Here is a 70,992-nt window from a genome sequence, read left to right on the forward strand (position 1 = left end):
TGTAGGTAAGGTCCTCCAAAAAACCTTTAGTACAACTTGTGATCTGGCGACAACCAGTACCGTGCAGCCATTCGACGCACTCTATATGCCTCTTTTCCATTCGCTGGTAGTCGATCTGCAGCCAAAAAGTCTATGATTGGATTCATCCAACATGGCTTAGGCATAGCTATCATCGAAACATTTATCCTCGAATCAATACTTGGCTCCGCCACTACCTCTACTTTGATTAGTTAGGGTACCTCCTCGGTCAAATATGAAGCCAACGTTACTAGGGAGTCGGCATGCCGGTTCTGCCCTCTGGTTGTTGAAACCACTTTTACCTTTCGAAATTGATTTATGGTCTGCTTTACCAATCGTAAATACTCCATCATCCGTGGATCTTTGGCCTCAAAACTACCCTGCACTTGATTAACTATCAATCGAGAATCTGAGTAAACCTCCACTTCCCGTGCATTTAGATTCAAAGCAGCTCTCAATCCGGCCAGTAGGGCCTCATACTCAGTCTCGTTATTAGAAGCCTTAAAACCTAACCTAAAGGAATGTTCTACTCTTATTCCTTCTAGTGTGATAATAACAATTCCATCCTCAACCCTCAGTGCGCTTGACGCGCCATCCACAAATACCTTCCATGGGCAGGTTTCTACATGACAAACTATCTCTACCTCCATTCTCGGGGAGAACTCTGCAACAAAATTAGCAAGGACTTGACCCTTAAATGAACTGTGAGACCTGTACCTTATGTCAAAAGATCCTAACGGAGTTCCCCACTTAGCTATCCTGCTCGTGAAGTCAGACATTTTCAATAATGACTATAAAAGATACTCAGTCAACACATAAACGGTATAAGCCTGAAAATAATGAGGTAATCTCCTCGTAGCATGTACTAACGCCAACACTAACTTTTCCAGGGGCAAATATCTCATCTCGGCGTCGACTAAAGTTTTGCTAACATAATACACCGGCTGCTGTACACCTTGGTCCTTTAACAATACAGCATTTACAATATGTTTGGACACCGAAAGATACATAAACAAATCCTCGCCGGGCTCAGGAGCTGATAACATAGGTGTCTGCGTTAAATACCTCTTTAAGTCTTGAAAAGCTACTTCATATTCCTAGGTCTAATTAACTCCCTTCCATTTTTTCAAAATCTGGTAAAATGGGCGGCACTGATCTGCAAACTTGGAAGTGAATTGATTTAGTGCGGCCAACATGCCAGTTAGTACTTGGACCTCCTTAGGATTGCTTGGCGACTCGAGGCACTCCACAGCCTTGATTTGATCAGGATTAATCTCTATCCCTTGGTAAGTAATCATATACCCAAGGAATTTGTCAACTCCTACTTTAAAAGCACACTTGTCAGCATTAAGGCGTAACTTATGCCGCCAAAGTACTTCAAACACTTCAGTAAGATTATTAATGTGCCCCTGCTCTTTTTTACTTTTGACCACCATATCGTCAATATACACTTCCAACGTTTACCCAATCTTATCCCTGAACATCCTCGTCATCATTCGCTGATAGGTGGCTCCAGCATTCTTTAAGCCAAATGGCATCACGGTATAATGGTAATTGGCATCAGGAGAGATGAACGTCGTTTTTTCTTGATCCTCGGTAGCTAGGGTGATTTGATGATAACCCTGGAAAGCATCTAGAAAACTTATCCTTAGGTGTCTGTATGTTGCATCCACCAACTGATCAATTTTCGGCATAGGGAAAGGGTCCTTTAGGGATGCTCGGTTCAAATCAGTAAAATCCACGCAAACCTCCATTTCTCATTCTTTTCTTCACCACCATGGTATTGGCTAGCCACTCTGGGAAGAAAACTTCCTTTATTGCCCTTGCTTCCTTCAACCTTCTAACCTCTTGTTTGACTGCCTCGACGAGCTCTTTAGCTGACCTTCTCAGCTTCTACTTCTTGAGGGGAAATAATGGGTCTACAATGAGCTTGTGAACTATAAATTCGAGGTCCACCCTAAGCACTTCGTACGGGCTCTAGGCAAAAACATCCACATTTTGTATAAGGAATAACAACATCTCCACCTTATCCTTGTCTGTCATACTTACTCCTATCTGGAAACTCTTATCTTTGTCCGACAATATCTTAACTCTTACTAAATCCTCAACACAGCTACCCTCATTTCCTTCATGGGGTTCCTGTAATTGCTACAAAGGAACCTCCTCGATTGGTTCCTTTTGCTTGATTTCCCGATTAACAGAGGCTACTAAGTATTGTCTGGCCACTTGCTGGCTCCCTCTTAATGTGGCAATTCCATGATTGGTATGAAACTTAACCTTGACATGCAAAGTGGATAGAATCACTCCCATTGCATAAATCCATGGCCTTCCTAGAATTGCCATATATGGAGAGAATGAATCAACCATTATGAAGGTCACCATCACCTCTTTACCCTCCATATTCACAGGAAGCAAAATCTGCCCTTCTGGGATTACCATCCGACCAATGGGGTATCATACTTTGACAAATCTTCCTTCTTCAAACCAAGCCCCTCGAACAAATCAGGATACATTACCTCAGCACCACTTCCATGATCTACCAGCACTATCTTCACTATAAAGCCATTTATTCGGGCGGTAACTACCAATGCGTCATCGTGTGGCTGAGTTATACCTTCCAGATCATTGTCATTAAAGCAATGGACTCCCGAGTATACTTCATCTTCTTTTCTAAAGACTACTCGTCCTGTTTACTTTACACCGAAACCATTGTCAATACCCCCTTCTTCTGAGTCACCAAAGTACCCCTGGAAGCCACATGGATGACTTCTATCACTCCTAAGGGGGGTGGAAGAGGATTCCCTCGTGGTCGAGTTCCCTGCTTGGTCTTTTGAGTCCTCAACTCCACTACAAATTCCTTTAAATGTCCAGCCCTTACTAGTTGCTCCAAATGATCCTTCAACACCCTACACTACTCGGTAGTGTGTCTTTTGTCCTTGTGATAATTACAATATAGATTTTGATTCCGCCTCATGGGATCACCTCCCATCTTGTTTGGCCACCAAAAATACGACTCACTTTTGATCCGATCCATAATCATGTGCACTGGTTCCTTGAACGTCATGTTCACTTCCCCGGCTTGAGCACTCGGCTCCTGAATTCTGAAGTCTTCTAGGGTCTTGATTGGAAACCCCCTTACTTGGGCTAACTAATGACCAGGGCCTTGCCTTTGCTCTGCTGTCGGTCATCTTCCAACCTCTTGTACTCCTCAATACACCTCATCAGTTGCCTCATATTCTCGGGAGGTCTCATGGCTAACGATTCCCATAATTTAAAGTCCTTCGGCAGCCCCATTCGAAATGTACTTGCCGCCACTTTCTCGTTGCCCCTCCCGATATCATTGTATAATTCCCAATATCTACTGGCATAACTTCGGAGGGTTTTCCCGGCTCCCATTTTCATTGACAACAATGCACCCATAGGCTAAGGCACACGGCTGCATGTCATAAATCTAATCCCAAACTCTTCAATCAACTGCCTAAAATTGCGAATCAAGCATTTCCTCAACCCGTTGAACCATCTCAGAGCGGTAGGCCGAGACTTGAGGGGAACACTTTACACATTAATGCATCATTATGACTATGCAAATACATCATTTGAATGTAATGACTTACATGCTCTACAGGATCAGTTTTCCCATCATAAGAATTGAATGGAGGTCTGGTAAATCTGCTCAGCATAGGCGTTTTCTCAATCTCCTTCGAGAAAGGTGATCGGGCTGCTCTACGTAAAGCCTGGCTCATGGCGTCCATTGCAACATTTCTGGGTCGCCGTCTCTCTGGGGAGACTGAGTCCTTATCCTCATTCTCCCGAGAATGTTCCCGATGTTGATGGGAACTAGACTGATATGACGCCTCCCCATGTTCGCTTCCTACACTCACAGATCCCTCCCCGTGCTCTCCGTGGTTTCTTCTTCGACGTCTACCTCGTACTTCCAACTCCAATTCTCTTACTAACCTCCGTAGATGCTCAAGCTCTTTGTCCCTCTTATCATGATGTGCATGCCTAGATGCACCAGATACTGTCCGGTGTGTTTGAAATGACCCCTTCTCGAGACCGGACTACTCCTCCCCTTGTTCATACTCCCTATCTTCACACCCCTTTTACCTCCTTTCTCGCCAACTGGATCCCCAATAAGATCCTCTAGAGCCACTTTCAGCATAACTTCCTGACTGCCTCCTGGACATTCTCCTTATATGTGAGTCTCGGTAGAACTTCAGCTATGTAGGAGATCCCCATAGACTGCGCCAATTATGTGTGCCCAAAATTTACCTTGATGGACAAGGCTAGTAATTGGGCTCACAATCTATTTGTATTATGAGTTTTGTGTTTCTTACTATGGGTAGTTCCTTACTAGACTACCAAATGACACCTCTCCGTTTTCACAAATTCTCTCCCTTTTCTTCTCTTAGTTTCTCTCACTCACTCTTGTTATGGTATCAACTTTTTTCTCACTTCTTCCTTTCTCTTTTCCATAGAATTGCTAACCCTTTCTTCTCATTCTATTCTCCTATTTATAGCTTGAGGTGGGTGGAGGCGTTATGATTACTTTCTGATCTCACTTGTGTGAGTGGGGTCCAATTCGATTATTCCCAGTAAGAATATGCTCTGTTGGGAACGGTGGTAATGACATTGGAACTGGTTGCAGCCTTTAAAAGACTACTCGACAACGATATTCCCCAAGGCAATACAGGGCTGCCAAAAACATAGGCTGTTTTGAGCAAGCACTTTCCCGATCAAGTTATAATTGATTGGCATGGGCTTGCTTTTGATATGTTTAAGGCAAGATGGACTCCTTATGGTATTTGGGCTCAGATTGGGCCTTGAAGTGTGTCCGGACCAAGGCCAAAGGTCTAGTGGGCATGGGATCATGTACTATACCATAAGGCCAAGGCCCAAGGTTCAATGGGCCTGGAATCATACTCCGTACAACAGACATTGACTTTTTATGAACGATCCATCCTTGGACAAGCCTGAGGAAGTGTTTATACTGAATTTGTGCCTCATCTGTTCACAATATAATTCTTATTCTTTTAATCTCAAACTTGGATCTTACTTAGCGTTGTAATTGACTCAGAAAGCTCACTCTCTTACAAATTAATTGTGTTGGGCTTAAAATATTAGGTACTACTATTCTAAGTGGGCTTGGGCTATCTTTTGGGTCCTTATAGTTTTTTTTTAATCATTGTCTTTGTTTAAAATTAATATCTTGCTTAGACATTAAATTTGTAACAAAGGACAATTTCACATGTTTGTATATGTTGCTTATACATTTAATATGCTTGAATGTAAAACATTAAGCGCATTCCCTTAAAAAATATCAAGAGCAAAGCCCTCTTCTTTTTAATTGTAAGAATAGTATAATGAGGCTTCTTTCTAAAGTTTATTAACATCAATGGCAATATTGGAAGGTACTACCTAATTTAGTTTGCAAGATTAATTAACATCATAGTAGAGGCCTTTAGAAGAGAAATGTTACATCCATAATATTTTCATAAAAAATTTTAAGTGTCAAGTGTTATTAGTTGTTATTGGTAGGCAACAAAGTAATTTTAGTGGTGGGTTCAAATTAGAACTACAACTTATCACCTATGATTTTATTATAAAAGTGTTGTGAAAATTACGTGTATGTAGCACTTCTCACTCTTATAATCATGTTGTAAAAATATTTCAAGATTTTATTATAAAGATTTGTATGGATTGCAACTTTTTAAATTTAACATTAACATTCAAGAATCTCATAACTTAGTAACATTTATTACTCTCTTTTAAGAGGAGGATTGTGGTTCAATTCCCCCCTCATAGATGCTTTTTATAATAAAAAAAGGGTATGATGGGATGATTGAAGGTGACTTCCCTACGTAAGCATAACCATAGTAGTATTTTACTTGTTGGGACAACTCTTAAAATATAAAGGAACCGATTGAGTCATAGCTTGACCTAGCCACACCAAAGGCATTAGTGGATAATTGGTTGGTGATGTGAAAATGCTTAAAGTCCTTCCTATTTTAGGATTCGACACCAAGACTACCATCAGTGGCAACTCTAGGAATTTTGTTCAGCGGAGTCATTAAGAAATCTGAACCAAAAAAATTTAATAAAAAAAAAAGAATTTGAATATATTGAGTTATTGACAAAAAAGAAGAAGAAAGGAATGCAAATATATGAAGTTTTACAATTTTCTTATGAGTTTTCATATTTTAAAATCATTACAATATAGTTTATTATCAATTGTCATTATTTATTGTTAATGTTGGTAAGTGTGGCCATTTTATTTTGTTACGTTTGTATAATATTTTTAATTTTTATGAAGTTGTCATTATCTATTTGTCATTATTTTTATAAAAAATGTTTCAAATTAAATAACAAAACTCAACCCATTGTCACTGTATTAAATTAGCCCACACAATCATATTCATCCATATATAAATAATATACTAAGTATCTACATAACTAATAAAATGCTTAAACAATTACTAGTTTTACTATTTTGGTTCTTGAATCACTAACTTAATAACAAAAATTTATTTGACATGATAATAATATACACACATGTAACAAACCCTCCATATTTTGAAATTATTAAATTATATAAAGTTATATTATATTTGTAGTAAACTACACACATTCACTTGCATTACAATTCACACAAATAACATAATAATAAAAAAAAATAACACACACAATCAGTATTAGACACACACTCACACACATAAAATAAATTTATAATAAAAAGAGCCATCTACGACTTACAAACATTCTCTTTTTACTTTTAGAGAGACCTGTGATCTATGTTGTTGTTTGATTTTGGATTAGGCTGATATGTGGTTAGGATGTGCAAGATTTAAGTCAAAGTGTACAAACATATCTTTAGGGGTAAATTATACTAATAAAAAAATTATATATAAAAAAAAAAAAAATTTCAAGTTAGGGGTTCAATTGAACCCCCTGAGCATAAAGTAACGCCACCCATGACTACCATCCACCAAATCTCATGGGGATAAGCTTAATATCCATGGATGGAGCCATGTTTTGGCCTGCACCCTTTAATATTTATTTATTTTTTAAAATAACATATATAAACTTAGCCCCCCCCCCCCCTCTCTCCTCCTCTAACAATATCATTCTCCCTCTCAAAGACCATGACAAAATTTTATGGATCTAAAATCAAATAAAAAAAATTAGTAAGCCCAACAACTCAACCAATTTTACCAAAAACAAATGGCCCAAGCCTTTATATTTTTTTTAACATTTTGTTAATAATAAATGGATGCTTATTGGGAGTTTCATAATAATTTTTTATCTATTAATTTATACTTCAACCTTCCCTAACTTCAAGTCCAGCTTCATTCTTGTGAATACTACTAGGTCAACAACCTCTTACTAGATATTTATACTATCCAATTTTCCATTTAAACAAAACACCAAGGGCATTTGCATTGATTTGCTTAAAATTTTATGTTTATTTTAGCATAAAAATCTATTTTTAAAAAAAATTACACAATCACTTTTCAAAATAATTGCATAGGATTATCTATTCTAATTCCAATATAATATTCATTTTCGATATTTTTTATTATTCTTTCAACCTTCTCTCTCAACCTCTCTCTCACAACTATCACTGGGCATTGCTGCAACCACCATAAGCCGTACAACGACCACAACCACCACCACCACTACAGCCACCACAAGACACATAACACCACATCAGACATGTTGAAGCAAACCCCAAACCATGACTTACACCCACAACAACACAAACAACAAATCTAAGGAAATTTCAAACCAAATCCATTCAAATTTTTGATTCACATAACTCAGATACATTTGAAATCAAAATCCAAATCGAGCACATGCAAGCAACATTAGATCTTAACAACCAAATCTAAATCCCCAAATCCATAGATTAAGCAAAAAGAATCTAAATCCCTAAACCCATAGATCAAATAAAGAGAAAATATAAGAAGAACGTCAATAAACTGTTGCTATAAACCACCGTAGTTGTGGTCATTGGGGTTCACTGTGACTAAACTCGGTGCAATACAAATAAAGATAACAAGATGAATGAATGTGGATGAGATTGGAGAGGCTTTGCGGTGAGGAATGAAGGAAAACCACGGTGGTGGCGGCGAGTGGCGATGAGAAATGACCGGCCATGGAAGCTTTGAGAGAGAGAAAGTCTGAGATTAGAGAAGGAGAAAGAGTGACAGGGAGGGTTCCAGTGGGAGGGAGAGAGAAAAGAATAAAATAAAAGATTGATTTACACGAAAAAAATAACCGTATATATTTACAAGGTTATTATAGCAAATTTGTATATTTACACATTTATACCATCACAAATGTAGTTAGTTTTTGGGGAAGAATACAAATTTAACTAATTTTTGTATTATAGAATGTAGATAGATTGGTGTGAATACTCTAAGTTTGTGTTTAGGTACCATTTATAAGTTAGTTTTTTGTTTTTTAATTTTTATGTACAATTTTTTAAAGTCTTAAATAAGATGTTTCCGGGATAAAAGTGTGCAAAAGGAAAGATCTTTATACTATCCAATTATCCAATTTTATTTTTTGGATAGATATCCAATTATCCAACTAAACAAAGCCCTACGGTCCTACACTCCTACTGTCTACTGTATATTTATACCTATCCAATTATCCAAATAAACAAAAAAACTACTAATAAAAGTATAAAAATAAAAACCCAATCTATGCCAAAAAATAATTCTATCCAAAGTCAAAAACATAAAAAAAAAAAAAAAAAAATCCCATGCCAAAAATAAGGAAACGCGGCCACGGAAATGACAAATCGACCCTTAATAAAAAGTTAAAAGTTAAAACATGGCGTGCGAAGTCTAATTCTGACGAGGTGCAGACTCGTTTTCAATCAAGTGCGATCTACTACTTACTTATACCTGCTTCCAAACAGTCAGATTAGGTTTTCTTCCCCGTTTCCGTTTCTCAAAAAATCCTTTCTTCACAGACCCAAAGAGTTAAAAACAGCCACCAAGCCCCAAAAGATTGATTACAGTGATGGATAGATAGATACTACTACTACCACTACTACTAAAATTACTTACTAGTTACAGAGTGTACCATTTCTCGATCTCCAGCCCAAACCCTAACTAACCTTGACCCCGATAATGGCTTCCAAGTTTGGCTTGGCGGGTGGGATACCGGAGCGAAGGGTCCGACCCATTTGGGACGCTATCGATTCGCGGCAGTTCAAGAACGCTCTCAAGCAATCCACCACACTTCTCTCCAAATTCCCTAACTCACCTTACGCTCTTGTAATGTTTCGTTTCCTCTCTTTTTAATCCTCTTTTGTTTTTCCTTTTTGTACTGTTATAGCTTGTGGTGTGTGTGTATATATTTATGCAAGTTGCAATGCTATACTTTAGTGTTAAAATTGCTTGGAGTTTATTAGCAATGTGGATTATTTGCTGTTTTGGTTAACTTGAGAGATAATAAGATTGAAGTTGGAACATTCCAATATCAATTTCTAGGTTCGATGAGCTCGATAAATGTTTTAATCTGAACTTTCATTAAAGTAGATAAAAAGGCAATGTACAAATGGTAATGTTCAAATGTCATTTGTGACGGTATTGTTTCCGTACTGCAGGCGCTTAAAGCTCTGATTTTAGAAAGGATGGGGAAACCCGATGAAGCGCTAACTGTTTGCTTAAGTGCCAAAGATTTGTTGTATAAGAACGACTCCGTTTTGATGGACGATCTCACTCTCAGCACGCTGCAGATTGTTTTCCAACGACTTGATCACTGTCAGTACTTGTTTTGAAGTAACCTGTTTATATGCATTTCATTGTTTTTTGAGTTATCTCATAATTCTCTGTAAATCAGTGGACTTGGCTACGAGCTGTTACGAGTATGCTTGTGGGAAATTTCCAAACAATTTAGAGCTAATGATGGGCCTTTTCAACTGCTATGTTCGCGAGTACTCTTTTGTGAAGCAGCAGCAGGTAATTTATCATAATGTTGAGCTTTTGTTTATGCATTGTTATGGGACAAAGTTACTGAAACTTTACTTATTCTGGTCTTGTCTTCTGGCAGACAGCTATCAAAATGTATAAGCTTGTTGGCGAAGAAAGGTTTTTGCTCTGGGCAATTTGTAGCATTCAATTACAGGTTCTGCCAGCTTTCTCTTTTGTTTGTTGTCCAATTAATGTGTGCATTTTTTTTTTTTTTTTTGTTATTCTAGCAATTACTTAGGAGACTGATCATTGATCCTAGGACCATATAATATCAAATATCACCCGATTCACCCCCCACCCAAAATAAAAAAGAAAAAGAAAAAGAAAAAGAAAAAGAAAAACCTGGCACAATTGATCTACTGGGTTTCATATTATTTGTCTATCGAAGTTAGATCTTCTCTACAAATTATGCCTTGTTTTCTTGTACGCTACTGATTCTATGGGGTCTGAACTTTTGGTAGGTGTTTTGTGGTAATGGGGGAGAGAAGTTATTGCTTTTAGCTGAAGGTTTAATCAAGAAGCATGTTGCCTCCCATAGCTTGCACGAGCCTGAAGGTTTTCTTAATCCTTATCCTTACCTATTTATCTTGGAATTTAAATAAGAATGATTAATCTCATTACTAAATGATTGGAGTCTATTTCAGCTCTCATTGTCTACATTTCCGTATTGGAGCAGCAAGCTAAGTATGGTGATGCTTTAGAAATTCTCTCTGGGAAATTAGGATCATTGCTAATGATCGAAGTAGATAAGCTGCGCATACAGGTACTTTCTTTAGCTTTCATTTTTTAGTGTTTTTCTTTAGTATCATGTAATTTATGAATTCAAATGTTTTCATGTATAAATGTATATTTTTGTACTCTTTTGTTGGTAGTTTTCTTCTTTAGAGGACTAGGTTAAGAAGCAGAAATTTTTGTAAGAAAGGAATAAAAAAAAAAAAAGGAGAAGATGGATGCGAGCATGAATGAACGAGGTGTCCTAGAGGAAGGCTAGATTGAGAAGAAGATTGCAGGACATAAAATACAGCCTTCTCTCATGCACTACTTACTTGTTCATAGGCTCTCTCTCTCTTTGTGAAGTGAAATATGCAATACAAAGGGATGGCAGTTGAAGAAGATAATAACTACTAAAGAATAAAATAAAATTAAACCATGTTGGAAAAAATGCTTATAACCTCAAGCAGTTACGCAGTCCTAATAGAGATAGTATACTAATTGTTTAGGAAAATGATGTGTGGTCTCATTTTAAGGAATTTTAATTTTTTAAACTTATTTGTCCTCATTTTTTATTTTGGTAGGTCTTTTTGATTTCCACTTTTCTATATTCTCCAAAATATCTAGTTAACATTTTTATTTTTTATTCAAAAAGTCCAATTATGCATACTGGCATCTTCAGAAGCCCTATGTTTATGTTCAAGGTTTTTTTTTTAAAATTATTTTATTGATTTAAATAAAGAAGGTATGGTAGCTAACAGTCTAAAACACAAGCTTAGTGAGACTAAATGTGGCCTTCTAGATGCTCTATGATTAGGAAGATATGTGAATTCTCATTGTTATGAATGAACTGTACATTGATGTACATTACACCTGCCAATGAGCTCTAGCTCAAATGGCACTTCCTTCTGCCATACAAATGGATGGAGAGTGAGTTGGTTGGTTCAAAACCCAGGTACATGTGTAACATACCAATTAAAAATCTGCAGTACACCCAAACTTGCTGCCATTTATGGTATGTGGCCTTATCAATATAGGGGGATTTTTTGTTCTTTGCATTGTTACTTAATTATAGGATGCATGCTACTGACTTGATGCATCATCTATTTTTTATGCTCAAATATGACGTTTTAAATTTGAGCATTGAAAGTTTAATACCTGATATATATATATATATATATATATATATATTTAGCCAATTGAAATGGGAATCTTTTTTTTTTTTTTTTTTTTTTTTTTAATTTTTTTTTATTTTATGGAGAGAAAGAACGTTACAAATCGACCATTGCAATGCTGGATAAAAGTGTTGTTTGAATTTATCTAGTCATTATTGCTTTATATGAAAGACCAAACATGTCAATAATTGGAAATGGTAAGCAAGTTTGGTTCTTAGTTGTGTAAATTTACACTCAGCTTTAGTAATTCGGTGATTGTTGATGAGCTGATACAATACTTTATTGCCCGTTTATGATTACCTTCAATACTAGTGAAGCTTGCAGAATGACTTCCCCTGCTCTTGTTATAATGTTGGCTATGCTTTGACTTCCTCAATTTTTGGTTTTATTTTATCACGTTGCCGCCCTTGCATGAATTCCATGGCATGAAATATGTTGCATGTAATTTAATAATTTATTTGAACCCTCTTTACTGTCCAAAGTTTCAAATATATAATGCATTTCTGGCTCACATGGATGGTTGAAACTCATCTAGTACTTTTTGCTTTCCTTATCAACTTTTGGACTTTGATTTTAAGTTGACAGGGGAGGCTTCTTGCTCGGGCAGGTGACTATGCTGCTGCTGCCAGTATATTTCAGAAAATCCTAGAATTGTGGTATGTTTGTGGAAACTTGCACAGTGCCAATATTATAAACTGTTCAATTGGCATTAGACAAAAGGGTATTTACATAGTGTGTGATTTATTGCCATAAATTTGCATTAAAATCATGATAAAACATATAAATAAAGATTAGCTAGTGCTCCCTATATGGCTCCCTGGTGTTTTATTTATTTATAATTAATTTGAAGATAAGGTAATGTAATGGAATAGATTCCTAAAAATATATTCTTTAGTTTATAATTGGCAATTTAGGTATTAGAAAACTGATTTTGATGCTCCCAGTGCTTGTTTCTTTTTGTAGAGTTGTAGTCTTGTAATTTAACTTAGATTAGGACTCTGTGCTGCTATCTTGTGGGACAAAGCTTATGATCTGCCCTTGTATTGTGGCCTATCATACATGGTTGACTACTGATCACTGGGTCTTTTTGTCCTCATCCTTGCATAAATTGATAGATGGGATCTCTATGTAAACTTCCTCTGTACTTGAGGTCTCTTCTTTTTCTATTAAAATATACTCATGAAAGAAGGTTTTATTATCAATTAATCATGTCAAATTGTTCTTAAATGCACAGTTCATTTGCTAGTTAGACCTCCCTTCTCCGCCCTCTCCCTCCTTTTTCCTGTCCTTGTGTTCACCTGTGAAGGTTTTTCTTTTGTTTGTTACTAGTACCATGGCTTTTGAAATGGCTTGTTTGCTCCTTTTTCAGTGCATTACTAAATTGAGTTGAAACTTCTAGAACATCTCAGCTCAAATTCATTTTTCATATAATCTCTACTTGTCTATATTTGGTAGTATGGATTGCAATTCTGACATGTTTCTCTCCTCTGGCAGCCCTGATGATTGGGAGTGTTTCTTACATTATTTAGGCTGTTTGCTGGAGGATGATAGTAACTGGTCTAATGGGGTCCTCAGCGATCCAATTCATCCACCAAAATTCATTGACTGCAAGCTTTCACACTTGGCAGATGAAGTGGTGTGTGTATACACTTGAATTCTGATGTGTCTTTATATGTTTGGTAATTTAACATATTTCAAGTAGCACTTTTGCTGCAATCTTTTGTGAAGAATTTAATTTGCTTAAATTTTTAATGCAGTTTGATTCTTGTATGTCAAATGCCGTAGCTTTTATACAAAAGTTACAAGCAGACACCAGTAATAACATTTTAAGGGGTCCATACTTGGCAAACCTTGAAGTTGAAAGGAGGAAGCACCTATATGGAAAGGGGGATGATGACAAGATAATGGAGGCCTTGATGCAATATTTTTTCAGGTATGGTTTTGCATTTCAATTGGCAACTACCGAATTGCAAATCATCCTTCCAGTCCTAAACTTTATTTCACCAATGATCATATAATTCCTGAAAAAAGACATGCATAAGGGATCAAGGGATATTCGACTAAATGGCTCAACCCGAACCTGATCCATTTAATAATTGTGTCATGATCCTTCAACCCTAACCCAACCTGTTAATAAGGCGGATTGACCTGACCCAACTCACTTGACACGTTTAATAAACGGGTTGTGTTGGGTTGACGCGAACGTGACACGACCTATTTCAATCTGCTTAATATTAAATATAACATCCATTTAGAAATATATATATATATATATATTTGCATTCCAAAAGTAGTGCATACACTTCAAGTCTTCAACCCATTTCAATTTCCAATCGTATTCCTTCTAAGTTTTTGTAATTTCTTTCTTTTCTTTTTAAGTTTAAAATATAGGTTGGATATAAAAATTATTTGACAAATCTAAAATAAAATGAATATTATTTGTTATATAAGTTAAACGGGATGTGTTAAATGTGTCATTTCGGGTTGACATGAATAAATTGGCGTGTTAAATGTGTCTATTGCGGGTCACGCAGGTTGACCCGCTTATGACTCGTTTCTTATCGTGTCGCGTTCAGGTCGACCTGTTTATGATCCAAACCCGCTAAGGCCCAATCCTAACCTGCAAAAACTCGTGTCAGATTCGTGTCGTGTTCATGGGTTGGGTCAAACATTGACACTCCTAAATTTTAGTTATCAATTGTTTTTTTTACTATTGGTCCATTGGATTTAATTTAAGTCTTATTAGTTAATTAGGTTATTAGTATTTTTTTTTTAAATTTTTTTATTTTATTTCCGTGAGTCAAGGTTATTTTGTTATTTCAATAATTGATATTTGATACAAGTCAATTAGGATTAGGGGTTTAGTCCTAGTAATCTATATAAGCACATTCTTGAACTCATGTAAGACAAGTTTATGATGATTAAAATTTCAGTTGGAATTTTCTATTGGCCTGGTGTTGACTCCAACGAACTCTATGTTGATTTTTAGGTTTTCTATCCCACCTGGTGCTGACTCCCTATGCGTTGATTACTAGGTTTATCTTATTTTTCATCTATGTTTTTCCTGCAAATTTCTTTAGAGAATTTAGTTCTATGTCAAATTTGGCATCAAAGCTCGTAATTCTGCGTCACTTTTCTTTTGTTTCAATCTCCGAAGTGGTGTGGCATAGAGCCCATATATTTCATGTCTTCATATATCTTGTGAACTTATACGGCCAAATTGAGTTGAGTTATATTATCTTGTGGTCCGTTAATATGCCATCTCTGGTTGCTTTCCTGTGTGTATTAATTGTAAGTTTCTTTTTTGTTGTAATAGTTGATTCTATTAATTTATCAGTCTCCTTGGTGTTGTTCATCACAGTTAGGGTTATCAAGTTGATGAATATGGGTGGATTAATTATTTTTGTGTCTACTTTGTAAATTCTAAAAAGTTCCTGTCAATTTGTTTTCCACTCTAGTCGTGTTTAATATGTTATAAACTTTTATCTTGTTAGTGAACAATATTCATAATGTGACAGTTATGATTCTATATTTTGGAGCTTCTTTTCTTGTTAAACACAGGTTTGGTCACTTGGCTTGCTTCACTTCTGATGTTGAGGTGTTTCTTGAAGTTCTGACTCATGATAAGAAAACAGAGTTTTTGGAGATGTTAATGAAAAACTCTGAATCTAATTCAGCAATGCCAACCAAAGAGCTTGGGAAGTCAATTACCCTTTTAAAAGTTCAAGAACTGATTGGGAAGATGTACAGGCTCCCCAAGAGTGGTAGGTCTCTTGCCTTTTAATCTTAAATTTCTGCAATTTCATTTTCCTGGGTGATACCATCATACACCCTCTTTTTTTTTGGTGGGGGGGGGGGGGGGGGGGGGGGTTGTTAGTGCCACCTAAGATCAACTATGATTGGACCACATATTTTTGCAACTCCATTGTCAAATGCTGTGGCTGGTGTTTAGCTTGGTTGCATTGTCATGCTTCATCATGGTCAATGTGCTGAATCTTAACAGTGAAAAATACAGTGAGTTTTACATAAACAAGCTAAACACACGCGCACACACACACACACACACATATATTATTAGTAAATATCAATGGCTGGGCAGCTTATTTATATTTACCAATAAAGGTTTTTTTATATGTGGCTCATTGGAGTATGCTATGTGTTTTACTGTGTGAACTTTGTCATTGAGTTTTCTGCTTAACCTGGAGCTGTTCCTCCCCAGAACTTGAGGGCTCTGCTGTACAGATGGCGGAGATGTATTGTAAAAACCTTCCACTTTCGAAGGACTTGGATCCACAAGAGAGTTTGCATGGGGAAGAGTTGCTATCTATGGTGTGCAATATATTGGTTCAGGTATCTCATGCTACATTCAGAAAGTCATCCCTGTGTTGTATGTACAAATTCGTGTTAGAGCTTTTTTATGTGTCCAGAGGTGGATTTTAGAAAGTCCTTGCCTGTTACTCACTTCATTGGTGCAATAACTACTATCATAGCATAGTAAAACTTTAGGTTCATGAATGAAATGATTCTTTTTTGATTAAGTTGTTTGTTTTTATTTTTTTGATGGAATATTAAAAAATAGACTACATTACACTTTTGGCCTTTAAAGTTTGAAGTTGTTTTCATTATGGTCCTATATGTTTCAAAATTTTCATTTTGGCCCTCTATGTTTGATTCCTTTTTCATATTGGCCCTGACTTCCATCTCTGTTAGTACTCTGACCGTTATGTCTGGATTAATGGTCATATTACTAAGCATTCATTTGACACTCAACGGTTAGATTACTAATGGAGATGGACGGCAGGGCCAATATGAAAACGGAATCAAACATGAAGAGCCAAAATGGAAAATTTGAAATGTAAGGCCTAAATAAAAGCTACCCCAAAAGGGCCAAAAATGTACTTTATTCTAAAAAAATATGATGTTAGGAGCATGGTCCTTCATTCTTAATTTGTAATGATTTTTATAAATTAAGAGTTTCCCCGTGGTTAATGCTAATACTGAGTTCTTTTTTGGTTTAGTTATTTTGGCGTACTGGGGATCTTGGCTATTTTGTGGAGGCAATTATGGTTTTGGAGTTTGGTTTGAGCATCCGAAGGTCAGGAACTGTTTCAAGTTCGTGATTACTATTGTCTATTGGTATCATTCATTGAGCGGTTTATGGCATTGAAATACTAATTTTTTTAATTATTATTTATTTTTTTACACAACAGAGAGATTTTTGTATGTCATACAATCTTTGCATTTTTTTTAGTATAGCATCACTTTCAGTCTGGAAGCTATTTTATTCTGTATTATGTTGGGGAGTGAGTTCTCTATTACAAAGATAACATTTTTTTTTTTTTGTTTCCTTATATGTGGCAGATTTGTATGGCAGTACAAGATCCTGTTGTTACATTTGTATTCTCACATGGGTGCCCTCTCATTAGCATATGAATGGTAAAGTAATTAAATTGATTCGAATTTACATGTCAGTTGATTGAATGGCATTATCTTCCACTTGGCTCATATTTTGAGTTAGTGGCTATATGTTTGGGCTTACTTTTGATGAACATGTGACACTTATGTAGTCCCTTTTCATATTTTTCAAGTATAATAGCATCTGTTTCCTCCTTTTAGGTATAAATCTCTGGATGTGAAGAATATCTTGATGGAAAGTGTTTCACACCACATTTTACCCCAGATGTTGGTATCTCCCCTTTGGGTAGATTTAAATAATCTTCTAAAAGATTATCTCAAGTTTATGGATGACCACTTCAGAGAATCTGCAGATCTTACATTTCTTGCATATCGCCATAGAAATTACTCAAAAGTACGAACAAATTGTCAGTATACTTATTTTTTTGGACCTACTTTACTGCAAATAACGTGTTACATGGTTCAAAGATTTACTGGAAGTGATAGGTTTATTATTTTTCTTTATATATGTTTTATTACTTTATATACTAGACAAGGCATGGTTTGTCAGCATTTGTTTTTCTTCCATGTTGCTCTTAAAATGTCTGCAGGAACTCTCTTTCAAATCCTTTCAGGTTTATACTTATGTGTTTGCTGCATTATTATCTGTGCTGAGAGTTCAGCATGTCTATATTACATTTTAAAATACAAATTTTAGAACAATTTGGTTCTAGTAGAGAAACAAATGTGAAAGGGTCAAGGGTAACTTCTATTGAATACCAGCGCCCCTCCATGCAGCTAAAAAAATTAAGAAAGAAAGAAAGAAAGAAATTTATGATTTCAGGACTCATCCAATGCATATTTGTCTGTGATGGGTAACTGACTTCCAAAAGATCTAACTCTATGAGGCCCTAATTTACATTATCTTACTTTGTCTCTCATGTGGAATTTAGAAGGGTAATTTGTAGCATGCACAAGGACATATATGCTTCACTTTATATATTTCTTGTTGCTTAAGCTTTCATTTTCCATTTTGTTGCCACAATGCAGTTTATGATTGTGACTATAGAATGAAGCAATTATGCCATATTATGTCCTGTTTCAGGTAATTGAATTTGTTCAGTTTAAAGAACGTTTGCAACACTCAAATCAGTATTTAGTGGCTAGGGTTGAAGCACCCATTCTACAGCTAAAGAAGAATGCTGATAATGTTGAAGAAGCAGAGGTATTTTTTATTTTTACGACTTTAACATGTCATTACCTACTCTCAGTTAATGCATTTGATGATATATTATATATGTATGTTCCTTCAGTGTGTTCTTGATAGCTTGAAATGTGGGATTCACTTCCTTGAGCTCTCTAATGAGATTGGATCCAAATCTTTGACCTTCAATGAAGACTTGCAGTCCCGTCCTTGGTGGACCCCAACTTCAGAAAAGAACTATCTTTTAGGTTAGTATAACATACATCTTGTTTCCAATTGTTGTTGAACTGTTGAAGTTAGAATTCTTGGGCATGAGAAAGTTTAGGTCATCTGAATTCATCCCATACTTGCATTGAATGATATTTTCTTGAACTAAATTGATGTTTGTTGTTATCAGGTCCATTTGAAGGAATTTCTTATTGTCCTAGAGAAAATTCGGTAATTTGCATATAATGTTTGGTGGTGAAAAGAACTTGTCTTTCAATTTAGATTTTTTCATATCACTAATGTCCCATTTTTGTATTTGATTGCCTGCTTTAATTTTGGAATTTTCCTTTTCTTCTGGCGTGGAAACTAGACAAAGGAACGGGAAGCAAATCTACGGAGAGTTATTGAGAGGAAGTCTCTTCTTCCTCGAATGGTATATCTGTCTATACAAAGTGCTTCAACTTTACTCAAGGAGAATATTGAAGTGAATGGATCTGTTTCCGACCCTAAAATTTCCTCGGAACTGAAGTTTCTGCTTGAAAGATATGCGAAATTGTTGGGATTATCTTTAAGTGATGCAATAGAAGTTGTTGTGGGGGTTTCTAGTGGCCTAAAACCTTCTTCGGTATGATTTAATTTACAATCAAGCTCCATTTTTATTTTATTTTATTTTTACAAGCATTTTCATTCATTATATAAATTTTCTTTATCAAATGCAAGGACACTTGTTTGGTTTACATTATAATATGCTGTATCTTGTACACACATGCACTGAAACCCATGAATTCATCTCTCTTTTGTAACGAGTATGGATGTGTGTTTGAAATTTGAGAGCTTGTGACCTTTTCTTTTTGAAATTTAGGACTATATTTACTTATCAAAAAATAAATTTAGGACTATATTTAAAAAGGACAAAGTTTGGCTACGAACTTAGATATAGTCTATGGCTACAAATTCCTTTAAAAAAATTGACATTGCTACATATTTTGAAAATCTAACCGTTGAATTGTATGTTCTTTACCCTTATAATACACGTCAAATTTTGTGCCATTCAGATGTTATTTACTATATGATCAATAAACCTATTTTTTATGCATAATTTTAAACTATAAAAACTTGCAATTTAAACAATTGATTGATGACATAGTTATTGATTTTTGATCATTTGGAAATTTTGTAAACATGGAGGATATAAGAAACAAATGTAATTTAATGGTAGATTTGTCAAAAGTTTAAATCCAATAAAAAGATATTGAGTGAAGTTATAGTCTTAGGCTACAATCAAGTTTATAGCTAAACTTTATCCATTTAGAAATCATTTGATTCTATAAATGTACAAAATTAATTATGTTTTATGTAAACACTGCATTTTATCTTATAATTCATGTGAGAAATGGAATTATTTAATTTTTTAGTCATGTTATCTTGTCCCAATATTTGTGGTTTTGATGAACATTCATGGATTGCACGGAGGAAAGGTTTTTTCTACTTTTTTTTGGGTTCACAGCCTTGACTTTATATACAAATAACAAATATTCATTTCCATGAATGGAATTGGACTATGCTAACTGGATAAGTTCATAAAATTTCATGTAGAATAAAATTTTGCATCTGCTGCAGGCTATAACTCCAGACTTGATCGATTGGTTAAATTTTGCTGTGTTTTTGAATGCATGGAACTTGAGTTCCCATGAACTAGCACAGCCAGATGGAGAAGGACATAGGCCTGGTACTTGGCACATTGTGGATTCTCTGCTGGAGAAGTACATTTCAGAGGTGGTCAGATCTATCGATCCCATAATTTGTGCTCCTGGGATTGATCTTCCAATTTTAGTGCAATTGGTTACAGAACCATTGGCTTGGCATAGTCTTGTACTCCAGTCTTGTGTCCGGTCATCTCTGCCATCTGGAAAGAAGAAAAAGAAAGGTGGACAGGATCTGTCTAACTCTCCTCTGGCTCATGCAATACGAGAGTCAATCCAATCTTTATATGGTACTGTAGAAAATGTTATGAAATGGTTAAGAGAACAGATCAAAAGGCCAGAGGATGAAAATTTGGAAACTATACTGTCCTTTGTTCAGAAGACAGGACAGAACGAGGGGCCTGGGCAGGTTTTTAAGATTCTAGAAACTTATGTATCATCTGTAAATGATGCAGAACTTGGTGAACGGATCTCTGAAGCAGTGAAGTCTTGGAGTCCTGCTGATGTTGCAAGGAAAATAATAACCGGGAAGTGTACAGTATTATCTGAGTTTCTTAAAATTTGTGAATCAAAATTTAAGTCACTAAAGACCTTGAAACAGCAGATATCTCAAGTCTGAAGTTGGATTCATGCATTTAACTTTGAACATTGAGCATCGGATGATTTCATCCTCCAACAGTTAACACTCTATCCTAGCAGGAGGTTGGTGGAATAGTTTCTGAGTGCTGTTATTAATGCACTGTTCTTAATCAACTTTTATCTGGTGAACTCCATATTGCCAGCTCTGTGTGGTGAAGTTGGTTGAGAACTGGTTTATGAGTAGTTTTCAAAATTTTCCTGGATGATTTGCTTGACGGAGTGTACACCAAATAAACTCACATTCTTTTTCCCAAAATGTTTCATGTTTCTCGTAGCTTGTTGCATTGTATTTTAAACGTAAATTTTGGCAATGTATCATCCATTTCATTGGTATTTCATATTGTAGGGTTTTTTTTTTTTTTTTTTTTTTTTTTTTTTTTTTTTATAAAAAAAAATTGTAGATCGTTGTAATTACTCTACTCTTTTGGTATATGGCAAAATCATTAGTTATGCTTTGTACAGTGTATAATGATTAGGAAATTGGTTGTTGAGAAAGTTTGACTTCAAACTGACTTAGAGGATTTTACATAACATGTATTTTTAGTCAGATGATCTTAAGTGTTATAAATCGTGGCATATTGGGTAGAAAGAGATTCTTTTAAACTAGTTTGAAAGAAAACCTAGGGTAATGTGATAGTAGGTAGAACGACAGCAATGTAGCAGACTAATATAGATTATCAAAAAGATAGAACAATGCAGTACTGAGTACTCACAGATCGTAGCTGAATTTTATTATTTATATATTCTTTTTGTGAATCTGGGTTGGTGGGTTATTGGTTTGGTGTTGCTATCTAATCTTTATGTATATTGTCAAATATGAATCAATGTGGATATCATTTTTCATTTCCTCAGTCAAGGCAGTTATGTGATGCCATATCCTTGTCTGTATTTTCTATAATCTACTTCAACCTTGTCAAGGTATTAATTTCTAATGGTTAGTAAGTGAAGCTGTTAAGTAGTGATGAGTATTTTCTTTAATCTACTTCAACCTTGTCAAGGTATTAATTTCTAATGGTTAGTAAGTGAAGCTGTTAAGTGGTGATGATTGTGCTGTTGACACCATGACAAACCCATTGGAATGAAAATGACCTCATGAATAAAATGTAAACAGTTCTAACAAAGAAGTCTACGGGTATGTATTAATGCAAAGACACTTCATATTCCACATTTACATGCTGGGGATAGACTAATAACATTAATAAAATGATGATAACATTTTCTCTTTCAAGTCAGTTGTGTGGCTACCTAATTCATCTTAAGTAATATGTAGTAGAGAGTAGTAGGTCTCAAGTACCATCACTTTCGTTACATAGAAAATTTGGGAGAGACCTATCAAACCTGCTTCATTTCCAATATTTTGTACGTAATATAGTAGAAAGCTACTTGCCATTTGAATCAGTGCCTTGATTGATGTTTAAAAAATATTGATTTATGTCGATAAACTATGGACTTCAGCCATGGTGAGGCTGTTCAGAGATTCGATGCTACTCCACTAAACCAATTCCCATTTTTCTTCCTATTTATTTATTATTATTTTTTGCCTTATGGGTAACAAACAAATTCTTATTTGTTTCTGTTTTAGATGACGATAATAAACAATATAACAAGTACTACTTTTTCTCTTCAAACAAAAATTATTTTAGTGTTACTATATCATATACGATATAATAAAAGTTTGGACTTAAAAATTGTAATTACGTTAAGTGGATATTCAATCTAATTGCCATATGTATTGCTTTAATTTATGAATTATTAAATTATATATATATTTTAACTTTTACAATAGAAACGTTTGTAATCTAATAAAGTTACCTCCTAAAACTAAAAGTTGTGGTTTGACAAAGTGGCTATAATCTCATTAATAATCAAATTAATCGTTAGATGGTTAAATTTAGGTAAAGTTCTATTACTTAAGTTTCAAGAAATTGAAAAATTTATTCCAACTGAAAATCTATTGATATTAATTATTAGGATGATTTAATTTAGATAAATATTATCTAAATTTCAAGAAATTTAAAATTTTAGTCCAACTAAATTTCTATTACTCAAATTGTCTCAAAGACCCCAGGTTCAAGCTCTCTTCGTATAGAATACTGCAAATCCTTACTATTAAAACAAAAAGTCCGTCAAATATAATGGAGCTGATGACTTTGTGTTTTTTCTTCTGTGTAAAATTGACGTTGTCAAACCTAGAGGACTTTATGGTATGGAACTATTAAATTTTGTCTAATAACGGAAAAGTGGATAGCTAAGACAAGGAGTACACTTGTTATAATTTTCTTCCTCCTAAAATAAGTCATACCTAACCTAACCAAACCAAAATTCAACCTTTACCCTAACTAACTGTTCTTTGATAAGGATAAGCATACCTTGGTTTGTATAACATCAATATATATTCAATATATACAAATACAAATAATGTGAACTCAACTAATGCTCAGATAACATAACATCTTGGTCCACAAGGAGCATAGGCTCGTGGATCGTTGAGCTAACAATGTATCTTTCAATTATTTACCAAACACAACTTAAAGTACAGTGAGGTAGGAACTCTTGTTTAGTATATATCCAACTAGAAAAAATCTGCTTCCCAAAAAAAAAAAAAAAAAAAACCTAGAAAAATTTAGTACCATAAACTATTACATTTCTTTGTCACAATTTTGATGTGGTAAAGTGTGAGTAGTAAAGAAAAAAAATAGTGAGTTCATATGTAAGTGATAGACAACCATTCACAGTCTATCATGTCAGAGTTGTGACAAAAAGTTGTGGAATATATATATATATTTTAAAATTTTAAATTTATTGTTCTAGTATTAAGTTTGTTGATCTTTGAGACGGGAATAGTACAAAGAAACATGAGATGTCATTAAAAAAGAAAATATATTTTTTTTTTTTTAAAAGAGATTTTGTTTTATAAGTAATTTTTTTTTGAGAGATTGATTGGAATGATAGTTTCCTAAAATGATTTTTGATTGGTGTATTGGCTATTTCTTTGAAATTTGTGGGTCAAATAATGGCTATTGCTTTGATTTTTCTTTGATTTGATTTTATTTTTTTTAAATTTTAAATTTAAATGTTTAAGAGGACAAAAGTTTCAATAAAGTAAAAACATATCTCATAATTAATGAAGAAGCTAAAAATATATTATAGATACCATATGATTACTTAATTTAAATTTAACTTTTATATAAAACATATCTCAAATTAAGAATTGTTTTGTAATTTTAATTTAGTTATAACTTATATTTAACAAAATATAAAATTTTTTAATAATCTTTTCAAGCAAAATTAAAAACGTATACATAGCTTTTGTTATAAGTAAGTTTTCAAACACATACATAATTATGTGTGAGCATGTGTATGTATGTGTGTGTGCAGAAGCATTTTGAGTTTCATATTATTTCATTTTGGTTCTAGAAGTTGGCCATTTCAAAAATAGATTTCTAACTCCATTCCTGATTTGAACAATTTGGTGGTGTAAATACTCAATCAATTTTCAACAAAACAGGAATCAACCCGGGGCAGGGGTTAGAGAAAACAACGAAGTCTTTTAGTTGACTATGAGCCTTGAATACAGTTAGTAGCTTTCTACAAGAAGTTTCTTAGAAAAAATAATAATAACAAATAATAAAATTCTACAAGAAAATCAATGGAAGAGACACCTGCAGTCATCAATGAGGCCAAAGAGGATAGATAAAATTTCACATAACCATTCAAAAAGAGATCACCACTAACCAGATAGTTCAATCATCAAATAGAGTGTTATGGACAACGATTTCAAAACAAAGCGTAGGTGGCAAGCTATTATCGGTTCTTATTTGGACTCACTACTGACATTACTTTTTTAACTTACTATTAACAACTTCTCCTCCAAATTTGTTGGGAACATATTGTTACATGATGAACTAATGAAATCCTAAAGTTCCACAGATTTGTTGTAGAATGTTTGCTTTAGGGGATTAACTAGGAAGCAAATACATCTATAATTCTATCCCATATACAAGCTTTTGATAAGAAGACTTACAGTGGGACTTAAAATTATGATAAAAATTTAAGCTGGGCAATCCCTAACAGTAATATTTGACTGTCACAATTTGCTTTCGCTCTCCTAACTTGCATTTAGTACCGAATCTCTCTCCCTTTTGTTTTTTCTTGATCGAGTGAAGGGCCTAGTGGGTGCAACAAATTTCCTTTATGGTTGGACTAAAAGTCCTTAAGTCTTAATATCTTAACCTGTATCACTGTTGACTTAAAACCAAATCTGCCAAATAATCACTCTTTCAAAATAAAAAAAATGAGTATTATCATACTCATTTCCCGCTTTTTGACACTATATATAGTTGGTCTCTCTTATGGTCGTAACTCACACAAGCACTCCAAGTTTTATTCAACAAAGGCTGAGAAAACAATGGAGGCTTACAATCTCACTGTTAAGCCATGGTGCTCTTGCTTATTACTTGGCCTATTTGCTGCGATCACTTTCCTTTCTTCCTTTGCAAATGCTGAGACTCACTACCGTGAATTTGTTGTATGTCTTTTCTTCATTTCATGAACTTACTATTATTATTATTATTATCCCTAATGGAATGTAGTTGGTTATAAATTACTCTTTTTTTGTGTGCGACTGATATAGATTCAAGCAAAACCAGTGAAGAGGCTGTGCAGAATTCACAACATAATTACTGTAAATGGACAATTCCCAGGGCCAGCCTTGGAAGTGAGAAATGGAGATTCCCTTGTGATCAAAGTAGTGAACATTGCCCAATACAACATTACCCTCCACTGGTAAAATGATTATAATTTCTATGTACATCAATATCACACATGTAGCTTATTCCTAGACATATATAACAGCAGCTAACATACGTCTATTAACTGCCTAATTATTTTCCCTCCATTTGCAATCTTCTTTATTTTTGAGAAACTTTGTAGAAAATTTTCAATCTACTACCAAACACTGCATACATACTTGAAATTCATGATGCTTGTAACGTTGATGTGAATAATTGAATTTCATCATTCAGGCATGGAATTCGACAGCTTAGAAATCCATGGGCAGATGGTCCTAGTTATGTGACTCAGTGTCCCATCCGACCAGGAGGAACTTACACATACCGTTTCACAATCATAAATCAGGAGGGTACTCTGTGGTGGCATGCTCATAGTGAATGGCTCAGAGCCACTGTTTATGGAGCTCTCAACATCCATCCCAAATTGGGCTCTCCATATCCCTTCTCAACGCCCAAGCAAGAATACACCCTTCTTCTTGGTAACAACTAAAGACCTCTTACTAAACCCTCTAGTTTTTCCTACATGGCTCTCACCACTAATCCTTAATGCTCTAGATTTTGTTCAGTCTTGTCAGTGAATTTTGAGCAAATGATAAAACTATAATGGTTTATGATGGTTTATCAGGAGAATGGTTCGATAGAAACCCCATGGATGTCTTAAAGCAGGCACTTTTCACAGGAGCAGCTCCTAATGTTTCTGATGCATATACCATTAATGGTCAACCCGGTGATTTGTATAGATGCTCCGGCAAAGGTATGGAGTAACCTTATTTGTAGCCAAAAACTTAAAATTTACAGAAGGAAAAGAAAATAAAAGGAAATTTTTTTTTTTTTTTTTTGCTCCCTTGTTAATATTGAAAATTAATTTGAGTCAAGTGGCAGTATGATCACATGAAAGAAAAGATAACTAACAGTGCATATTTGAATAGGATAGACCTCAAACTCTGATTTCTCATATTGAGATTATCAAACTTCTGGGACACAATTATTCACAAATTTTAACTTGACATGTTATATTTAGTACAATAATAAAAGCAATACTGGTGAAAAGTGATGTTACTTCAATCATAACTTGTCACCTTATCAAGTAATGAAAAAGGTTGCGTTCCTAATATTTTTGTGCAATTATAACTAAAAACGAAACCATAGAGCAAACCTCACTTTATTTTGTGATAATACTTTTATATTTTGTTTTTATTAGAGTAACATGAAGTGGGTAATATAACTTAATTCACAATGCAGAAACTGTGAGAATTCCCATAGAATCAGGCGAGACAGTTCTATTGCGAATCGTCAACGCTGCACTCAATCAAGAACTCTTCTTTGCCATCGCCAACCACCAAATGACTGTTGTTGGTGTTGATGCAGCATACACCAAGCCTTTCACAACCAGGGTAATCATGATAGGACCTGGTCAGACAACCAATGTCCTCCTCACTGCAGATCAGCCCCCAGCTCACTACTACATAGCAGCACGTGCCTATAACACTGCGATGAATGCAGCCTTTGACAACACCACCACCACAGCAATCCTTGAATACAAATCTGCTTCCTGCGGTACCAAAAAGGGGCAATCTTCAAGACCAATCCTCCCACAACTACCTGCCTACAATGATACAGCGACTGCAACTGCTTTCACAGCTGGGATTAAGAGCCCTTCTCTGGTCAAAGTTCCCACAGCCATTGACGAGAACCTATTTTTCACAGTGGGGTTAGGACTAAACAATTGCACACGTCCTAACAGCCCCCGTTGTCAAGGACCAAATGGAACCCGCTTTACTGCCAGCATAAACAACGTTTCTTTTGTATTCCCAACAACCAACTCCTTAATGCAAGCCTATTACCAAGGTGTACCTGGTATCTTCACCACAGACTTTCCGCCTGTCCCCCCCATACAATTTAATTATACAGGCAACGTGAACCGTGGGCTGTGGCAACCTGTTCCAGGAACTAAGCTGTATAAGTTGAAGTATGGTTCCAAAGTACAAGTTGTCTTTCAGGATACCAGTATTGTCACAACAGAGGACCATCCAATTCATCTTCATGGATATCAATTCTTCGTTGTTGGATCAGGTTTTGGTAACTTCAACCCAAGCACAGATACAGCCAAGTTCAACTTCATCGACCCACCACAAAGGAATACCATTGGATCAAACCCTGGTGGATGGGTAGCCATTCGATTTGTGGCAGATAATCCAGGTGATATACTAAATTCTAAGTATAAATACACTAATATGTCTCAGTCTGCTTCACTTTGACCACTAATAAATCCACTGCTCTGATGTTTTCCATGTATTTACTTGGTCCAAAACAGGAATTTGGCTATTGCACTGTCACTTAGACTCACATCTCAGGTGGGGTTTGGCAATGTCTTTCCTAGTTGAGAATGGAGTAGGGCAATCTCAGTCTGTAATACCTCCCCCAGCCGATCTGCCCCAATGCTAAGACCATTGACAAAGCATCACCAGTCATTACATCTAATTTCAAAGTTGACGGAGTTTCTGTTTTCTAGTATTGTTTGTATACAATTATCTGTTCAGTTGAATTTGATGCCATTGGTTTTTTAGTAGTAAGTAAAGCATTGGTACTGCTCCACTGAGGAGCTGATTTGTCAAGTTTCTTGATTGAGTCTCTTATTTTCAAAATCAAAGAATTGGATTTCCAATTCATGATAAATAAGAAATATCTATTTTTCATTCCAGCTTTCTAATGATAAGTTTATAAAACATACCACAAATGAACCAGATGTAAGGAGCTAGAGATAATCATTCAACAAATCAACTTGAAGAACCCATGAAGTAGATTTTGCTGCTCTCATGTGATGATGACCATTGTCATCGAGTCAACTATATTCTGATTGGCTGTAGTCATTTTATAACCCAGTGAAAATTGCAAGAATCAGCTAAACAGAGTTGCCAACGACCTGGAATATGCACCAAGCATGTTGCATGAGTAAGGAGTCATTTCAAGAAATTGAAGGAAAACAAAAATTAATTAACAGCAACGATCCAAAAAGTCCCCCTCTATATATTGAACTAAACTGCAAGAATATAAAATGTACAGGCCAATGGTACAAAACACCCTGTTTCCTAGGGAAACTAAAAAGGGAAAGAACGTAACAATATCCACATAGCTCTGTATATAGCAATGAGCATCAAGTTTCATGAATTTACAGATTTTGGCTCGTTAAAATCTCCCACCAGTTAGGCAACAAATTTCAGACAACGAGTATCATTATGTATATTCTGGCAACGGCCTGAACAAAAGCGCATCCCACACTTCACACATGTATAGCTGGCAGCATATCCACAAACAGTACAGAAATGGCGGCGAGAGGTAGAGCTTGGAGGTCCCACTGCTGCCTTCAAATAGGAGGGAACATGAGGAGGCAAGGATTCCAGGCTTGCCTGCAGTTGCAACCAATGAGTAACTTAAAAGCAATTTAAAATTAAAAACAGGTTGGGCAGCATTTCCATTATTACCTCATTTAATAGCTCCAGAAATGTTCTCGGGGCTTTCCTGGCATTCTCAAGTGCTTTGGCCTGTCGGGTTTTACGTTTTGTGCCCTTGGACTGCCTCTTTTGCATATAACCTGCAACAAGAGGTCCAAAAATGAAAATATAAACTAAGTGAACATATCCACCAACAAGGTGAAATAGACAGGCAATTTTCAGTGCTACCCTATCAAGAGGAACTTTGGTTATAACCATACACCAAACTTGACCTTATAATCCCATTCAGACCAACCCTCTATGATTGATTACTGAGACGAATCAACTTCAGTGATGAGAGAGAGAGAGAGAGAGAGAGAGAGAGATTTGGTTTCAGGAATCTACATGCTCTCAATACAGGACATCTGTTTTATGGCTGTAGGTATATGCTCTAAGAATAATATAAAGAATCAAAAGCTGAGATTTACCCATTCACTAGCAAATAAAGTTTTGGGGAAGCAATATAAAACAACGAAAGAATGCACAAAAAAGAATATAGAAAAAAGACTAGAGAGCTAAAATGAATTAGACCTTGATCATCATCGTCAAGAGAAGCATCACTGTCTTCATTGATTTCTATCTGTTCTATTCCCGCATTGTCATTCTCTAAAGCTTCAAGGCGAGCAAGAGCGGCCTAAACACCCAATTTTTAAGCAACTAATTAATGTTGATATAATGTATAATCTCCTATTTCATCAACCGTCACAAACTTGTGCATAGTACAGAAACCACAGCCATTTTTTTTTTAATCAAACAGATACGACATACATGTGTGCGGTTGTCACTACTTGCAAGGGCAGCAGCCATTCTTGGAGCAACCTTACGAGTTCGGCTCGACATGCGTCGAAACGGGTTGGAATTATCATCATCCATTGCTGCAAAAAGATATCTGAATCAGAGAAAATATTCATTGAAAAATTCCTTTGCCTTTTCTTTTGGGTGTAAATTGCATTTTTGGTCCCTCGAATATAAGGTTTCTTCCATTTTGGTCCTTGAAATTTCAAAAATGGAATATCTTGGTTACTCCATTTATTTTTCTATTTACATGACTAATCACTTCTCCCAAACCCCACAAAAGTGCTTGAAATTTCGGGGACCACAATCTGAACCTTTCAAATTTGAAGAACCAAAATGGAACTTACCCCAAATTTCAGGAAGCAAAAATGCAATATAACCAGTTTTATTTTTCATTTTATTTTATGTAGTTTGTTTGTTTTTTTTATTATTTTTTTATATATTGAGGCAGAAGCTATGGAGTATGGACCAAAAATGAAAGACATATAAACCTCTCAACGACTATGTGATAAAGTAAATTTGGATTTTGAGCATATCAACACTGAGTAAAGTGGCCAAGAGAGCCCAGTTGCTCAGTGGCATTGACTGGTCTCCTTTAACAATTTATCAAAAAACACAATGAGTAAAGGTAAAACCTTGATTTGAATTGAATTGAAGTTGTTGCCAAATCACACTTAACTCTCTAATGAAAGGCATTTATATCAGTTTCAGAGCTTTCAATTCTACATGGGTACATCGAAATTAAAGATAGGTCATCTTCAATATCGTATATAATTACGCATACCCAAAGAAAAATCATGTCTTGGACAAAACGAAGAAAATGAGAAATCATGTGAAACTTACCGTCGCCTTGAACCGGACCTGCTGGGTGGGTTCACAGTGAGCCGAGGGCTGGGTTGGGTTTTGAGCTGAATGGGTTCGTTGGGTCCTTCAACAAGTATGGCTCCTCTCCCGTTTTAGTGTCTCATGTTTTCTCCTGTTTCACGTGGCATCTACAAAATCTAATGGTAAGATATAAGGCCACATCACAGCATCATTATTTCTATTTTACCAACACTCTTCAGCAATAAATCTACTGTTCACACCCCACTGCACTTGGCAGTGGATGATAACGACCGGTCATAAATCATGCCGGAAATATCACCGGATCTGAGAATCCATAAGCATATATTATAGAGCCTCAAGAAGAGAGGAAGAGAACCCATAAGTACAAACAAAGAAAAAATTATATTGATTCTAAAAATAAAGAAACGAAAGGGAGAAAATCCATTTCATTTCAATTCAAACCAGACCCATGACAAAAATCCACTGTCGAAATGGCAAGAGAGAGAGAGAGCTCAGTATCAAACTACCAAGTCTGAAATCAACCAAATCCCAACAAAAAAGATGAACAAACCAACAAGTGCAGATCCGAACCAGTTAAACACACACAACCACAACCACAACTAGCAATTAGCATTTAGCAGTTAGTTCACACATACAAATACACAAGAAGCCTTTGTTGTTCTTCCGCAATTTCTCAGCCCATTCTCTCTTGCAGCTCTGTTTCTCAGATTCGGTGTAGTGGGTTACTGCTGAAGAGTGCCGGACCCGGGTTCTTGGGGTTTTGAGTTGTTGATTTAAGAATTGAGTTGCTTCTAAAACGGTGTCGTAATACAACCTGGATTTTGTGTTTTTCGATTTTGGGCGGAAACCACGCAATTTTGGAAGCTGGCAGCAGTGCCTTTTGCTTTCTTTGAAACTGTGTCGTTTTGCCGGGCTGATTTGGCAACAAAAACAAAAAAATGTGAGCATAAGGCGAGGTTTTGTTTCCATAATCAAAACTTGAGAGTTTAAAATTTAAATAATCCCAAATTTCAGGAGTGAACTTTGTAATTCACACGTGATTTTATCAAATCAATTCTTTGGTCAATTTTCGTTAGAGAGCTGCTGTTAAATGTTCCAAAATGATGTCGTTCTGATATTTTTATTGAAAAAAACTAATATAAAAATATTTTTGGTAGGATTTTTTTTTTTTAAAAGAAGAAAATAATTTAATTTAAAAATTTCAACTTGGAGCAGGTCTACCACCTCCACTCCCTTCCCTATCAAGGAGCAGCAAATTGTCTTTATTTAGATGAAGTTTCTTCATGTTATTTTACATCCATCATCATATGATTATGTTTAGCATCTATATATGATTATTTAGCATAAATGTATATGAATGAGATTTATTGTTTTAAGCTGATGTTAAATATTTCCATCAATCCCTGAGAAACGTTATATCCACAATACTTTTACAACAGATTCTAAACGGTATATTATTATTAGTTGTTACTGATAAGTAAAAAAGTAATTTTAGTAGTGAGTTTTAAATTCAAACCAATAACAATTTACTACCTTGGATTTGTTATGATAATGTTGTTGATGTAACACTTCTCTTAATTCCTAGGAGAGTAGGAGACTAATTTACGGAATACGCAAGGTGAGTGTTATAAGAGCCCAAAAATACTAGGCCCACTTAGAATAGTGGAATTAGTTTTTTCAGGTCCAATGCAACTAATTTGTTAAAGTATGGGCTAGCGAGATCAACTTCAATGCTCTTTTATGATCTTGATGTTAGGTTAGTGGCGTTAGGGCTTAGAGAGTGGTAAAAAGAAGTACGAAATGTGGAAATAACATTTCCTCGGGTCAGGCCGATGAGGCAATGTTCATATAAAGTGTTCAAGTTCTTAATATAGGATGATGTATTACAGTTTCTATTCTTTTTTCAAATTTTCCTCCTCTTTCTTGAAGGGATTTCTTTCCTTTATATAGTCCCTCCTATTGCATTTGAGCCCTCCACCTGTACAGTTCAAGGCATTAGTTTAGACGCTTGTCCCATCAGGGCTCTACTGGAGGTGGTAGAGTGTGCTATGAGCTGCGAGATTACTGTTCAGGGGTCATTCCTTCATTAATGCGACCGGTTGAGTTAGTACAGTGCATTGAATGTGGAGGTGATGGCTACTTTACCTAGATATTTTCTCTCTTCTTTACTTGCACGTCTCTATGGTCTTCCTTGGTATCCTGTCCTTTGGTGCAAGTGGCTTGCTAAAAAAATCTCGAGGAGTGCTTGCTTTTTGAGCTTCTCAGATGATAGGCCTCTACGTCTTCCCTCCTCGGATTCTTATCCACGTGTTTAGCCTAGACTGGTATATGAATGAGCCTTTTTCCATCCCTAGATTGGGCCCATGTGTTCTATTCTGCGTTCGGATCCTGCCCTCCCACAATAACCTTTCAAAATTCCACTCCTACAATTGTCCTAGAGAGTGGGGTTTTGACAAGACCTAGGTGGTGTCACATGTGTTGGGAGTGTTCCCATGTGAGAGTGTCTTTTCATCTGCTTTGTACATGTTCCTAACACTTTAGCATTTGCAATGCTACAGTAAATGCAATAGGCGACATCATGTTCCCCACGTTCTACGACGAGATGAAGATCCAAGGGCTGTAGTTTTTTTGGGATTTTGAGCGGGAACTTTACCGCTCATTTTTCACCTCTGTATAAAGGGGATGGGGATTGCTTTTCCCCATTTCACTAATCCTTCTTTTACCATCAAAGAAGCAATCTGAGGTGCCCTATTTCCCATATTTGTGTCTTAAGCCTTCACATAGCTTAGAGTCCCCCCCCCCTATTTCTTTTATATTCATCTTTATTATTATTTTTTTTATAAAAAAAAAAAGGATAGGTATATTTGCTATCTTAGTCGATACGCCTGAGGGGAGGGAGGCTTTTAAAGCTAAATATTACATTCCTGCCGGGGTAGAAATAGAGCACTACCACTTAGGGGAATGACACACTATGAGGCCTTCTAGTGTCGTAGCTATCCCCATGATTGCCTTCATAGAAGGTGGGATGCAAATCCCTTGGGCAAGGTAACGAGGGATTTTTTAATTTTTTATAGACTTTGCCTAACCTAGTGCACTTCGAACGTCTTTATAATACAAGGTAGTGTAGACATGTTAAATTGTAAGATGGGAGTTAACCTGACCCATCATAATGTCAACTAGATGTACAATTGTCAAAATAGCAAGGAAACGGGATACTACTTTAAGACTAGGGTACCCTCGGTTAAGATGATCTCCTGCCTTCCCGAATCCAATAAGGGTATGGACAAGGACTTTTTGATTGTCTTGGGTGAATGACATGATAGTTTACATTGTCCTACACGAGATGGGAAGCCAGGTGGGATGTTTATAGGCCCGAGCAAAGTATTTTACTCTTAGTTCATAGAGTATCATTCTCTCCATTTTTTTTTTGTTTATTTGCTTATCTATAGGAACATGTGCTCTTCTTTCTTTTCCTCTTCTATCTTCTTTATTTTTATTTTTATTATTTTAACGTAGCTAACCTTCGACCATCCTTTTCTTTACTTTGCTGTAGATAAAAAATTTACTACTCCCAATCTCAACTTGGTGAATTGTGAGGACCTTAATAGAATATTGAAGTCTGAGATTTTCCTCCACAAAGACGATCAGCTTCGTGCCGCCCATGTTATTCTAGGGTACACTCCGATCTCCAATAGCTTTCAGTCCCCCAAGCATATGATCAAAGCCAAGGATCCTCACTTAGCAAAGATTGATGTAGCCATCCTTGGGTTTCTTACTCAGTAATACCTTCAAACGAAGAGCCACAAGAGCTTGCTCGGAAGCCTGTGATTATCGATCTAAAGGAAGATTTTAGAGTGTTTGACTAGCCCGACCTTGCTGAGTCTTCCAAAGCCAGTTCAAAGCGTCAAGTCACTGTCTAAGTAAGCACCGACCAAGAGATTACATATGTACCTGAAGGCATGGTGCTACAAAAAAGGACCCCAACTTGTTGGCTTTATTAGAGTCTCATGTTGGGAGCACTACTCCCGAGGTAACCATGAATCCTCGGCCTCCTACCCCCCTCCCATCTCGGACTTCTGCCGCTGAGCCTAGAGAGAAAAAGAGAAAAAAGGACAAGAAGTTTGGAAAGGAGGTTTCTAAAGAAGGCGAGATCTAGCCTTCTACGGAGTAGGAGCCTCCTAAGGGGTCTAAGGTCCTTAGGGGGCAGTAGAAGAAAGTTCCTATCGAAGGCTTCGCAGCTAACCACCACATAAGAGCCCCCTCTAGTACTAGATGGAGCCCCCCTGCCTGCTGATTCATCCATCAAGGATTTTTAGCAAGAGAAGGTCGGCTATGTGGCCAACTCCCTCGAGCAGGCTATGCTCCTCCTCCAAGACATGCCGACCTCAGAAGCTTGAAGAAGCATGAGGTGTTTTTGACTCTGAAGAGGGATCTTGCCATGGTTATTTTTTGTATTCATGTTCTTAGTTACATCCCTTTTATCATTTTTATATTATTTTATTTATTTTTTAACTTCACTTATTGTCCCTCTTTATTTGTACAGGCAGTTCAAGAGGCTCATGTTGCCGAAGAATGGGTAGACCATGCCCATTCTAAGCTTAAGGATGAAAAGGCATGTTGCATTGCCGTCTTTAAGGCCCAGGTTGTTTCTGAGAAGAAGACAAAGGAATCCCTCCTCAAGCTAGCTGAGGCTGAGAGGGATAGAAAAAATGCCGAAGCAGCCTTGGCGAGGGTAGAAAAACAAGCCGAGGACCAACGACTCCATCTTAAGAAGGCTGAGGAATAGCTGGTTATTGCTTAAGAGAAGATCGAGATCCAACAAAAAGATTTAGAGGGCAAAGAGGAAGAGATTGAGAAGGCAGAGCAGGCTGCATATGATCTGGGTAAAAAAGAAATGGAGGCAATCTTGAAATCTCAGATCACGACTGTTTGCCGAGGATATTGCCTCCAAGTTTGGGCAGAGGCCTTGAATGTTTCCGGGGTTAAGGAACTCGGATAAGGTTATCTTTGCCTTAGCTTTGAGAGAAATAGCCAAGGTTCCTACTTAAGGGATGAGCTTCGCTACTCCGACCTCTCAGCCCATGGTGGAGAGCGAGAAAGGAAGTGATGCTGCTGATCCAAAGCCTACTGCATAGAAAGGACACTTCTCCCCCCTTTTGTTTCCAGTTTTACTTTTGTCTGTTATGCCTTGTAATCCTCTTATGTACCCCATTTATTAATCAAAGAAAATTTTGTTTCAGTAACTTTATATGTGCAACTCTATTTTACTTCTCATGAATATTATCCCCATCCAATACTTTTATTATTATTATTATTATTATTTTGTTTTGCAATACTTTATCCGAGGTATATGTTCTGAGATTCAATTGAATATTTAATTGATTTTAATAAGGGTTAGCCTATTCGAGACATGCGATCCAAAGGGTCACACATGGTTGAGGTGCTACTGAACGCTTAGTTTAATTTTATAAGAGTTAATTTACCCAAGACATGTGACTCGAGGAGTTGAATGTGACTGAGGTTCTATTTAAAACTTAGTCAATTTTGTAAGAGTTAATTTATCCAAGACATGTGACCCGAGGAATCGAATATTATTTAACACTTAGCCAATTTTAATAAAAGTTAATTTACCTAAGGCATGTGACCCGAGGAGTCGAACATGGCCGAGGTTTTGTTTAACACTTAGCCATTTTTAATAAGAGTTAATTTACCCAAGGCATGTGACCCAAGGAGTCGAACATAGCCGAGGTTCTGTTTAACATTTAGCCAATTTTAATAAAAATTAATTTACCCAAGGCATGTGATCCAAGGAGTCAAACATGGTCGAGGTTCTGTTTAACACTTAGCCAATTTTAATAAGAGTTAATTTACCCAAGGCATGTGATCCGAGAAGTCGAACATGACCAATGTTCTATTTAACACTTATTTATAGCGAGAGAAGTAATGTAAAGACATTGATAAAAGTAGAATTTTGATAGCAAAGAGAGGAAATTGAATAACTTCGCAACCATTCATTAATAATAGTGTCTTCGTAGGTTATTTACATTTCAAGGACGTGAGACGACATTTTCATCTAAGTCTTCCAAATGATAGGCCCCTATTCCTGCCACTAAGGTTGTGTGATAGGGTCCTTCCCAGTTAGGCCTGAGTTTTCCCCATGTTGGATTCTTGGTTTTTCCTACGACTTTTCTTAGGACCAGGTCCCCTGGCATAAACACTTTTGTCTTGATAACCCTGTCATATCCTTGTTTGAGCTTCTGCTGATAATGAGCCATTTGAATTGTTACAACTTCCCTTCTTTCCTCGACTAAATCTAGGCTAGCTGAGAGGAGTCGCCCATTTTCATCGGTATTAAACTAGCTAGTCCTCAACGTCGGGAATCTTGCCTCTAGAGGGATGACTGCTTCAGAGCCATACATCATTGAAAGGGGGTCTCTCTTGTTGACCTTTTAGGTGTGGTGTGGTAAGTCCATAGCACATGTGGTAACTTGTCCACCTATCTTCCTTTTACTTCGTCTAATCTTTTCTTTAGTCCATTCATTATGACCTTGTTGTTGGTTTCAGCTTGCCCATTACCTTGAGGGTAGGCAGGGGTGGAATATCTATTTTTGATGACCAATTCTTAAATCTTCAAAAAGTTTGACTATCAAACTGAAGCCCATTGTCTGAGATCAGTGTATGTGGAACTCCAAATTTGGTGACAATGTTTCTTCAGACAAACTTCTTCACATCTTGATCTCGGATGTTGGAAAGAGGTTCAGTCTCGACCCATTTTGTGAAGTAAAATAAGTTCCTATGAGGAGCCATCTTCGGTTTCCAGTTGCCTTTGGGAAAGGATCAACTATATATAAGCCCCATTATGAAAAAGGCCATGGATAGGAAAGAGGATTCAAGGTTCCTCCTGGCTGATGGATGTTTGGGGCATACCTTTGGCACTAGTCACACTTCTTGACATATTCTTGGGCGGACTTTTGCATGCTGGGCCACCAGTATCCCTGGGTGAGAGCTCTATGTGATAGGGACCTTCCTCCAATATGACTACCACAAATTCCTTCGTGAAGTACTTCCAATAGTGCCTCCACTGCTTCAGGATGGATATAAAGCAAATATGGCCCGGAGTATGACTATTTGTATAGCTTCTGCTTTTCCAAGAGCCAATATCACGGTGCCTTTCTTCGAACTTTCTCGGCCTCGGTTTTGTCCTTGGGCAGTATCCCGTCTGTAGGCGCAAGGGAAGGGAAAATTGGAAGGAGTCGCCACCTAGTTATATGATGTAGGAACCATGAATATAACGTCCTTTCGAGGAAAGACCTTTGATCTTACTACCAGAGTTTGGGTTCGGAGTTTAGGTACGCTCTTGGAAAGGTGTTAGGCATCTAAGATCGCCCAACCCTAAGGTTGACCTCCCAACATTGTGTCCTATATCTTAACCCTATTAAAAACCTTTTAAATACTTATATTCTAGACTCACACATACACACACACTAACATGCATCTAGCAAACAACATGGCATCTTTAACCCTAAACACATAGTTATCCATCTATCTAAACAAAAGAGAGCCAAACATATAAAAGAGAACCCTAGCATTCATCTAAAACAAAACAGCAACTTAAACATGGCAGCAAGCATATCATTAAACAAAACATATCAAAAACAAAATGTTAACATATTAGAAACCCTAATCAACATTGAAATAGAGCAGAAACCAAAAATGTAAAATCTAGCAACCTATCATGCTTAAAAATATGAAGAAAACCTAAAACTAACCTAAACAAATATGTGTAAACATAAACTAAGCAAAAGAGAAAGATTAAAACAAAGATTAAGGCAAAAAAGAAAAAGGAAAGTTTTAAAGCATACCTTAAAGAAAAAGCTCCTACGCTTTATTTTTTTCTGTTCCCCTCAGTCAAATCTATCACAATTCAATGAAATAATGATTAGTAATTTTAAACTCAAAGGATTGGAACCAGAAAAGGTCCCAACTTGAGCGTGTTTTATGAAAAACTCCATTTTGACCCACTATTTTCTAGTGAATCTTAGGTTTTTCTCGTGGGATTTTCGTGTCCTTTGAAAATGTACCATGTAAGGCTTTTTATAGTTGAAAAAATGGGCTTTGGAACAGTTCCCAGACAATGTGAGATTCATTCCAAACCTCAGACACTATTACAGATATCTTGCATTTCTTATACTTCTAAAACCCTAGCTGCGTACACAGGAATATGCCTACGTATGCATGCTTTGGCTCGCGTACGCAAGTTGTGACCCATGTACGTAGGCTAAGGGCTTTTTTGGTCATTTTTTTCCAAAAATAAATTTTTTGCTCATTCAAAAGATTATGTTTTCCATTTTAACACTCCTCAAGTCAACTTAATATTTGATTGGGCTCTAAACTGGGCTTGGGTCTTAGAGTTCGAGCATCATCGAGAAAACGGGGCCTAAGTTGTAAGGGGTACAAAATGCGGTTTCTATAGATGCTCCTCTTTTGATTCGTGAGCTTCGCTAACGAAATAAATAGAATAAGAGATAAAAAATTTTGCTTCGACGTATGGCTTGGGCCCAACCCACACACACGATACACATCATACATACATGGGGCGAGGTGCAACTTCAAAGAGCTGTGTGGGATTCGTATGTTCGAAGTCCCACCTTTGTTGCTCGGGAAATGAGAAACGACAGGTTCACTATCCTAGAACTTGTTTTTCCATTTGCAAATAAACGGTGAGTGACTCACTATCCTAGAGTAACTAAAAAGAAAAAAGAAAACAAACAAGGGTGCTCTTACGAGCTAACCCAACAAACAACAAAAGGATATAGTCTCTGTGGTGTCCATCCAGGGTTCTTGTCTCAAACTTCTTCGGGTGACTTGTTCCTCTTGTCTTCTTCACTTCTTTCTCTACCTTTTCTGGTGAGGCTCTTGCCTCAGGTTGGCTTTGGCCTCTTTCTCTATTACTATCTCTACCTTTTTTCTAGTGTGCCTGCATGTTCAATTCCTGGAGGATATGTGAACGAGTAGGATTCACTAAGGATGGTGAAGAACTTGCTGAGGAGTGAATTTGCATGGGGAGGAATCTTCTGCCTCTCACGACTTGTTTGGAGATGAGAAAACTCGTTGAGGAGTAATATGGATGGACTCATTGAGGAGTAGTGTAGATGTGTGATCCACTAGGGAAGAATCTTCTACTTCTCATATGGTTCACTAAGAATTTTGAGGGAGAATCTTTTGTTTCTTCGCTGGGGATTTTTTTATGTATGATACTTATTGGGGAAGAATCTTTTGCTTCTTTACTGAGAATTTGCTTTGGTGTACTTGGGTCCATTGGGGATGAATCTTCTTCCTTTTCCATAGATATGATGCTTGATGTGCTTGAACTATTGAGGAAGAGTCTTCTGCTTCCTTTTATGAGGATAATACTTGATACATTTGGGAAGAATCTTCTGCTTCCTTCACTGGGAATACTTTGCTTGAGATGCTTGAAACGTTGAAGGCTAAACTACATGTAGTTTAGTCATCAAGTGTGTTCCCACCTTTTCATTTTCTCCAATGGTTACCAACCGTTTCTTTTCTTCTTTTCTTCTTCGTTCTCTTCATCTCCCCTACCTCTTCACATTCTTCGTAACTCCTCTCTCTTTTCTTTTAACAAAAATCTCCCTTCATCCCTTCTTTTCTTCACTTCTTGACTCCCTCATCCTCTCAAATTTTCTTAGTTTCGCACTCTCTCCCTTTCTCCCATCATCTTCTCCAATGGCACCCAAGGCCAAGAAATCCTCCTACGTCCTATCTGTTGATGCCTTCCATCTCACTGGTTGGAGCGGAGCCACGAGGTTGGTGGAGCCTCCACCATTGACATATCGGCCAGAGAACCACATTCTCATGGGTGAATCTGTAAGTTTTTCATTTTTTTTTTCTCATTTTCAAGTTCCTCTCTGATCTTTGGTTTGAATGTGTTTTTGGTTATCTAAATGCTTGGGTTTTGCTGTGGGATGGGTTTAGATGAAAACCTGATGTCTTAAGAGGGGTAGGAACATGTCTAGGATTGATTTTGGATGGTGTCTCCTTGAAAATGTCGAAGAACTACTTCTGTCTATGTTCTTATGTGCGTGGCCTCAAGCTTGCATACGCAGCTTGCATTCATGAGTACGTAGGTATGTTCTTTAGGTTATGCGTATGTGGGAATGAACCTGCATATGCGAGGTCTTGTCTGCATGCGTGGACTTTGACCTGCGTACATGAGACGCTTGGCAGAAGCTTTGCTCTGCCCATTTTTTACTTCTTTTTCAACCGTTTCACCTCTATATGCAATTCTAACATCCTTTTTTTTTTTTTGTCATTTTTACATTTGAATATCATTGCATCATTCTTTTTACCTTCACTTATGCATCACGATACCATTTTCTTTGAATTTCACTTGAATCATGAATCTAATGACATCGCTCTTTTTTTTTTTGGTAGTTATCATCCCCTTATGCTAGTAGGGGAAGCACCAAAACTAGAGGCTATGTACAGAAGGTGGGCTTTGAGCCTATCATTGGTCTTCTTCCAGAGAAGTTTGCGAGTGCTACCTTGGTGCAGTGCCTCATTGAAAGGTGGTGGGACACTACCCACACCTTTCATTTATTCGAGTGGGAGATGCTGGTGACTCCCTATGACTTCTTCCGCATGACCAACCTTAGTTTCGAGGGGGCCATCATTAGTTTGGATGACGTGTCAGGCGTGCAGCTGGGCATCGACATGTTAGGGAGGAAGTACTTCATTGAGACCATCCACTACTTTGACTTGGTGTTAGATTACATGTTCCTCTCACAAAGGACCACGGAGGAATGTGTTTGTATGGCTAAGGCTTTCCTTCTCCATTTGAACGGGGACTACCTCTTTGCCAATGGTGGGCAAACGGTGTCTATAAGGTGGCTAATCCTCTTCCAGGATTTTGGGGAGACACAAAGGGCCAACTGGGGGTAAGCATGTCTTGCTTATCTTTACTCCACCCTCAACACTCTCAACTGGGGCACTTTGCGGCAGCTTGTGGGGCCTTGGAAGCTCCTTGAGGTCAGTTCTCTTTTTACTCTTAACACTTCCACTTGTAGCTTGTAGTCTTGCAAACTGTACTATCTTGAAAATTGTCCTCTTGTATATATCATCTTGCAAATTGTCATCTTGCATCTCGTCATCTATCATCTAACCTGTGACTTGTGTTTCTTTTTTGCAATGGTGGGTTGTTAGTTATGGCCTCATAACTCCGGGCACCGACCTAGTTTTGAAGGATTTTCCTTGAGTGAGGGCCCACCTTGCTGGGTTGACTTCCGATGAGGTAAGTTAATTATTTCTAGTCTTTCACGCTTCTTAATGCATTCTTCTTAGGATATCCTTCTCCTAACCTCATGTTATTATAGGTTAACTGGACCCCATGGGCCGGCTAGCCCCTTCTTGCTTCTCGAGTCTTGGAGACTGTTGCTCTCATTGCTTTAGAGATCACCTGACCTTTTGAAGGAGCGGGCTTGAGGGCGCTATATTTGGCGGAGAGGGTGAGGTGCTAGTTGGTGGGTATGGATGACCCACAGATTCCGAGGGACCCTTCTGAGTTCATACTTGCCCTACACTCCATGATTGATGCAGCGTACAACTTGTGGGGGAGTGGTATTTCCTACGCCGAGTGGCTTCTTGAGGGATTGGAATATGATGAGTTCAACATCACTCGTCTCGTGCCTTCTCTCACTACCCAGGTATATGCTGAAACTCTTTTTCTTCTTCTTTCTTTTTCTTTGCTTGTCATGACTACTGATACAGGGAATTGTAATAGGGGGGACCTGCTGTTGGTGAGCCCATTGATCCTCCATACATCCCTTGGACAGTCTATGCTTATGGCTCGGATGGCTTTGCTCGAGAGTGCGTCGTGCCCCGTAATCCTAATGTCATGGGCTATCCCTTCCCTCCCAGCACTCGAGCGGTGAGTTCTTTCTTCCTTTTGTTCTTTGTTTTTGCCATTTCTTTTCTTGTTTCATTCACTAACCCTTCTATCTTCAAACTGCAGCCCACTATCCAAGAGCATGAGGAATTGGTATGGCTAGCTGGGAACCTTAAGTTGGAGGTGACCAACTACTCGAGGGATTTGTATGGTCTTGGAGGAGCGGCCCACCCCGAGCAGTGGTGATGATGATGGTGGTGGCAAGGAGGAGGGCCTGGAGGCAACTCCTAGCTACCAACCAAGGAAGAGGTGGCATCATTGATTACATGCAGTCACAGCCTATACACACAGCTTTTTCTTTTTCTCTTTTGCTTTTAATATTTTTCTTTATTCCCTTTAGCAAACATTTGGGGTTTGGTTTGAGACAAAGGATTGTATTAAGAACATCTTTTTACATTTATGTTTTTGATTGGAGCTCAGCACTTAATTTACAAGTATAATGATAAATTGTATGTTTCTATACAACTTTGCTTCTTTAATGCTTGCAACCTTATGCTTGGAACATGTCTTGAATGATTCTTTAGGTCATAGGAACCCTAGGAATGCTTGGGAGTGGAGAAGCTCTGCTTAAAATAGGGGAACATGGGCTTCTGCCAAGCGCCATGCGTACGTGGAGGTGAGCCTGCGTACGTAGCTTTGACTTTACGTACGCAGGGTTAACTCTGCGCACGTGGGCCGCGAATCAAAAAAACCCTAGCCAACTTACTTAGGTATAAAAGTAGCCGTTTGGGTCCAAAACCCTCACCAACGTATTTCCAACTTAGAGAACAATCCTTTGAGGTCTCCCAATGGTAGCAAACTCTTCCCTCAATGTCTCCACTTGGATTAGGAAGCTTGGTCCCGATTTCAAGGATTTTTTTGCTCCTTATGGCCTTTCTTGTGTCTTCCCTTACCATCAAATTAGGGTGGATGAGTCTCTTCTTCATGCTGCTACTAACTATTGGGTTCCTCCTCGGCATGTATTCCATTTCAACGGAATAGAATTATGCCCCACTATTGAGGAATTTGCTGCTATCCTGGGTGAACTGGAGATTGATGATCTTATCTTTCCTACCATGGGTAAGGATCTTCCTTCCTTGCTGTGAGTGGTGTTGGGTGTCCCTAAAACCAGAGCCAATAGGTGGTGTGTTTTTGGCAAACTCAACCTTAGGCTGGTCTTTGATTACTTTTCCAATTTAGGCCTCCCTGAGGGTGAAAGGCCATAATCATACTACCTTCGTGCCTTTTGCTTATGTGCCCTTGCAAGATATTTCTTGGTTTAATAGTCACATTGTGTGGCTTATGAGCTAAAGAGAGGTAATCCAGTGGGCTTGTTCTTGGTGGAAACCCTCAATGGCTTGGACGCCTTTCAAAGGAAGGAAGCGAATTTCTTTGCGAGAATCCTCTTATTCTTCTTCAGGTATGATCCTTAACTTTTACCTAAGTTCTCAACCTAGTGGGATTCCTCTAATTTTGCATAGATTGCCTTTCTGTTTTTAACGCATCAAGGTACCTTATATCATCTTTCATATCTCAAGCATGGTTCATAGTTGCTGCAAGGACCATTGTGTGACTCTAGTTGGGCTTTGTTGTTGCTCTTACTACTCCACTTGTCGTATCTCAAGGCAATTTGGAGAGCGCCAAGGAGCTCCTGATGATGAGGGTGCCTTCCACACCGCGTTGTTCACAAATAGGATCTTGGGCAGGATTAGTGAAGCTTGGCCACGCCGTAGGGTGACGAAAGACATTGTTCCTCCTAAATACATCTACCCTACTGCAAGCTACAAGCAATGGTTGAAGGATGACATGAAGGTGATTTTGAAGGATGATAAGGCTCACATGAAGACTAGCAAGAAGATAAGAAGGACTAAGTGACCGCCTTGATATGCCCTATGTTTTAATTTTCTGCACTTTTTATGATTCTCCTGTTTTTGTTTTTGAATTTAATAAAGGATTGGATGTTCCAAATCCCTTACGAAAGCAAACTTGTTATCTTTTAATTTAAGCAATGAGAGAATTTCCCTTTTTATTATCTTTGCTTATTGTTATCTTCTTTAGTCATTTTTTTCTTTTCTTTTCTTTTTCCTTTCCCATGTAATTTTTGCTCATGACATCCTTTGAGGAATTTTTGCCATGCCCATGGTCTTTTCCCTTAACTTTTGCCTAGATTGCCCTTTCGGGTTTTCAATTTAGCGGGGTTCTTTTGTCTTAATTTTTGTCTAGGCCACCTTTTTGGGTCTTCAAACTAGTAGGCTTTTTTCTTTTATTTATTTATTTAGATGTGGTATTTCTGGAGTCTATCTATGTTAATAGGGTGAAGCATCTCTTCCCCATCCAAATATGTGATTCATGTAGCACCTCCCGACATGATCTTCTTAATGATAAAAGGCCCAGACCACCTTGGTTTCATTTTTCCTCTTGGATCAAAAGTCTCATCTCTAAGCACCTTCAGGACCAAGTCCCCTTCTTTAAGGTTTCTTGGTTTCACTCTCTTGTTGAATGCCTTAACAATCCTTTTTTTGTACCCTTGTGCATGGTATTGTGCCCTAGCTCTCTTCTCATCTATCAAAGCCAATTGTTCATATCTCGCTTTAGCCCAATCCTCTTTTAGGACCTTAGTCTCTATCAATACCCTCAAAGATTGTATCTCCACCTCAATAGGAAGCATTGCCTCACTACCACAGACCAGAGAGCAAGGTGTTGCCCCCGTTAATGCTCGGATAGAAGTTCTATAACCCCATAGGGCAAAAGGAAGCTTCTCAGCCCAATATTTTTATGTCACTTCCATCTTGGCTAGGATATTCTTCACATTCTTATTGGCTGCTTCTACGGCCCCATTAGCTTATGGTCAGTATGGTGAAGACTTGTGATGCTCAATGCTATATTCTTCCATGACCCTTCAGACTTCGCCTTCAAAGTGGGAACCATTATCGGAAATGATCTCTTGGGGTACCCCAAACCGATATATGATGTTGTTTTCTAAAAATCGAGCCACATGCTTAGCCTTCAACATGGAGTAGGAGGTTGCTTCCACCCACTTAGTGAAGTAGTCAATTGCCACTAAAATGTACTTATGCCTGTTTGAAGCCTTAGGTGCCATTTTTCCAATCACATCTATGCCCCAACCTGAGAAAGGCCATGGAGAAGTCATGCTTTACAATTCACTAGGTGGTACATGGTTCAAGTTGGTGTGTGTCTGACAATCATTGCAACTTTTCACATAGTCGGTCTCCATTGTACTCTAGTAGTACCCCATCCTTAGGATCTTCTTGGCTAACATCCTTCCATTCATGTGAGGGCCACAAATTCCTTGATTAACCTCTTCCATTACCCTTTCAGCCCCTTCTCTCTTCAAGCAACGAAGGTGTACATTGTCATAGGACCTTCTATAGAGTTGTCCCCCACATAGGATGTATTGGGTTGCCATCATCCTAATGGAACGACGTTCTCTCTTGTTAGCACCATCCGAATATGCTCTTAGTTCCAAGAACTTCATGATGTCATATTCTCATGGAGCTTCCTCTTCCTTTACGGCCATTATTGAAGCTTCAGACTTCCTTTTGTGCACTTCCTCACAACTTTGTTCAATTTCCAAGGGTCCTGTCCATACTCCCTTAGGTATTTCAACCATGGAGGCTAAAGTAGCTAGGGCATCTGCAAACTGATTTTGAGCTCTAGGGATGATTGTGTACTTAATCTTATCAAAGGTCTTGTTCAAGTCTTCCAAGTATTGTTGATAAGGCTTCAAATATTCTTCCTTCACTTTCCATAACTTCTGTGCTTGAGCAATAACCAAAGTTGAATTCTCGAAAACTTTGGCTTCTTTCACCCTTAAATCTTGAAGGGCTTCCATTCCAGTGATGCAAGCTTTATATTCGGCCATGTTATTAGTCACTTCAAAGTTCAATTTAATTGCCAAAGGTATGTGAGATCCCTCAGGAGTGATCAAAAATATTCCTATCCCATTTCCATATTGGTTTGCAGCTCCGTCAAAGTACATCTTCCATGTCCCTAGATCAACATCCAAAATATTCTCATCCGGAAAATCCTCTTTACCGTCCTCCCCTTCTGTACGATTCTCGGCATAAAAATCTGACATGACACTTCCCTTAATAGTTTTCCTAGCCATGTACTTCAAATCAAATTTTGCCAATAAGATCAACCATCTTGACAATCTTCCATTCAAAGCGGGCTTCTCAAAAAGGCACTTCAATGGGTCCATTCTTGCTACCACCCATATTTGAAAGGGTAAAATGATGTGCCTCAACTTCTGTACGGCCAAAACAAGTGCAAAGCATGACTTTTCTATGGGAGTGTACCTAGTCTCGTAATCATGGAATCTTGTGCTTAAGTAATATATTGCCCTCTCATTCTTCTCACCATCTTTTTGTGCAAGCATACTTCCAACCGCATTCTCTATGATGGAAAGTTGTAGGAGTAAAGGTTTCCCATGTTGTGGAGGTACTAAAATAGGTGGGTGGAGGTACTAAAATAGGTGGGTGGAGGAGATATTGCTTGATGAGTTCAAAGGCTTTTTGGCACTCATTGTTCCATGTGTGTGGTTCATTCTTCCTTAGGAGCTTAAAGATGGGCTCACTAGTGGAGGTGAGCTTGGTAATGAATCGACTAATGTATTGTAGTTGACCCAAGAAACACCTAATCTCTTTCTCACTTTTGGGTGGAGGCATCTCCAATATGGCTTTGATCTTGGATGGGTCAACTTCTATTCCTCTATCACTCACTAAGAACCCTAACAACTTTCTAGCGGTTACTCCAAAGGTGCACTTTTGTGGGTTCAATCTCAATTTGTATTCTTTTATCCTTTTGAAGAACTTCCTAAAGTTCGTGGTGTAGTTCTCCCTATCCTTGGATTTCATTATCATATCATCAACATACACCTCTACCTCATTATGCATCATATCATGTAGCAAGGCCATAGCCATCCTTTGATAAGTTGCCCTAGCATTCTTGAGGCCAAACGGAATTACCATGTAACAATAAATTCCCCATTCGGTAGTGAAAGTGGTTTTGGTCATATCTTTAGGAGCCATCTTGATTTGGTTGTATCTCAAAAAACCATCCATGAAAGACATCAAGACACTTTCTGCCGTGTTATCCACTAATACATCAATGTGGGGGAGGGGGAAGTCATCCTTAAGGTATGCCTTATTCAAGTCTCTAAAATCCATACACATCCTTACCTTTCCATCATTCTTAGGTATAGGCACAACATTGGCTATCCACTCAGCTTGGTTCACGCGTTTGATGAACCCTACCTTTAGTTGCTTGGTGACTTTCTCTTTGATTTTTAAGAGCCATTCGGTCCTCATTCTTCCCAATTTTCACTTGACAAATATCACATGGTCATGAGTATCAATGTGATGTTGAGCTATCTCAGGATCAATTCTAGGCATATCTTCATAGGACCATGCAAACATCTCTTGAAATTCCGTGAGGAGTTCTTGAAGATCTTTCTTTTCTTTTTCATTTAGAGTTGAGCCAATTTTGATTAAGCGTGGATTCTCATCATTGCCCAAATTAATAGTTTCAAGAGTTGGTTTCATAGGTTCAATATTGTTTTCCAATTGTTTATTAATTTCATTTTCAAATTCATTTGAATCATTTAAGTGTAGAGTTTCAATGTTATAGGACACATCAAAGTAAGCCAAACCAGAATTCATCTTATTGAAAAGTACATTGGAACTTGCATTACAAGACTCTTTCCCCATGTACTCAAGAAACCCAACCCAAGTCCAATTATTAATGGGCCCTATAGTAGGTATGATGAATTCTTTCTTCTTTCTTTCTTAAGGCTTGCTGTTCCTTTTTTTTTTTTTGTTTTTTTAGCCCGTCTTCTTTCTTCAAGGGTTCCCACATGTGCATAGCTTCGGTCATGTCATATAGATCTTTGCCCTCATTGGGGAAGTCTCTTCTTGTCTCGCTAAGGAACCAGTCGCTGTCATCCCCACTCCAGCAGTTGATCATCTCGTCATCTCCTCCTTCTTCTTCATTCCTTATTAGGTATTGGTCGTCATCAAAACAGGGGTCTATGTTGCGCTCGAGTATGAAACGAGTCGGGGTGACTTGGGTTGTCCCTACCGTCGAGGTCCATTCTGGCCAATCATGAGCCTCCTATGATCTCGTGTCTCCTGATTCGGAAAAGTCATTGACATGGAACCTCTTGGAAGTCCATGGTCTTGGAACATCCTTTAGCTGCGGCTTGAAGTTGGGTAGAGGTAGGCGGACCTTTCCTTTTTCCATCATGTGATTGATGCCTTCTTGTGTCAGCCTACTTAGTTCATGCTCAGCCTTGCGTTTCTTAGCTTCCTCTTTCTCAATTTCAGAAAGGTGACCTATTATCTTCTTGAGGACCTCAGCTTATGCCTCAACACATTCGAGCATCTTTTGCATGTTCACCTTCTCGCTTGTAGCGTCCATCCGTCCCTCTCGATAAGCCTTCAATTTGGATATCTCACCTTCAATTGGACTTGGATTGGAATGATGTTTGAAAAGAAGCCCCATTAAGTTCAAGTTCTAATTAAAAGGTTCCTTTTAATTTTTAGATGTTCTTAGAAAATTCTTAAGTTCATTTTAATGAAGGCCTAATTACAATATCACTCACTTTCCTTTCACGGATCTTTGCCCCTTGTTCCATTTGGCTTTAGTCCATTTACAATAAAGCTTTCGCCTTACTCTCATGAGCTTTCATTAGAATGTACTTAGGAATCTTCAACCCTTTGTCTCAAACTTGGGCCTACAATGTATTCATCACCTTTGGGCTTCTCATTCTTTATTCATTATTTCATCACTTTTTTCTGGAAATTGCCCTCTAGCTAGAATATTTTGTAGCATTCGTCTCAAAGTCCATGAAGATCTCATCATTTTGGGCCTAAGCATGCAACAAGGAAGCCCAAGATTAGGGAAGTTCATATTGGCTTTGTAGGATCTTGGATGTTAGGTCCATAGCGTATTTGTCACCTTAGGCCCAAAGTCCTCTTTTTCGAAAGGGCTTTTTCCACTTGGGACTATGATAGCAATTAGGCCACGGTCTTATGAACCTTTCAAGTTAAGCTACAACTTTGGATTTAGGGACAAGTCTCTTATATGTGAGAACTTCTTTTCCTTTATCCCATAACATCTTAGAGTATACCATAACTTTAGGGTCATCCATTCCATTTTCATACCTTTTGTTTGTCCTTTGGGATTAGGTGAACACATGATATATGGTTGAACAAACAAGAGATATATAAAGGGTAACCTTCATGGTAGGATTTAGGATCTAGGATCTCTCTAGTGTGGGTAGGCTCCCTAAGGCTAAAAGGATAGACAAATAGGTCACTCACAACTAGTTGGGCTATGATTCTAATTGAGGGCCTAAGTGGACCCCATAGTGGATTGGTAGCAAACCTTTAATTTACTTAAGGCCCATTATAGGCGATGACACTGATTATGAGTTGGTGGGATGAACTTCAAAAAATTTGGGCCCAAATGGAGCCTTCCATCTTCCCACTTATCACCAACAAAGGTCAAGGGACTAAGAGAACAAGTGATGTTTGTGCAAAACAAGTATTGAAACAATTTTTATTAAAGTTAAGACATACGACACATGGGAATTAAACTCACCATCCCCAATAGAGTGGCCACTGTGGGCGTAAGGGAAAGGAAAATTAAATGGAGTCGCCACCTAGTTATATGGTCTAGGAACCATGAATATAGCATCCTTTCAAGGAAGGACCTTTGATCTTACTACCAGATTTTGGGTTTGGAGTTTAGGTACACTCTTGGGATGGTGTTAGGCATCCAAGATCGCCCAACCCTAAGGTTAGCCTCCCATCATTGTGTCCAATATCTTAACCCTATTAAAAACCATTTAAATACTTGTATTCTAGAGTCACACACACACACTAACATGCATCTAGCAAACAACATGGCATCTTTAACCCTAAACACATACTTATCCATCTATCCAAACAAAAGAGAGCCAAACATATAAAAAAGAACACTAGCATTCATCTAAAACAAAATAGCAACTTAAACATGGCAGCAAGCATATCATCAAATAAAACATATCAAAAACAAAATGTTAACATATTAGAAACCCTAATCATACATCTAAAAACCCTAACACAAATCCATAAACATTGCTAATGCATGACTTACCCTTTACTTACCTCTTAGCAACACAGCACCTATGGCATCAATGCATGAACATGTGAATGAATGGCATAGTATTAAAACTAAGAAAACCCTATCCTAAACCCTAATCTAAACATGTGATAACAACCAACATGTTAAAAATAAAAAAGGTAAGCAAACATTTTATGGGGTTAAAACATGTGAAAAGAGGCTATGCAGACAAACATGTGAAGGCAGAACAAAACAAAAAAAGAATTAGGATTTTCTGGGTAACGGTATCACACATGCTAGAACAGGTCTGTGTACGCATGAGTTCAGCCTACGTGCGCGGGCTAGATCATGCGTACACAGATCCTTACCCGGAAACCCTAATCAACATAGAAATAGAGCAGAAAATCCTAATCATACATCTAAAAACCGTAACACAAATCCATAAACATTGCTAATGCATGACTTACCCTTTACTTACCTCTTAGCAACACAGCACTTATGGCATCAATGCATGAACATGTGAATGAATGGCATAGTATTAAAACTAAGAAAACTCTATCCTAAACCCTAATCTAAACATGTGATAACAACCAACATGTTAAAAATAAAAAAGGTAAGCAAACATTTTATGGGGTTAAAACATGTGAAAAGAGGCTATGCAGACAAACATGTGAAGGCAGAACAAAACAAAAAAAGAATTAGGATTTTCTAGGTAACGGTATCACACATGCTAGAACAGGTCTGTGTACGCATGAGTTCAGCCTACGTGCGCGGGCTAGATCATGCGTATGCAGATCCTTACCCGAAAACCCTAATCAACATAGAAATAGAGCAGAAAACAAAAACGTAAAATCTAGCAACCTATCATGCTTAAAGATATGAAGAAAACCTAAAACTAACCTAAACAAACATGTGCAAACATAAACTAAGCAAAAGAAATAGATTAAAACAAAGATTAAGGCAGAAAAGAAAAAAGAAAAGTTTTAAAGCATACCTTAAAGCAAAAGCTCCTAGGCTTGATTTTTTACCATTTCCCTCAGTCAAATCTATCACAATTCAATGAAATAATGATTAGTAATCTTAAACTCAAAGGATTGGGACCAGAAAAGGTCCTAATCAAATAAAAAGAGACTTGAGAGTGTTTTGTGAAAAACTCCATTTTGATCAACTATTTTCTAGTAAATCTTAGGTTTTTCCTGTGGGATTTTTGTGTCTTTTGATAATGTACTATGTAAGGCTTTTTATATTTGAAAAAATGGGGTTTGGAATGGCTCTCAAATGATGTGAGATTCATTCTAAACCTTAGCCATTATTGTAGAAAACTTGCATTTTTTATACTTCTAAAACCTTAGCTGCGTACGCAGGAATGTAGCTGCATACACAGGAATGTGCTTGCGTATGCATGGTTTAGCTCGCGTAAGCAAGCCACAACCCACGTACGCAGGCTGAGGGCTACTTTGGTCATTTTATTTCCAAAAATAGATTTTTGCACATTCAAAAGTTTATGTTTTTCATACTCCGCTTCATTATTCGTGGCTGGAAAGCCAAGCCTTAGAGATTTCTCCATAGTTACTTGTTCAAGAGATACTAGAATGATTCCAATCCCAAACCCCTTCTGGTTAGCTACCCTGTCCAAATAGAGTTCCTAGAATGGAGGATGGGATGTGGAAATCAATGAAACCTTTACGTCAGGAGTCCTTTCCACCTCGGCTTCAGACTTTCCCACCCCCTTAGTGAAAGCTGCCACTGGGTTGGCCAAAACCTACCTTTTTCTAGCTGTATGGTGTAAATATTTGATATTAAATGCTCCCAACATAGTTCCCCACTTGGTTATTCTTCCTATATAGTCCGACCTCCAAAGTAGTGCTTGTAAGGGAGCTGGGTGACGACCACAACTGTATGCACTTGGAAGTAATAAGGGAGCTTTCTCGTGGCATGTATGATGGCCAGAATAGCTTTCTCAAGGGGTAGGTACTGAGTTTCTGCCTCTTGAAGGGACTTACTTATGTAATAGACAGGCTTCTGCACCCCAATGTTTGTTCGAACTAGGACTAGGCTTATTGCATGGGCTGTAACGGCTATATAGGCGTACAAAACCTCTTCCTTTTTAGGCCTGGACAGGATGGGCAGATATGCCAAGTATTTCTTCAACTCTTCAAAGGCCTTGTTACATTTATTGGTCTACGTGAAATCTTTCCACTTATGAAGCAATTAAAAAAATGGTCTGCAGCGATCAGTCGACTGAGAGATGAACCTATTCAGGGCTACGGTCATCCTAGTCAGCTTTTGTACCTCTTTTGGATTCTGAGGTGGGTGTAGATTATGGATGGATCTAATTTGGTCGGGGTTAACCTCAATCCTTCAATGAGTGATCATGTACCCCAGAAATTTCCCTGAACTCAGACCGAAGGAACATTTAGAAGTGTTGAGATGCAACTTATGTTTTCTAAGTATTGAAAATACTTCTTCCAAATCACTTAAGTGTTCAGATACCTGCTTGCTCTTTACAACCATGTCGTCTACGTAAGCCTCGACATTCTAGCCTAGCTGGGCTTCAAACATTCTCATTACCATTCTCTGATAAGTAGATTTAGCATTCTTCAGGCCGAAAGACATCACTTGATAGTGATAATTCTCGGTAGGGGTTAGAAATGCAGTCTTTTCTTGGTCTGGCAATGCCAATTGTATTTGGTGATAGCCCTGGATGGCGTCCAAAAAACTCATCCAAGAATGGCCGAATGTTGCGTCGACAGTCTGATTGATTCGGGGGACTAGAAAGGGATCTTTGGGGTAGGCCTTGTTTAAAAAGGTGAAGTCCACACAAACCTTGCATTTTCCTGACTTCTTCTTAACAACCATAGTATTGGCCAACCATTTGGGATAAAAAACCTCTTTGATTGCTCCAGCTTGTTTGAGCTTATTCACCTCCTCTTTTACTGCCTCGACATGTTCTTTGGAAGAGTGTCGAGGTTGCTACCTTTTCGGTATGATAGCTGGGTTCACATTAAGATGGTGGCATATAAATTCTGGATCTATGCCCAGTGCCTCATATGCGCTCCATATGAAAACATTTAAGTTACTCCTCAAGAAAACCAGCAATTCCTCCTTCTTGGCTAGGGGTAATTAGGTCCCAACCTGAAAAAATTTATCCTCGTTTGACCCAATGATAACTTTCTCCAACTCTTCACATTGCAAACTGCCTATTATTGCCCTAACTAAGTCTTTCGCTCTGCGACCGTTGATTGCTACAAAACATTATTTGGGCTGAAAGAGCCCATTTCAGCTGACTGGTGCCTAATAGCAACAACCATGCACTGCTGATGTGCATGAAACATATACAATAAAGTACTCACATATCTACATATTTAGCCTTACTTTTATGTTATTTTGTGACTAATTATATAATATCTTTGTGTTGTAGGTAACAAGGGCTTTACATGCAAAGTGGGGCTAGGCCAATTGAATCAAGCCAACTTACATTCAGCCAGGCATGAATTCAAGAAAAGACCAACCCAATTAAATTTAAGTCCAATTGGAGTAAGGAATCAAAGGAAATTTGCGCCAAATCCAAGTCCAATTCGGATTAGGATTCCAGACTGCATATCAGTTAGTATTTTTGGCATAACTTTCGGTTCAGATGTCCAATTGAGATGATTCAAGTTGGGATGGAACGATAACTTAAAGGGCTACAACTTTGTAGTTTACCAAAAGTCCAAATTCTGACGTTAAATGGGCCAAAATAGTCGGTTAAGTGAAGCCTAAAAATCTGGGATTTTCTCCACACGAGAATTCAACTTGTAATAGGATTCCTTGAACTATTTAAGGGCTCTTTAGGGCAAAATTCAGGGAGGCTGAGGCTGAAGCTAGTGCTAGGGCTGAGGGCTGAATGTATAGAGAGTACGGCTACTTCTTTGGTTTTCTTCTATGACAGTTAGTTTTATTTTATTTTTCTAGTTTAATGTTTAGTATTTTATTTTTGTGTTTTCTTTCAATTACTATGAGTAGCTAAATTTATAATTAGGGTTGAGGATGAAACCTTGTTAAGGATTATCAGTAATATTTATGTGATTTGATTTTTCCCACAATAGTTGTTCTTTAATGATTTAAATTGTTCTTGCTTCATATCAATTGACTAAGATGAAATTCTAGATATGAGTTCAATCATGTTTTTCTCATGATTTAAGATTCGTCTTAATTAATTGAATGCTTGGTTTATTAATTCTTGATTATAAAATTAGATATCTCTTGTGATTTGTCTGTCAATGGATACAATTTATGATTTGATTTTTAGAATTGGATATATCTTGTGATTTGTTTGGTTACGGATACAATTGATGATTTGGTTTTATACTTAAGAAGCGAAGAAGAACATGCTTTTGATTTTTTAAAATAAGGGTTTAAATGATGATATTTTCCATGATAGCAAGATTGATTTCTAGATTATCATGTAGTAAGTTGGGAAAAATTAATGATCATAAATATATGCTGATATGACTTACAAGGTGGATTCCAAAACCTTAATTCCTTTCTCTTAATTGTTTACATCTTTTTATTGCTTTATATCTTTTGCTTAGTTTAACTATTTGCTTAATTTTATTATTTGCTTAGTTTATTTTATTGCAACCAACCAATTTTTATTTAAACTAGATTAGGATTAATTTGGTTAAGATTTGATTTAATTTTCCTACGTTCATTCAAGTCCCTATGGGTTCGACCTCGTTCTTGTCCAACTATACTTCGGTACGGTTCGTACACTTGCGAGTATTTTAAAATTTCACAACAAGTTTTTGGCGCCGTTGCCGAGGACTTGGTTAGGAAAATAAATTAGGTCTTAATTGAATTTTTCCTTCTACTAGTTGTAGTTAATTTTTTTAAAAATATATATATATATAAAAACAAACAAACAAAAACAAATTTTTTTTTCTTTTCTTTGTGCTTGGTGTATGAGAACTTGGATACGTGATAAAGAAAATCGTCTTGTTAGTTTTGATTATTCATCCACAATGGAAGAAATTGGAGATGATTCAAAAACTCTTAGGGAGTTGTTCTCACCCATAACCACCAACCCTCCATCTTGCATAGTATTGCCTGCAACCACTGCTGCACATTTTGAGTTGAAGCCACAGATAATCCACCTTCTTCCTACTTTTCATGGATTGGATAGAGAAGATCCTTATATGCATGTGAAGGATTTTCTTGAGATTTGTGCTACTTGTAAGTTTCAAAATTTCACTGATGACTCTGTTCGCTTGCGTTTATTCCCTTTTTCCTTGAAGGATAAGGCAAAAGCATGGCTTAATTCTTTGTCACCTGGATCTATCACTTCATGGGAACTGTTGGTCACAAAATTCCTCTCTAAATTTTTCCCAATGGCTAAGACCAATGCTTTGAGGAGAGAAATTGCAGATTTTTATCAGGATGAACAAGAGAAATTTTATGAGAGTTGGGAGAGATTTAAGAACTTGATCTTAAAGTGTCCTCATCATGGTTTTGAAACATGGAGACTAGTACAATATTTTTATAATGGTTTGACTCAGACAAATCGTAACATGATTGAGTCCATGAATGGTGGTGGATTTTTGAGTCTTAGGGATGATGAGGCATACAAATTTCTTGAGAATTTTTCTGAAAGTTCACAACAATGGGATTTTTCCAATCGTAAAGAGAGATGTGCCCCTGCAATTAAAAAAGGAGGGTTGTATGAAGTCAGTGAAGATTTAGACATAAAAGCTAGGTTGGACAATCTCACTCGTAAGGTTTAAGCTTTAGCTTTAGGTAGAGGGATGAATTCTGTCAATCAAGTTCAAAGTGAAACATGCTCTATTTGTGCTAGTCCTATGCATACAACACAAATGTGTCCTTCTGCAGCTGGGTACCCTGATTTTTATGCTGAGCAAGCAAATGCACTGAATAATTATGGAAAACCATTTGCTAGTCCATTTTCAGAGACATACAATCCAAATTGGAGGAACCATCCTAATTTCTCATGGAGGCAAAATCAGCCTCCCACAAATGTAGGTGGACAACAAGTGCATCAACAAAGTCAATTTCGTCCACCTACTCAAGCATATCCTCCCATTCCTCAACCAACACCTCAGTTTGTAGCACCGCCAAGACCACAATCATCTTTGGAGGAGTCTCTCAAAACTTTCATGCAATCAACTAGCCAAGCCATTCAAGAGATAAAAAGTTCCACCCATTTGAATACTCAAGCTATTTCAAAGTTGGAAAATCAAGTTGGCCAGTTAGCAACCCAAGTTGGAGAGAGGGAAAAAGGAAAGTTTCCTAGTCAACTTATACCTAACCCAAAAGGGCAGTATGCAATTAATGGTTCTTCTAGTTCTACTCATGCACATGAATCTGTTCAGTCTATTACTACCCTTAGGTCTGGTAAGCCAGTTGATAATCAAGTGAAAATGCCAGAAGTGGAGGATGATGAAAATATTGTGTTAAAGGAAAAGGGAACTCATAGTTCACAAGATGATCATAGAGAAAAGAAAGGCAACTCAACCTCAATTCCAATTCAGGATCTTAGTTCTCCCCTTGATAGGAGGTTTGTTCCTAAAGCTCCATTCCCTCAAAGTTTAATCAGTCCTCAGAAAAGTGCACAATTTGGAGATATTTTAGAGGTTTTTAAGCAAGTGCAAATTAATATTCCATTTCTTGATGCAATTCAACAAGTTCCTGCTTATGCTAAGTTTCTAAAAGATCTTGTGACAATGAAGAGAAAGACAAATGTCCCTAAAAAGGCATTTTTGACAGAGCAAGTTAGTTCAATCATTCAGAATAAATATCCAGTGAAATGTAAAGACCCTGGATCTCCTACAATTTCATGCAGGATTGAGGATCATCTCATTGAGCGAGCTTTGCTAGATTTGGGGGCAAGTGTGAACCTAATGCCATATTCAGTATACTTACAGCTAGGTTTGGGGGAGTTGAAACCCACAACCATGACACTTCAATTAGCTGATAGGTCTGTGAAAATCCCTAGAGGTATTGTTGAGGATGTGCTGATTAAGGTGGATGCGTTCTATTTTCCTGTTGATTTTGTTGTGTTAGACACTGAGCCTGCTCTAAATGCCAGTACACAAATCCATGTCATTTTGGGTCGCCCTTTCTTAGCCACATCCAATGCTTTGATCAATTGTCGGAGTGGTGTGATGAAGATTTCTCTTGGGAATATGACTGTTGAGCTTAATATTTTTGACATAAGTAAGCAAGTACTAGACAATGAGGATATATGTGAGGTTAACATGATTGGGAGCCTAGTCCATGATACTTTCCTACAATCAAGTTGTGAGGATCTCCCAAACGCTTGCTTAACCCGTTTTGATTGCAATTTGGATACTGAAAAATCAATTGAGGAGGTCAATGCATTGTTGGATTCTGTTCCTCTCTTAAGTATTGATAGTTGGCAGCCAAAAGTGGTCTGTTTCCCACTTTCTTCATCCCCATTCCCATCTATTGTAGAACCACTAAAGTTGGATGACTTTTGGGAACACCAATTGATAAGTATACTTCAAGAGCATAAGGAAGCTATAGGTTGGAGAATTGCTGATATTAAGGGTATTAGTGCTTCTATGGTTATGCAAAGAATTCACTTGGAAGACACTACAAAAGCTTCTCAACATGTTTTTGACCTAGGTAAGTTACAATATCATTGGACTAGTCCATTCATAATATGCATTATTTATCTCCATGGTGTTGTTGAGGTTTGGATGGTCCTATTTATCAGGATTGATCTCCAATTGTGTTAAATCTTTTTGCAAAAAAAAAAAAAAAAAAAATTCTTTTTTTTATTTTCTGATTTTAGATTAATCTTTGTGTTTATTTTCTTGTTTCATTTTATTTTCTTTTGTTCTAGCTGATATTTGACAGAAATTAAAATTTATAACAATCAGCTTGATTAAGGTACGTCTCCTCCTTCTCCTTACCTTACTTTTCCTACTTGAGTTTCTCATGTTGCATATTCATATTTTGCTCTCTTTTCATTCAAGACATATATTTGAGCGTATCATTTTTAACATTGAGGACAATGTTTGGTTTAGGTTTGGGGGGGATTTATATAGATTTCTTTTGGTAAAAAAAAAAAAAAAAAAAAACTTTTGCCTAGCTTGAGGTTTATGTTTTGAGTTCATTATACTACTCTTGCTTAAAGAATTTCATTGCTTTCATGCTCAATTCATTGCACATGCACATAGCCACTCAAACACAACTTGTTGTTGAAGGATAAAAATGATTAGAAAATCTTGATGATAACAATGTGGAGACTGTAACCCCTGTGAGTTTTGAGCCAATCATTATTTTTGGAGGGTTATTTATTGTTTCTAATCTTAAAGTTCATTTGGAAGTGCGTAACATATTTCCCTTGTTGTAGTCTCATTGTTTTTTCTTTTGGCCAAGAAAAAAAAATGATTTTATGCCACACTTGAATCTTTTGAAGTCATTGATATTGAATGAACTATACTAGTCTTTGAGAGATGAGATTAGGCCATTTTTGTCTACTTTGAGCCATATATTTGTTTTTCTTTTTCTATACATTATCGCTAGTCACCCCGTTGAGCCTTTTAATTAGCCTTTCTTTCTTAAATCCCTTATCCATAGTGTTTCAAGATGGAATTTGATCAGTTTGTTTCAATGTGGTGGTTTGTGTGAGAATTCAAAGAAGAAAAAAAAATTCAAAAAAAAAAGTGTCAAAAAGAAGAAAAAAAAAAGGGTTCTTATCAAATTTTGAGAAGTGAAATGGAAGGAAGGAATACTACTTTGAAGAAGAAGAGTTGAAAAAAAAATTGTTGAATGGAAATTCCAAAAAGAGTTGACATTCTGACAAATCTTGAAAACACTTCTAATTATTTACCTTCACCCATTTTTATTTCATTCCCTTTACTTTTACCCTACATTACATCCTAATAAAGTCCTTATTTGATCTTGAAGATTGTGTAGTTCAAATATTGATATGACTAAGAAGAAAAAGGTGTGGTATGAATATTTTTGGCATCCTTTCATGAGACTACTTGTTCTTTCTTAATTAAGCGTTTTTCATGTGATTTATATGTGAGGTGTTTGATTTTGCTTACATTATTCCGCTCACATATATTGTTGAGAGTGTTACACCCCATTTCAGAGTGATTTCAATTGTTGAGTGATAACACCGGAAAGATTTGAGTTGAAACATACTTTCAAATAGAGATTCGAGTCAAGTTTATTCTAAAACTAAGAGTATGTTTGGGTTGGCTACCACTTTTCACTCACATTGAGTTTTGATGGCATGAGAAATTTCTTTAGCATTTGTAGTGTTTTTGAACTTGAACTAATCCTCTTTGCAAAATGCAATTGAAAAAAAAAAATGTTGGATTTTCTTTATTTTATTTATTTTAGAATTCATTCTCAGAATTTTGTGGGTATATTCCCTGCAAACCCTCACGAGACTACAACTCGTCCACTAGTGTAAGCTAGGGGTTTAAAGGCTTGTTGCATACGCTAAATGCAATCGAAAATTCCAGCGAAAGTGGATTAGTTAGGATTTCCTTTTTCTTTGTTTTTTAATTTCTTTGTTTTGTTTTACTCTTTATCTGTTTTGCTCGAGGACTAGCAAAATGTAGGTTTGGGGGTATTTGATGTGCATGAAATATATACAATAAAGTACTCACATATCTACATATTTAGCCTTACTTTTATGTTATTTTGTGACTAATTATATAATATCTTTGTGTTGTAGGTAACAAGGGCTTTACATGCAAAGTGGAGCTAGGCCAATTGAATCAAGCCAACTTACATTCAGCCAGGCATGAATTCAAGAAAAGACCAACCCAATTAAATTTAAGTCCAATTGGAGTAAGGAATCAAAGGAAATTTGCGCCAAATCCAAGTCCAATTCGGATTAGGATTCCAGACTGCACATCAGTTAGTATTTTTGGCATAACTTTCGGCTCAGATGTCCAATTGAGATGATTCAAGTTGGGCTGAAACGATAACTTAAAGGTCTACAACTTTGTAGTTTACCAAAAGTCCAAATTCTGACGTTAAATGGGCCAAAATAGTCGGTTAATTAAAGCCTAAAAATCTGGGATTTTCTCCACACGAGAATTCAACTTATAATAGGATTCCTTGAACTATTTAAGGGCTCTTTAGGGCAAAATTCAGGGAGGCTGAGGCTGAAGCTAGTGCTAGGGCTGAGGGCTGAATGTATAGAGAGTACGGCTAATTCTTTGGTTTTCTTCTATGACAGTTAGTTTTATTTTATTTTTCTAGTTTAATGTTTAGTATTTTATTTTTGTGTTTTCTTTCAATTACTATGAGTAGCTAAATTTATAATTAGGGTTGAGGATGAAACCTTGTTAAGAATTATCAGTAATATTTATGTGATTTGATTTTTCCCACAATAGTTGTTCTTTAATGATTTAAATTGTTCTTGCTTCATATCAATTGACTAAGATGGAATTCTAGATATGAGTTCAATCATGCTTTTCTCATGATTTAGGATTCGTCTTAATTAATTGAATGCTTGGTTTATTAATTCTTGATTATAAAATTAGATATCTCTTGTGATTTGTCTGTCAATGGATACAATTTATGATTTGATTTTTAGAATTGGATATATCTTGTGATTTGTTTGGTTACGGATACAATTGATGATTTGGTTTTATACTTAAGAAGCGAAGAAGAACATGCTTTTGAGTTTTTAAAATAAGGGTTTAAATGATGATATTTTCCATGATAGCAAGATTGATTTCTAGATTATCATGTAATAAGTTGGGAAAAATTAATGATCATAAATATATGCTGATATGACTTACAAGGTGGATTCCAAAACCTTAATTCCTTTCTCTTAATTGTTTACATCTTTTTATTGCTTTATATCTTTTGCTTAGTTTAACTATTTGCTTAATTTTATTATTTGCTTAGTTTATTTTATTGCAACCAACCAATTTTTATTTAAACTAGATTAGGATTAATTTGGTTAAGATTTGATTTAATTTTCCTACGTTCATTCAAGTCCTTGTGGGTTCGACCTCGTTCTTGTCCAACTATACTTCGGTACGGTTCGTACACTTGCGAGTATTTTAAAATTTCACAACAACTGCCTGGCCATTGTTTGGCTCCTCACCAGCTCCCCCACTCGGCCTTTGGTGGGGTACTTCACCTTTATATGCAAGGTAGAGGAGACCACTCCCATTGTATAAAGCCACGGGCTTGCCAGAATTGCGGTGTAAGGTGAATTAGCGTCGACTACAATGAATTCCATTTCAACCGCTTCCTTGCTTGTATGCACCAGTAGCTTAATCATTCCCCTGGGGATCACGGTTCTTCCATCAAATCCCACCAATGGTGAGTCATATCTACTAAGGTTCTTGGACTTCAAGTTCAACCCCTTATATAAGTCAGGGTACATGATCTAGGCTCCACTTCCTTGGTCCACCAACACTCTTCTCACATCAAACCCTCTTATCCGGAGGGTAACCATTAACCATTAACGCATCATCATGGGGTTGAAAGGTCCCCACTCTATCATCATTTGAGAAGCCCAGGATCGGCTACGGTTTTGCCTTAGTCCTCTTGGACCCTTTAACCTGCTCTTCAAGCTTCGGTTGTGATGTGATGGACATAATTCTGGAGGAGGAACTTGCCTCCCTATTTGGCATGACAAGATTGACACTAGTAGTTCCCAATGGTGGGCGTGGAACAACCTTTCTCTAGTATCCCTGCCCGGTTTGGCTCCCCTGCCCAGGGGACTGATGCATGAACTGCTTCAGCTTCCCTGCCTTGACTAATTGCTTTAGATAGTCACGCAGGGTTCTACAGTCCTTGGTCGTATGCCTCCAATCCTGATGATAATGGCAGTATAGACTTTGATTCCACTTGGTGGGGTCCCCTCCCATCTTGTTGGGCCATTTGAAATAAGGCTCATTTTTTATCTTTTCAAGAATCCGATATACGGGCTCCTTGAACACCGAGCTGACCATTGAGGTGTTAGCTTGAGGAAGTTGGCTGAAAAAGTCTCACCTTGGCAGGTTAATGCCATATTTATTAGGCTGAGGATCCCTTCTTTCGGGCGTGAAAACCTTGGAGGGATTTCCTTAAGTCATGATTCATGGGGGGCCTCACCTTGAAGGTCCTGACAGCCACATCCTTAAAATCTCCATCGATTTTATTAAAAAGCTCACAGTATCTATCGAAATAGGTCTTTAATGTCTCCCTCTCCCTCATGGCGATGGATAATAAAGAATCCAAAGGCCTAGGGATCCTACTGCAAGTCACAAATCTGGCCCTGAACGCCCTGGTCAGCTCCTCGTAAGAGCTTATCGAGCCCTCCTCCAATCCAGCAAACCATCTCATAGTGGGGGGGTTCAAGACTTGAGGGGAATACTTTGCACATGAGAGCCTCGTTTTTGGAGTGAATGGCCATCCTTTGGTTAAAGTGGCTCACGTGTTCTACTGGGTCGGTTCTTTCATTATAAATGGTGAAGGTCGGCTAAGCAAAACAATGAGGAAGTTTGGCCATTTCAATGCGGTGTCTGAAAGGTAACCTAGAAATTTGGCTCAAGGCCCTACTTATAGCATTTTTTCCCATGTTTCTAGGCGATGAGTTTCTATTTCTTCTCCTACGATGCTTTTCCCCACCATCAAAGTGGGAGGACGTCGTGAAAGACTCACTCAGGGGAGTTCTAGATCTTTGCCTGTAACTACGGTCCTCTTATAAGCTAGAGCTTTGGCTTAATGGAGGTGTTCTATCCTCCTTGACATGCACTCTACGTTGAAGCTGTTTACATAGACGATCAATCTCCAACCTAAGGTTTCACGTCTCTTGCTCGTGTGAAACATGATTCCTTGGTCTCAAGTGACTTCGACTGATGTGGTCTGAGTAAACAGGCTTGACCCTGACGCTAGGTGTCCGATCCATCTCTCAGTCCCTTCTTCTTTCTAAGTTAACAAATTGGTCAACTCGTTAAGAAACCACAGATTCTTCTTTGTCTTGCTTAGAGCTTGCCATTTCTTCCTTCTGCTGTCAAGGAATAAACCACAAAGATTAAAGATGACTCTTCCTACAAACGACACCAATTGTAAGAACCCAAAAATGCTAGGCCCACTTAGAATAGTGGAATTAGATTTTTTAGGCCCAGTGCAACTAATTTGTTAGAGTATGGGCTTGTGAGATCAACTTCAATACTCTTTGATGATCCAGATGTTAGGTTAGTGGAGTTAGGGCTTAGAGAGTGGTAAAAAGATGTACTAAATATGGAAATAACACTTCCTTAGGTTTGGCTGAGGAGGCAATGTTCATAAAAAGTGTTCAAGTTCTTAATATAGGATGGTGTTCTATAGTTTCTATTCTTTTTTCAATTTTTCCTCCTCTTCCTTGGAGGGATTTCTTTCCTTTATATAGTCCCTCCCATTGCATCTAAGCCCTCCACCTGTACCGCTCAAGGCATTAGTTTGGATGCTTGTCCCATCAGGGCTCTGCTGGAGGTGGTAGAGTGTGCTGTGATCTGTGAGATTACTGTTCAGGGGTCATTGCTTTATTAATGCGGCCAGTTGGGTTGATACAGTGCATTGAATACAGAGGTGATGGCTACTTTACCTAGATATTTTCTCTCTTCTTTACTTGCACGTCTCTATGGTCTTCCTCGGTATCTTGTCATTTGGTGCAAGTAGCTAGCTGAAGAATTCCTAAGGAGTGCTCACTCTTCAGGCTCTTCGGATGATGGGCCACTACGTCTTCCCTCCTTAAATTCTTATCCACGTGTCCAGCTTGGACTGGTGTGCGAATGAGCCTTTTTCCATCCCCGGACTGGGCCCGTGTGTTCTATTCTGCATTCGGATCCTGCCCTCTCACAAGTTTTTAACACATTTCCTTGTGTTTTCTTGATTTTATTCATAAATAATTTACTGTTTTAGTATAAATCTCTCAATCTATGTGATGAATATCGTTATATAAGGCTCCATTATGAGACTCCCTGTCTAGGTCCCAAAACGATGCCATTTTGATATTTTTATTAAAAAAAATAATATAAAAATAGTTTTTCTGGGAATTTAAAAAAAGAAAGAAAAAGAAATTGGTTTTGAATTTTCAACCTGGAGCAAATCTACCACCTCCAGCCCCTCCCTCCCTTCCCATCAAGGAGCAGCAAATTTGTCTTTATTTAGATGAAGTTTCCTCATGTTATTTTACATCTTTTCATCATATGATTATGTTTAACATAAATGTATATGAATGAGATTGCTTGTTCTAAAAATGATGTTAGTATGACCATTAATTCTTGAGAAATGCTATATTTACAATAGATTCTAAGGGGCAGATTGTTATTAATTAGTTGTTACTGATGGGCAAAAAAAAGTAATTTTAGTAGTGAGTTCCAAATTAGAATTAGTAACAATTTACCACCTTAGATTTGTTGTGAAAATGTTGTGAACGTAACACTTCTCTTAATTCCTAGGATAGTAGGAGACTAATTTACAGAACAGGAAAGATGAGTGTTTAACACATTTTCTTGTGTTTTCTTGATTTTATCCATAAATAATTAACTATTTTAGTATAAATCATTCAATCTATGTGATGAATATTGTTATATATATGAGCCTCCATTATGAGATTCTCTATCTATGGGAATATCCAAACATTTTTCAAGCTCCTTGGGTTATGGTTCTCATAGAATGAGAATTTAGGGGATGCATTTACTTTTGTGATCTTGTATCTATACTACTATTTAAGAAGCTTCCCTTATTTGAGTTCCTCGATTTTAATGCCTAAAATACCCTCAATCTATTTTCTTACAAGATTTTCAACTAACAGAATAAAAAAAATAAAAAAATAAAAAATTTGCTGGTTGAATTCCACTTTCCATGTTTTACTTTTAATATGCCAATTACGCTTTCCACTTTTTCAATTACCAAATTCATTTTTTTTCCTTTTACAATTGATTATATTGAAATTTCCTTTCCCATGTTTTACTCCTAAAAAAATGCTTTTTAATTTATTCAGTTTCTTTTTTCTTTTTTTTCCTTTTACAACCGATTACATCTAATTATTAAAAAACTACATTTTAGGATTAAAATAAAATTTATAAATGCCATAAATAAAATTAAAAAAAAAAAAACACCAAAATATAAAAGAATGTGGATTTTTGAGCCTTTCCTTTAACAAAAATAAATAATAATAATAATAACCTAACACAAAAAAATGTGATCCTTTTACCGCAACAAAAATAAATAAAAACTATTAAAATTTTGTAATTTGTTTTGTTATAGATCTATACTAAGTGGCTACATTTTAGGACTATCATAAACACATAACAAAACCATGTCCTTTTTTCACAAAAAAAAAAACCCACATCCATTTTTACTTACATAAAAAATTTTATTCCATAAAAAATGTTATGTAGAGTTTCTTGGTTTTAAAGGTAATTGTTAAATCCTGAATTTAAGCTCTTTTTTACTATTGTTATGGGTGTGCAGTAAGTGGCTAAATTTTAGGATTGAAGATAAGTAGATAACTTCCATCAATAAATCAAAATTTTCTCTTAAAAAAATATAAGAAACAATTGAGGAAAGATGTGTAAATAAAATTTTGGATAAATGAATCATTTAAAAATGAAGAACTCTTTTTCTATACTTCACTAAAAACAAAAACCAAAAAAAAAAAAAAAAAGTTTAGATATATATGCCCACAAATACGAGACTAAATTCAAGATTTAGATCTTCTAGATTTCCTAGGGTACTCTACTAATAGATTTCTTTAAATTCTAACCACTCTTTTATGATTTAAAGGTCTAGATTTTACTATGTCAGCATTTCCCTAACAATACTCTTAAAATAATAAAATAATGTTGCAAACAAATCAATTAAGATTATTATTAGTGGAATATTGACATGCCAAAATCTAGACCATTAAATCATTAAAGAATGGTTAAGATTTAAGAAAATCTATTTGGTAGAGTACTCTGAAAAATCTAGAAGATCTGAATCTTTGAATTCAATATTGATAATATATATATATATATATATATATAATATAGATTTTAACTCAGTATTGATGAAAAATTATTTCATCTGCAAACATATAATATGAATAATACTCATCAAGGAGCGGCAAATTTGTCTTTATTTAGATGAAGTTTCCTCTTGTTATTTTACATCTTTTCATCATATGATTATGTTTAGCATAAATGTATATGAATGAGATTGCTTGTTCTAAAGATGATGTTAAATATGACCATTAATTATTGAGAAATGCTATATTTACAACACTTTTATAACAAATTCTAAGTGGCAAATTGTTATTAATTAGTTGTTACTGATAGGCAAAAAAATAAATAAAAATTTAGTAGTGAGTTTCAAATTAGAACTAGTAACAATTTATCACTTAAGATTTGTCGTGAAAATGTTGTAAATGTAACACTTCTCTTAATTCCTAGGATAGTAGGAGACTAATTTATGGAACATGCAAGATGAGTGTTTAACACATTTTCTTGTGTTTTCTTGATTTTATCCATAAATAATTAACTGTTCTAGTATAAATCTCTCAATCTATGTTATGATTATTGTTATATATGTGAGCCTCCATTATGAGATTCTCCATCTAGGGGGAATGTCCAAACACTCTTCAAGCTCCTTGGGTTGTGGTTCTCATAGAATGAGAATTTAGGAGATGCATTCACTTGTGTGGTCCTGTATTGTTCTTAATTCAACCATCATCAAACAACGAACCACTAGACGGTGGGATCTAACTAGATGATAATATAAAATCAAGTGTACGGTTGCATTGAGTTACATCGAAATTTAGAGTACATCAACTTTCTATCAGTTCACCATTTTTCGAGTACATTTTCAAAACCAAAAATGATTTTCAATTTGTCCAAATTTATCAAATAATCAAAACTATTGATATCATCCCATGTGTATCATTGCTTATACATATGCATGAAATCATAGGACATGTGTCCACAAATTTGTAGTAACTATAATATTTCTATACAATATGAAGGATAGAGCAAACTCTTTTCATGTCAATCAACGGAGAAGGTGTCACGTATATATCTCATTCACTTTTTCTTTGTTCCATCTCAATTCCATGAATTTGTCAAACCCTCCACTTAAAAGATAGCAATCCTAGGTATACTTAAGAGGTATTTTGTTGCTTTTACTACTTGCGAAATATGATTTAATTTCTAAATTACCTGATCAGCTGGCTTCTAGTCCCCAAGCTTTTAACCCTGAGGTTTGGGAAGCCTTCTGGCTATACAATATCAAAAATACGAAAATTATACGTATATGAAGGAAACAGTACATGCATAGCTAGCATGAATTACATGGAAATATTCCTAGTGAACAAGGCGTAGTCCCCACATTGCTTCTCATAACTTGCTGTTGCATCACTAGCACAGAGGCAGAGCTACCAAGATCTCCAGAAGTGAGATAGTCACCAATCACACCTAGTTCCTGATTTGCACTCCACTTTGTTAATCCCTCAAGGAGTACTGGATTTATCCCATGTTTCCTTCCCACAATCCAAAGGTCATACGATTCAGAATTCATGGCCTGAATAGCTGCAATAGTATCATCTCCATCCCTCACCACCACCTCTCTATAAACCACCCTATCATTTTTCTCATTTTTAACCCAAAACCATGTAACTAACCCATCATCAAGCTTTTTCTCCATCTCATTATCTCCATTAAAGTTATAGGAAAGAAAGCGTATCACAGTAAGAGAGATGCTCCGGTTCCCAGCCATTCTATCTGCAAAAACAAGAGCTTCTCGAGCATCTGCTCCTCCTAAAAATAGCAAAACAAAATGGTGGTGGACAGAATTCTCCGTGGATATGGCTGGAATAGCCCTTTGAAAATTACCTTTGTCAAAAAGAATTCCAACAGAACAAGGTGCATGAGCTAAGACATTGGAGTTCACAGACCTGACTCCAGCTAGTACAATTTCTGCTCCTCCAATATCCCAGTGTTCCTTGTGGAATGGTAAGATGACGAGAGTAGCTTTGCATTCAAGAGCAAGCTTGCAAATATCTTGGAACATGGTTTTTTTCGGTGACACAGCTGTGAATGTACGGAGATTGAGGTAAGCATTTTGGCTTTCCTGATAAAGCTTTAGGGCACCGAGGATAGCCTCAGAGGATCCATATTTGGAAGGCAATTTCTGTTCTTCGTGATCTATAAACAAGGGGGCAGCACGACCAACAAGCTCAATGAGATGGAGAGCAAAGATTGAGAATGGGCTAGTGACAGTAGGATTGGAGACCTCAACAAGTTTGATGAGGCCATTCACGCTTTCCAGGTCATGCATGCATAGAACTATACGAACTTCATTTTCTGGAGAGGTATGTTGAATGGTTCTCCTTTTATTCACCATGTATGGCTTTGTTGGATCATAGAGGATGCTGATCAAAGCTGTACATGTTCCAGTCACCGCTGCTGTTAATAGTATTAGCAAAGAGAAACCTGGCTGACCTATAATCTGTATGCATACATCCAAAACCGCAAAGCAAGAGAGATGAGATGAGAACGGCCAAAAAAAAGAAAAAAAAAAAGAAAGAAAGAAGGTAACTTACATTTTCTTCTTAAAAAAAAAATAAAAAAATCTATTTCGTAGAACGTCAATTGCATGTTTGCATGTAATTTGGAAACTTTTCAGTTTTGGTAAAGAAGTAAAACACAAGTGAAATTGCATTTAATTGGTTAGACGAGCAAACTTGATTTATTTACATTTTTTTTTTCAAAGAAAATGAAAACTAAAAACATTTTGGATAAAATATTTCTATGGACATAATATGATTCACAATCACTAATATGACTTGTTATATAGTTGATGCATAATAAACACGATATTGGCATTAGATCCAAATAAAAGCAACGTTTTAATCGTAATAAGCTGTGTTAATAGTTAGTGAAAAAAATCAGTACCCTTTATATATGTATATATTGAGTGTGAGAGAGCATACCACTTTATCCATCCAATGGAGATATAATAAAATCTCGACTTGGCCTCTTAAGCTCAAAATGAAGCTCAGAGTGAAACTCTCTCTTAATGGGACGTTAACGAAGACAGCAGCCATGGCGGTCACAAGCAGCTTGGAAAAGTAGCCAATCAGAGCCAGAGCAAACAATGGCGATAAGTGCACCCAGCCAACAGCAGCCATGGAATATACATCTGTGGTAATCCCAATAAAAATAAATGCAATTGGCATGAGCAACTCAAAAATAAGAGTTTCACACCTTGCCACAAGGGTCGATCCCAGTGGAGGGCCATCCGGTATAACCAGTCCCAACATCATTGGCCCTGTAGCAATGGCGACCCCAAAAAAATCTGTGAGAAACCCCATAACTAAAACCAATAACAAAATTGCAACCACATAGCCTTGATCAACTGGATCCCCTTCAGGAGTATGGTCAACGATCCACTGCATTCCTCGCCCAACGAAAATGACACAGAAAGCCACTAAAACCGCCAAAGATATCAAATACCATAACGCAGCCATGGGCTTTGTTTCCCCTTGTTTTGCTGCCTCAAACGCATAAAAAGCATTAAGCCCTATTGCATCGCAAATCATCGACGTGGATAGTGACATTCGTCCAACCTCGGAGCTTAGGAGATTTAGCTCTTCAAGAATAGTATATATGCACGGAAATGATGTTATAGCCATGGAAGAAGAAATTGCTCCAATCGAAGCAAATTTTGCAAGATCTTTATCCATGGACTGGCGCATAATCATTGCAGCAAGTACAACTATTATTAAGGGAAACACCATTCCGGCAAATGCAATATACATTTCCTTTTTTCCTGCTTTTTTTACTAGGGATAGATCCATTTTCACACCGATCACAAAACCGAAATACATAAAACCCATTAGTCCAATATTTCTCAACACGTATTGGGTATTATCTGGGAACATACATGAGAAGAACTTTTTGTTGTGGCCTAGAACGGAGGGACCGATGATTATACCGCCCTTGACAACAT

The 70,992-nt window shown here is 37.0% G+C and overlaps 6 protein-coding genes and 1 non-coding gene across 12 annotated transcripts in view; 3 read left to right on the forward strand and 4 right to left on the reverse strand.

Moving 5' to 3' along the window:
• Positions 1 to 8,890: 8,890 nt before the first annotated feature.
• LOC115984997 (N-terminal acetyltransferase B complex auxiliary subunit NAA25) lies at positions 8,891 to 21,370 on the forward strand. 2 transcript variants are annotated; one of them, XM_031107975.1, is made up of 19 exons: positions 8,891 to 9,305; positions 9,638 to 9,794; positions 9,874 to 9,992; positions 10,084 to 10,158; positions 10,466 to 10,559; positions 10,649 to 10,767; positions 12,476 to 12,546; positions 13,385 to 13,526; positions 13,648 to 13,823; positions 15,452 to 15,654; positions 16,110 to 16,240; positions 16,909 to 16,985; positions 17,252 to 17,326; positions 17,507 to 17,699; positions 18,390 to 18,509; positions 18,598 to 18,736; positions 18,886 to 18,926; positions 19,066 to 19,320; positions 20,316 to 21,370. In XM_031107975.1, the coding sequence occupies exons 1-19, from the start codon at positions 9,159 to 9,161 to the stop codon at positions 21,015 to 21,017; spliced, it is 3,036 nt and encodes a 1,011-aa protein (XP_030963835.1). In that variant the 5' UTR covers positions 8,891 to 9,158; the 3' UTR covers positions 21,018 to 21,370. The 2 variants fall into 2 exon arrangements, with proteins under 2 accessions (XP_030963835.1, XP_030963841.1); XM_031107981.1 differs by lacking the exon at positions 17,252 to 17,326.
• Positions 21,371 to 25,355: 3,985 nt separating this feature from the next.
• LOC115985009 (laccase-13-like) lies at positions 25,356 to 28,528 on the forward strand. The gene is made up of 6 exons (XM_031107989.1): positions 25,356 to 25,565; positions 25,671 to 25,822; positions 26,062 to 26,306; positions 26,453 to 26,581; positions 27,070 to 28,026; positions 28,142 to 28,528. Exons 1-6 carry the CDS (start codon positions 25,446 to 25,448, stop codon positions 28,270 to 28,272), a joined length of 1,734 nt encoding a protein of 577 aa, XP_030963849.1. The 5' UTR covers positions 25,356 to 25,445; the 3' UTR covers positions 28,273 to 28,528.
• A 293-nt stretch (positions 28,529 to 28,821) lies between these two features.
• On the reverse strand, positions 28,822 to 31,865 carry LOC115985018 (SWR1 complex subunit 6). Of its 5 annotated transcripts, none has more exons than XM_031108010.1 (7): positions 31,595 to 31,865; positions 31,406 to 31,470; positions 30,957 to 31,105; positions 30,087 to 30,193; positions 29,850 to 29,952; positions 29,310 to 29,419; positions 28,835 to 29,234 (listed from the first exon to the last, which is right to left on the reverse strand). In XM_031108010.1, the coding sequence occupies exons 4-7, from the start codon at positions 30,189 to 30,191 to the stop codon at positions 29,031 to 29,033; spliced, it is 522 nt and encodes a 173-aa protein (XP_030963870.1). In that variant the 5' UTR covers positions 30,192 to 30,193; positions 30,957 to 31,105; positions 31,406 to 31,470; positions 31,595 to 31,865; the 3' UTR covers positions 28,835 to 29,030. The 5 variants fall into 5 exon arrangements, with proteins under 5 accessions (XP_030963856.1, XP_030963870.1, XP_030963867.1 ...); XM_031108007.1 differs by having other exon boundaries at positions 30,957 to 31,114; XM_031107996.1 differs by lacking the exon at positions 31,406 to 31,470 and having other exon boundaries at positions 28,822 to 29,234; positions 30,957 to 31,114.
• A 14,543-nt stretch (positions 31,866 to 46,408) lies between these two features.
• LOC115951633 lies at positions 46,409 to 47,122 on the reverse strand. The gene has a single exon (XM_031068802.1). The coding sequence runs from the start codon at positions 47,120 to 47,122 to the stop codon at positions 46,409 to 46,411; it is 714 nt and encodes a 237-aa protein (XP_030924662.1).
• Positions 47,123 to 56,409: 9,287 nt separating this feature from the next.
• On the reverse strand, positions 56,410 to 56,518 carry LOC115956155. Its single transcript, XR_004084270.1, has one exon. It is a non-coding gene; the product is annotated as a small nucleolar RNA R71 (small nucleolar RNA).
• A 361-nt stretch (positions 56,519 to 56,879) lies between these two features.
• LOC115951642 lies at positions 56,880 to 58,902 on the forward strand. Its single transcript, XM_031068810.1, has 2 exons — positions 56,880 to 58,671; positions 58,892 to 58,902. The coding sequence occupies exons 1-2, from the start codon at positions 56,880 to 56,882 to the stop codon at positions 58,900 to 58,902; spliced, it is 1,803 nt and encodes a 600-aa protein (XP_030924670.1).
• Positions 58,903 to 67,764: 8,862 nt separating this feature from the next.
• LOC115985041 (cation/H(+) antiporter 24) overlaps positions 67,765 to 70,992 on the reverse strand; it is a 5,191-nt gene continuing 1,963 nt past the window's right edge. Inside the window, exons 2-3 of the mRNA XM_031108019.1 lie at positions 69,974 to 70,981; positions 67,765 to 69,489 (exon numbers count right to left, since the gene is read on the reverse strand). Coding sequence (XP_030963879.1) covers positions 68,320 to 69,489; positions 69,974 to 70,981 — 2,178 coding nt within the window. The 3' untranslated portion in view covers positions 67,765 to 68,319. The remainder of the gene's footprint in view (positions 69,490 to 69,973; positions 70,982 to 70,992) is intronic.

The sequence above is a fragment of the Quercus lobata genome, chromosome 1, assembly GCF_001633185.2.
Source record: "Quercus lobata isolate SW786 chromosome 1, ValleyOak3.0 Primary Assembly, whole genome shotgun sequence".
NCBI classification, from domain to species: Eukaryota; Viridiplantae; Streptophyta; class Magnoliopsida; order Fagales; family Fagaceae; genus Quercus; species Quercus lobata.

What these genes read in the sequence shown, in the direction of transcription:
- LOC115984997 (XM_031107975.1), top strand. Translation starts at nt 9,159, where the DNA reads ATGGCTTCCAAGTTTGGCTTGGCGGGTGGGATACCGGAGCGAAGGGTC. An exon ending in TAGCTTGCACGAGCCTGAAG is followed by an intron (nt 10,560 to 10,648) that starts GTTTTCTTAATC and finishes AGTCTATTTCAG; the next exon opens with CTCTCATTGTCTACATTTCC. An exon ending in CAGAAAATCCTAGAATTGTG is followed by an intron (nt 12,547 to 13,384) that starts GTATGTTTGTGG and finishes CTCCTCTGGCAG; the next exon opens with CCCTGATGATTGGGAGTGTT.
- LOC115951633 (XM_031068802.1), bottom strand. Translation starts at nt 47,122, where the DNA reads ATGGACCCATTGAAGTGCCTTTTTGAGAAGCCCGCTTTGAATGGAAGA.
- LOC115985018 (XM_031107996.1), bottom strand. Translation starts at nt 30,191, where the DNA reads ATGGATGATGATAATTCCAACCCGTTTCGACGCATGTCGAGCCGAACT. An exon ending in TCTTGACGATGATGATCAAG is followed by an intron (nt 29,420 to 29,849) that starts GTCTAATTCATT and finishes CTCTTGTTGCAG; the next exon opens with GTTATATGCAAAAGAGGCAG. An exon ending in TTCTGGAGCTATTAAATGAG is followed by an intron (nt 29,235 to 29,309) that starts GTAATAATGGAA and finishes TTGCAACTGCAG; the next exon opens with GCAAGCCTGGAATCCTTGCC.
- LOC115951642 (XM_031068810.1), top strand. Translation starts at nt 56,880, where the DNA reads ATGTGTCCTTCTGCAGCTGGGTACCCTGATTTTTATGCTGAGCAAGCA.
- LOC115985009 (XM_031107989.1), top strand. Translation starts at nt 25,446, where the DNA reads ATGGAGGCTTACAATCTCACTGTTAAGCCATGGTGCTCTTGCTTATTA. An exon ending in AGAATACACCCTTCTTCTTG is followed by an intron (nt 26,307 to 26,452) that starts GTAACAACTAAA and finishes ATGGTTTATCAG; the next exon opens with GAGAATGGTTCGATAGAAAC. An exon ending in ATTTGTGGCAGATAATCCAG is followed by an intron (nt 28,027 to 28,141) that starts GTGATATACTAA and finishes GGTCCAAAACAG; the next exon opens with GAATTTGGCTATTGCACTGT.